The 61,587-nt window shown below is 37.7% G+C and overlaps 2 protein-coding genes and 1 long non-coding RNA gene across 4 annotated transcripts; 2 read left to right on the top strand and 1 right to left on the bottom strand.

The window, feature by feature from the left end:
* The first annotated feature begins 8,465 nt into the window (after positions 1-8,465).
* Positions 8,466-26,713, top strand: LOC147486546 (uncharacterized). Its single transcript, XM_086573767.1, has 3 exons — positions 8,466-9,006; positions 26,359-26,415; positions 26,502-26,713. Exons 1-3 carry the CDS (start codon positions 8,466-8,468, stop codon positions 26,711-26,713), a joined length of 810 nt encoding a protein of 269 aa, XP_086429893.1.
* A 9,275-nt stretch (positions 26,714-35,988) lies between these two features.
* LOC147486545 (subtilisin-like protease SBT4.9) lies at positions 35,989-49,246 on the top strand. Its single transcript, XM_086573431.1, is given in 12 exon segments — positions 35,989-36,098; positions 36,200-36,291; positions 36,418-36,509; positions 36,594-36,672; positions 36,674-36,841; positions 41,387-41,891; positions 46,181-46,290; positions 46,377-46,598; positions 46,793-46,904; positions 47,061-47,274; positions 47,423-47,901; positions 48,490-49,246. Coding segments are annotated over 12 exon segments (2,256 nt in total). The 5' UTR covers positions 35,989-36,008; the 3' UTR covers positions 48,583-49,246.
* Positions 49,247-57,133: 7,887 nt separating this feature from the next.
* LOC147486544 (uncharacterized) lies at positions 57,134-59,008 on the bottom strand. 2 transcript variants are annotated; one of them, XR_015203123.1, is made up of 4 exons: positions 58,625-59,008; positions 58,412-58,501; positions 57,986-58,070; positions 57,134-57,859 (listed from the first exon to the last, which is right to left on the bottom strand). It is a non-coding gene; the product is annotated as an uncharacterized LOC147486544 (long non-coding RNA). The 2 variants fall into 2 exon arrangements; XR_015203124.1 differs by having other exon boundaries at positions 57,135-57,859; positions 57,986-58,028.
* Positions 59,009-61,587: the final 2,579 nt, after the last annotated feature.

Here is a 61,587-nt window from a genome sequence, read left to right as displayed (position 1 = left end):
GACCTGGCAAAGTATGATTGAAAGCAATCGCCGTGTGGCAAATGAATGCACTCACCTGGGTCGCCTTGGGGGCCGCAAGCTACAGAACTTGCTACTATTCTTTTGATTCCGCTAACAATTTTTTTTTTAATAAGTTTGAGGTTATGACCGACCTCTACCTGCGTTAAAATCTTAAATATTCCTTCTGTTGTGAATAGTACAATCCGAAAACAACGTTACCCACAACAAATAGATCAATCCTACACACTAGACAAGACTTCAACACCTTCCAAGTACTATCCCAACGCTTCTCATTAACAATTTAGCATGCATATAAAGTAAAGATAATAATGCAAAAGAGAACCAACCACAAGACAAGGATATATCGTGGTTCGGCAATTTGCCTACATCCACACTGGCGAGATCCAAGCTTTACTAGATGTCCAGAGTAACATATTACAAGAGCTCTCAATTCACTCACAAAGAATGAACACTCAACTCACTAAGAATTTCTCTCTTACAATCTCTTTCTTTCTTTCTTTTGGTTAGTTTAGGTTTCTACAGAAAAAACCTATATATATACTATTTCAGAAAACTTCAGAAATAAGTCAAATTCGTGCTGAAATACGGTAGAGCACGACCCGCGCCCATGTGAAGGCAAAAGGGAGCGCAGGGTGCGCTGAAGAGCTTGGAAATCAACCAAGGCATGAGTGCGACCCGTGCCCATGTCAAGGCAAAAGGGAGCGCAGGGTGCGCCCTATATGAAAAAAGCAAAAATCACCATTTTTCTCTACATTCTCCACCTCGGTGAGGTTTTAAGACATAAAACCGAGCCAAACACATCCAAGAACACAAGAACACATCCAAAGAGGAACACATCCAAAGGTTTTAAACATAAAACCGGCCGAACACATCAAAGATAAAGGGCCTGGAAGGGCCATGCTCACAAATGCCCACAAAGGGCCACCCACAAAGAGTGTCTTGCTCACAAAGAGCCACCCACAAAGAGTGTCATGCTCACGAAGAGCCACCCACGAAGAGTGTCTTGCTCACGAAGAGCCACTCACAAAGAGTCATGCCCATGAAGAGCACGTCATGCCCACAAAGATCTATCTTCAAAGATAGTCATGCTCACAAAGAGCAATCACGCCCACAAAGGGTCATGCCTACGAAAGGCATCAATCAACAATGCATGAGGCTCTACCATTTGTGGAGTACCTCTAACCAATGTTGGAACTCAACTCCATAGAGAACTTTCTACAACCCAAAGCCCTTTTGCCCTTAGGCAATGAAACAAATTCCCAAATACAAAATTTTTCATGAGCCTCCACCATTTTCTGCATATCCACCGACCAATCTCTGTAATGAGCATCTCTAACAGCTTCCTTGAAGCTATCTGGCTCATCATCTTCAATATTCAGTACATAGGCAACCGAGTCCGGTTGACTATAATGCTTCACTAGCTTATCATGCCTATACTTCATAACTTGTTTCACACTTCTCTTTGACTTTGATCTAGCCAAAGCTTGCTGCTCAGGTTGTTGTAACTCTACTTCTTGTTGAATAGTTCTTTCACTAAGAACCTCACTCTCTTTAGCATCCTCAGACGCTTTTATCTCAATCACTTGAGATTCTATAGAATCACCACTATTTCTAGTCTTCTCCGGCTTGCTAAAATGTAGCACCGAAGTCTCATCAAAGATAACCTCATTGCTGACCAGGAACTTGTGGTTCTCTAGACACCACAATCTGTATCCCTTTGCATAGCCTAAGAATATTGCTTTCTTAGCTTTAGAATCAAGCTTACTATCCTTCATGTGGTAGTAAGCACTAGATCCAAACACGCGCAAAGTACCATAATCAGCTGGTTTCTCTGTCCACACCTCATAAGGTGTCTTGCAGTCTATCGCCAGAACTGGTGATCTATTATACAAGTAGCACGCCATGGCCACTGTATCTGCCCAGAACTCTTTGCCAAGATTGGCATTGGAAAGCAAACACCTAGATTTCTCAAGCAACGTGTGATTCATTCTCTCTGCTAACCCATTCTGTTGCGGGTGCCCCTCATTGTCCAGTGTCTGGCAATTTCCTGTTGCGACAAAACTCTTGGAAAGGCCTATAGTGCGATTCTCAACCATTGCTTTCCACTTCTTAAATGTCTCGAAAACTTCATCCTTGGACTTCAAGATATATATCCACATATAGCGTGTATAATCATCGATGAAAGAGACATAATACCGGTTACCTCCCTTAGAAGCCACTTAGAAGGTCCCCAAACATCTGTATGCACATAATCCAGGATGCCTCTCGTCTTGTGCTTGCGTGTACCGAACTTGACTCTGCATTGCTTGCCATAAACACAATGCTCACAGAATTCCATACTTGATTTCTCCAAGTCTTTATGTAGCCCTCGCTTGCACAACTCAGACAATCCTATTTGGCTCATATGCCCAAGGCGTATATGCCATAATTTTGTGCACTCGGAATCATCACTACATGTACCCACTGCTACATCACCTATCACTGTACTACCCAACAAAGTATACAAGTTTCCAAGTCTTTGACCCTTCATAATGACTAAAAAGCCACTAAAGATCTTTAGGACTCCACCATTTCCCACAAAATTGTGGCTTTTGGAATCCAAGGTACCAAGAGAAATAAGATTCTTCTTTAACTCAGGAACATGCCTCACATCGGTTAAAGTCCTCACTACGCCATCATGCATCTTGACCCGTATAGTTCCAATTCCTACCGTCTTACAAGCAACATCATTACCTATCAAAACGGAACCTCCACTCAAGTTCTCATAGGTAGCAAACCAATTCCTATTTGGACACATGTGGTAAGAACACCCGGAATCAAGAATCCATGTATCGGTCATATGGTCGTCTTGTGTAGACACCGAAAGACTTACATCATCCCCATCGAAGTCGGAAGCAAGACTTGCTTCACTAACATCCTCATTCTCAAACTTACCACTCATCTTGTTACTCTTTTTCGGGCTAGGGCAATCACATAGATAATGCCCATTTTCTTTGCAATTGTAGCACCGTACATGTTTTAAAGGCTTTTTCAAACTACTTTTCCACTTGTTTGTGGAAGTCATCTCTTTCGACATCACCCTCGCCATCTTTTCTTTTGCTTCTTTATCAAACTTCTCTACTTTAAATCTAGCATTTGACATCTTGGGAGCCTTTTTTCAAGTCACACACAATAACCCAAAAAAAAATATCTCACTTAGAAATTTTATCAAACACCTTGTCTACACAAATTTCGAGCACTATGGTTCTTCACCAAAACTCAAAATCCTAAGTCGTAAACCTTGCTCAGATACCAATTGCTGAGAATAGTACAATGCGGAAGCAACGTTACCCACAACAAATAGATCAATCCTACACACTATACAAGACTTCAACACCCTCTAAGTACTATCCCAATGCTTCTCATTAACAATTTAACAAGCATATAAAGTAAAGATAATAATGCAAAAGAGAACCAACCACAAGACAAAGATATATCGTGGTTCGGCAATTTGCCAACATCAGCACTTACGAGATCCAAGCTTTACTAGATGTCCAGAGTAACAGATTACAAGAGCTCTCAATTCACTCACAAAGAATGAACACTCAACTCACTAAGAATTTCTCTCTCTTTCTTTCTTTTGGTTAGTTTAGGTTTCTACAGAAAAAACCTATATATATACTATTTCAGAAAACTTCCGAAATAAGTCAAATTCGTTCTAAAATATGGTGGAGCGCGACCCGCGCCCATGTGAAGGCAAAAGGGAGCACAGGGTGCGCTGAAGAGCCTGGAAGTCAACCAAGGCATGAGCGCGACCCGCGCCCATGTCAAGGCAAAGGGAGCGCAGGGTGCGCTCTATATGAAAAAGCAAAAATCACCCTTTTTCTCTACACTTTCCCTTGCCTATCCTCTTCTACAATATTCATCAGTGAATGACTGAGAGGAGGTACAAAATAAAAATTACATGATCAATTTCTAGGGAAGCTAGGTGATCAACCTCTCTATTAACTTCCCTATATACATGAACAAAAGAGATAACAGTAAACTGATTTTGTAGGCTATTGATTTAAGCTACCAATCTTTATGGTCTGTTTTGGTAAAAAGAACCCACTGATCTCTAATCCAACCAAAAACACAAGTCTGCAAAAGAAAAACAGTCAAACCGCAGGTGCCGACTAGCAAAGTCGGTAAAACCTTTGGGTGATGATACCAAAGGTTTGGGGCTAGAACCCCGCCAGCATCAAAGAGTTAATGATCTCATTTAAAAACAGGCTTACCAATAAAAAAAGTCAAACCCGTCCAACCCAAGTATCTGAATCGAGTTGACAACTTTACCAATATTAAGAAAAAGAGTAGTGTAAGGTAAGCAACACCAATCGCAACTCCGAGCAACACTGTCCCACATAGTTCTTGCACATCCCTATTTTCATTGGCAAACCAGCTACCTTTTTTGGTCGAGTAATACCATGCATTCATGACAAATGTACTAAGACCATCTATAACTGTCCTGGCAACACAGATCGTCCGGCAAATTGGAAGTGAAGAACGATGCATTTGTTAGAGTGTGTGGACAGAAAAGAGAAATAGTCCCACATTGAATAAGAAAGGAGTTTATCATGTGTTGATAAAGTGGGAAGGTCATTAGCTAGTACCGAGCTCTTTTAGGATAAAACCCCACACCCATCAAGCTCAAACCTAGAAGATAAAGAATTTCTAGCTTTATTAAACTTAAGATTCCAGTTCCCTTTGAAATTCTTAGTTTGAACCTCAGTCTCAACACATTGTTATAGCAGGGGTGTAAATAGATCTAGCTACGCATGGGCTTGGCCCGGGGTCAACATGATTTTGGGTTTTTGGCTAGCTCTACTCGTGTTACAAACTTACGGGAGTGTAAAAAAAACCCATTGACCCATCATCCGGTAGGGTACTCGATCTTCATCCACCACCCAAACCCGCACCGACCCGAAAACAGACCCGCCCCGCCCCGCCACCATTTTTATGCGGTCGGACTATGGGTGTAGGTTCTATGCTCAAACCCGACCCGTCAAGCCGCCCGACCCGTACCGTGTCAAAAGTCGTTGACCCAACCTCATTGACCCGCACAATTTCAAGACTCTAACTCTAATATTTTTGTATTTTGTTTATATTTTCTTTTAACTTTTGTAGGAATTTGAGAGATTGAATACGAACTTATGATTTCAACATCAATTTCACGTATTCAAATTTGAACATTGGGCAAATATCAAAAGTTCAAATTCACCTTTCGAATTTTGGAAAAGATGAATCATTCATCCTTATATTAATTTCGAATTCTTTTAGTTTATATTTTATTGTTTTGTACCATAGATCCTCGCTCCCATCTTCATTTTATCATGCTATGGAAAATAATCAATTTACAAATGGTAAATCACGAGAAAAAAGTTTCAAATTTACAGATATGGTTTTGGGTTCAAATTCAAGTTTTTTTTTATTTTTTTTTTATTTTTTATTGATTAATTCCATTTTTTTTCTATGTTGTGAATTGGAAATATATTACTTGCAGAATTAGAAAGTTTTTTTTGGGTGAAATTGGGTTAAAATGATAATTTCCACCCGACCCGGATGACCCGCCCAAAACCCGTCCGTAAGCTGACCCAACAGGCCGGGTGATGGTACTAAGACATGACACTTCAACCCGCCCCGCCCCACCCCGTCGGAGACCACTGGATTTGTATCCCCTAGACCCGCCCCGACCCGCCCCATCACTATTTGACCCGCGGTTGACCCGCCCCGCCCCGTATTACACCCATAATTGAGTCTGAACTCTGAACTTATTTTTTAAAGGGTAAAAGTGGGACTCGGACATCAAATTTTATATGGTTTGTAAACAAAAGCGTTTTTTTTTAACTATATATATATATATATATATATATACAAGTATGCAAACCGTGCTACACATCGGTTTTCTTAAGTCTCACCCGCCCCTCTAGATCGATAGTTAGTATGGTTTTTTTGGATTATAATTGTAAATCATAATTGTAATTATATAGGAAAGACTCATCTATTTATTTTTTTAAAACAAAATGGGAGATAATTATGTTATTTAAGTGATATTAGGGAGGTTATTTTAAATTATCAATAATAAAATAGGACTTGTTTTAATTTCAATGTGGGAAATGGGGGTAATTATTTAATTTAAGTGACATTAGATAGGTGTTTCTAAATTATTAATATAAAAAGGACCTTATTCAAATTATATTAATAAAAGTGGGGCTTATTCTAAATTTAGTGAGGGATAAATTTAATGAGGGAGGTGTTTCTAAATTAAGTAAATAAGGAGATCTAAATTAGCCTACTCGATAGTGGGGAGGGGTTCCTTACAACCCGGCTATCATATAGTGTAGAGATGCAAATAAAAGACATCCAATGATCTACTACTTCCAATTAGGAAATCAAAATTGTGACTGTTTGTGGAAATCAAAATTGTGATTGTTTGTGGAAGAAAACCTCAGAGTTTGATGTATTGCTTGGGAATTTTTCTGCTCGCGATCGCCAGTCATAACAATCAATCTTAAAAGAAGAATTTCAAAGGCTTTAAGACTACTATATGTAAGCAGATTATAAACAAACAAATAAAGAACTTCATGTATGGCTTGCTAGCACACTTGTAGGGCTGTCAATGGGCCGGGACAAGCCCGAAGCCCGATTGAATCCGAACCGATAAGATAAGGACTTAGACTTTAAATTTAGCCCGATAAGATTATTGGGCTAGGTCTGGACATATCTATGTCCGATCTGATAATGGCCCGGCCCGAAATCTATAATAGTTTATGTGTTTTATATTTACTATTATTAATATATCTATTATATTTACTGAAAGTTGACATAGAAAATTGAAAGCCATATTAGTTAGTATTGTGTTTGCCACACAAGAGTTGTGGGTTCGATTCTTACCACTTACAAATTTAATTAAATTTTAGACAAAAATAACAGTTCTCATGTATTGCTAACGGACCTAGGCCTGGCCCGAATCCAAACTTGCCCAATAGGACCTATGCCGGGCTTGGACTCAAAATATCAAATATGATTTTGGCCAGGCCTGGACCTAGGTGTGTCCTATTCAAGTCCGGCCCGTTGACAGCCTTACATACTTGCATAACTTTGCTGGTAACTTTGAAAGTAATATTAAGATCATGTCACAAAAAAGAAATATGTGTTCTATATAGAATATAAGATCTGAATAATCCGTTGTTCAAGGAAAACAATAAAAATACATCTGACTTAATAGATCTTCATATGATCATTATTGCCTACGTCAGTTTGGATCTCTTGTCCTACGGCCTTCGTTGCAGCATCACGGAGTACATTTGCTCCGTTCTTCAGTCGTGACAAGAACAGTGGAATGGTGGCACTAAATAAGAGAATGTAAAACGGAACAAAGACAAACATAACCCACAAGATCTTCTCTCTGTTATATACACTAGACAAACGCCAATCTTTTTGGTCTGTCTTGATGAACATAACCCACTGATCTCTTATCCAACTAAAAACAAAGGTCTGCAAAAGAAAAAGAGTACAAACCGTAGTCCAACTCGAGTGTAAGTACCCTCCGTTCTCAAGCATTCACTACATCACATGTGTTTAATCCACCAGGTCGTATCTGCACAGCTTGTATACCACAAGATCGGACTACACCACAATGACGTAAGCACAACCCAAACCCAGGTCATCCAAATATCAAATATAGCCATACATAGAAACAAATGATCTATCGTGATCCTGAAGTTCAGTCAACACACCAATGAAGGAGACATTTACTTTTTAACAGCAGAAATAATGGCGAATCATCAAGGGAGCACAAAATATGAATCTACACTTAACAACGGCCTGAAGCAAATAAGAAAAGTCAGATCAAACACCTATAAATAGATAGAGATGAACTACATAAGACTTAATTCAAATAAACCCAAGAAACTTGATACGTAGGCAACTCTTACCCAAAAAAAGAGTTCAGCCATTCCTAATCATTCTCAACATTAGGTTATAGGTAGAAACCTATACATCTACATTGGCGCCGTCTGCTGGTTCGTTTCCTTGAGAAAAACACCCATACCATTTTTCTCAAACCCACAAAACTTGGTAAAACCACCATGGAAGAACAACTCAAAGCTCTCGTAGATCAAGTGAAGCACCTCCAAGACTCATTCACCACGCTCCAACTAGAGAACCAAACTCTGCGCGAACAAACCACTTCTAACACCAACAACATGGATCCCGACACCATTGATAACAACGGCGTCGCAACACTCACAACCACCACCAATCAATGCCTTAACGACTTCACCCAGCGCTTGGAGAAATCAAGCGAAAAGGCCAACGCAGCCCAGATCGTCCAAAAGATGCTCCAATCTTACAGAGCGTCACCATTCACCGCTGAAATCCGGGACAAGCAACCTCCCAATGATTTTATCTAGCCAAAGTTCCCAATGTACGATGGCAGCTCGTGTCCAGGTCAGCACGTAGCTCATTTCAGCCAAATCCTGGCACTCTACAGCGCTCCAGACTTCGCCTACCTGAGATGCAAACTTTTCCCAGCCAGCCTAAAGGACGGAGCATTAGACTGGTTCTATACGCTAGCGCCTGATTCAATCCACAACTTTGACAAGCTAGTCGAAACATTCACAGCAGAGTTCGTCCACAACAGAAAGAAGCAAGCCGACTTGGACTCATTGTTCCAGCTAAAGCAAGCACACGGTGAAACCATTCAGGCTTTCTTAGGTCGCTTCAAGAAGGAATTGCTATCAATGGAGCTAGGCCTCAAGGATAGCTTTGCAACCTCGGCATTCACCAACGCCTTCCTGAACGATTCTGAACTAGCAGGGTCTCTCATGCGGAATAAGCCAAATCGCCTAGACGACAGAGTCGACAAGTACATGAAGTACGAAGAATGGATGGCCCAACACAAGGGCAAAGAGGTCCTCGCAGTAAGCGACAAAAGGGGACCTAAAGAAAGCAATCAGTACTCAGGTAACAACAAAGGCACCAACTCCCAAAAGCCATCTTACACCAAGAGAGAATTCTCCAACTTCTCCAGAGCGCCTGGCCATATCCTGAAGAAAATAAAGACAACCCCTTACTTCAAGCCACACATCAACAAGGTCATAGAAATTCCATGACGCCCGTACTGCCACTTCCACAAACTCCACCACCATGACACAGATGAATGTTGGAGCCTTAAGCACTACTTCCAAGACTTAGTCGAAGAGGGAAAGCTGAAAAAATTCTTACAAGAAAACGACCTCAGGCATAAACTGAATGCCAACCGCAATAGAAGCAGGAGTCGTAGTCATGAACGACCTGCACACAGAAGGAGCAGAAGCAGAACTGCCCGATGATCTAAATCTGCAGGTCGGTCGAGGCACAACAGACGACAGCACTCCTCCGACCATGAAGAGGAAAGGGTAATCCACATGATTACATACAACTCCAACAACGAGACCTTCGATCGTGAAAAGTGTTGGCGTATAGGAGCACTGCAAGAGATCTACCACCTATCCCACAAAGCAGAGATGATCACTCTTACCAGCTTTCGATCTACGATCGAGATATCATTCACCGAAGAAGATCTCGACAAGGTGTGTCTACCCCATAATGAAGCTCTGGTAGTGCACGTCAAGATCAATGGATGGACAGTCAAGCAAGTCCTAATTGATCCAGGTAGTTCTTGCAACATCCTCTTCTACCAAACATACAAAGATATGTACCTACCAGACTCGGTGATGATAGATTCAAATGCACCACTCTACGGGTTCAATGGAGACCGCATAGATGCAATTGGAGACGTCATCCTACCAATCTCCATTGGAGAAAAAGAGGACATGGTTAAGACCTCAACACGCTTCAGTGTGATAGATGTCAAGTCATCATACACGGCTATCTTAGGACGTAGGTGGATTCACAAGATCCAAGCAGTTTCATCAACCTTACACCAAGTCCTGCGGTTCCCCTAACCCCAAGGCATCATGGAGCTCAGAAGCAACCAACTAGAAGCTCACCGATGCAATCAAGTAAGCATAACAACCAAGGCCAAAACTTAGGTCACCAAGTCAAACGACATCCTGAAGCCACAAGATCCTGAAGCTTCCAGCCCTCCAACATCAGCAATAGACAAGCTCAAAGAAAAATAAGCACAAGTCGAACCAGGAGAGAAAGTCAATTTGGGCACAAATGATGACCCAAAATTTGTTTATGTAGGGGCTGATTTAGACCCCCAAGCTCATAGAGCAACTTGTCAATTTTTTATCTCTCAATAAAAATGTATTTGTTTGGTCGTATATCGATATGCTAGGAATCGACCCTCAGGTCGCTTACCACAAATTAAACGTAGATCTATCTATAAAGCCTATCAAACAACGACCTCAGAAACTAGCACTCAAATTTCAAAAAGCCATCAATGAAGAGATAGAAAAGCTCAAAAAGGTTGGATTAGTCAGAAAGGTCGAGTGCCCGACCTGGTTAGCCAACATTGTAGCCGTTCCAAAGAAAAATGGCTAGGTACGACTTTGCATCGATTTCACCAATGTCAACAAGCACTGCCCAAAAGAAAGCTTCCCCCTACCCAGGATTGACATACTAGTAGATCAAACTTGCGGACATTAACTTCTATTATTTATGGACGCATATAGAGGTAACAATCATATACCACTTGTAGAAGAGGACTAGGAAAAGACATCATTTATAACTGAATAAGGGACATTCTGCTACAACGTCCTACTATTCGGCTTGAAGAACGCCGGCGCAACCTACCAGAGACTTGTCACAAAAATGTTCAAAGACATGTTGGGCGACACTATGGAAGTCTATATAGACGACATATTAGTCGAAAGCGCCAAGGCTGGCGACCATATTTCTCACCTACAAGAGGCCTTTGGAAGATTGCAACTGATAGAAAATGAATAGCCTTGGCAAGCGAACCGAGTTATAACTACACAAAACCTAAAAGAAAATGTTTGAGTACCTAAAAAAACCAAAATCATTACATATACTTACCCCGCCCACAAAAACGGCATGACTTGGGCCCACGAATCAGTATCCATAATCTTTTTTCCCGCATAATCTCCAAAATTTTCAATTTTCAAAATCCCACTAGCTGTGTGGCACGTGTTCACTATTTCAACTTTATTCTTTTTCAACCGTTTCGTCCTTACGAGATAGACAACCTGTAAAAAATAAAGGGGGTTGTGTAAGTACCTTCTGTTCTCAAGCATTCACTACATCACACATGTCCAATCTACCAGGTAGTATCTGCATAGCTTGTATACCACAAGATCAGACTACGCCACAAGGACGTAAGCACGATCCAAACCCAGGTCGTCCAAATATCAAATATAGCCATACATGGAAACAAATGATCTATCGCGATCCTGAAGTTCAGTCAACGCACCAATGAAGGAAGCATTTACTTTGTAACAACAGAAGTAATGGTGAATCATCAAGGGAGCACAAAATATGGATCTACATTTGACAACGGCCTGAAGCAAATAAGAAAAGTCAGATCAAACACCTATAAGTATAGAGAGATGAACTACATAAAGCTTGATTCACGTAGACCCAAGAAACTTGATACGTAGGCAACTCATACCCAAAGAAAAAGTGTAGCAATTCCCAATCATTCTCAACATCAGGTTATAGGTAGAAATCTATACATCTACATCGAGTATCTTAATTGATTTGTAGACTTTACCAATATTAAGACCAAGAGAAGTATAAGGTAAGTAGCACACATTGCCACACCGAGCAACACAGTCCCACGTAATTCTTGCACATCCCTAACTTCATGTTCAAACCACCAACTTCCTTTGGTCAAATAACCCCAAATATTCATCACAAAAATGTAAAGACAAAATAGAAGTACGCAGGCAAGACATAACATATTCAGGGGTGGCGTCAGATGAACTTGAATTCTACGTGGCATTGTGTTTCTTGTGTTTGGACTTGTGAGGGTAGCCATAGACATGTTGGTGCAACTGAACAAAAAATAAGTTTAATTGAAGGATTAATGTATTAGTCTTATTTATAGGCGCCAGATAGACTTCAACATGAAACAGAAACTCAAACCTAGAAGAAATGGAACTTAGAGTTTGATTGATATTGAGTTTGTTGTTTGATAGGAATTCTTAAATGGCTACCAAATTGTAATGCCAGATTGCCTAGCATCAAGATTCAAGACCATTGTTATAGCAGGACTAGTAAACACATTGAGCTACTTGGGCTTTGCTTGGACCCGAACTTATTCAAAACTCGTTTAAAACGAGACAGATGAAGCTGAATTAGTGCTATGATTAGTATGATAGTATTTATTATTTAACAGAGCTACCCGGCTCGGTTATAGCTTGCTTGCCAGAATTTGCAGCACAAAATATGTAGAGCTTGAACAAACATTCTTTAGCTCGACTCCCGAACATGTTCTAAAGTTGCACAAGTTACCTTGAAATTACTAAGGGGTCAAAAGCAACAAAGCCAAAACAAGTCAACTGTATAAGGGCATCTCCAATGGGGGGGGGGGTGTAAAATTACACCTCCACCCAGGCTCTATGTAGGTGCAGTTAGGATTTTACAACTCTAATTGCATACTATTGTATAGCCTATAAATATCCACACTCTATACTCCCCAATGGAGAAGTATAAAAAAAATTAGATTTTAAACTCGGACGTCACTTAAAGTGATGTCTCTCTTTAATTTAAACTAGGACGTGTCTTTAAGTGTAGGACGTCACTTTAAGTGACGTCCGAGTTAAAAAATTACTTTAGAATTAGAAAGGGACGTTACTTAAAGTGACATCCGAAATTTTTTTTGTTCGGACGTTAGTTAAAGTGTCACCCGAGCTATTTATCAACTGATAGTGAGATGGGGAATTCCCCACCTCCTCTATCAACTAATACTCTATTATCTACGGTATACCACCCCTATTGAAAAGAATTTTTGACATTTGGAGTGTAAACTTTACACTCTACATGGTTTACAACCTCCATTGGAGATGCCTTAAGGGGGTCCAACCAAATTCACCAAAGATTATTTTATTATTATACATACAAAACAGAACACCCGCGCTCTGTTCTCATTCTTCTTCATTACCAAGTTTCCTTCCTCTTCACTCAATTCTCTCTTTCTCTCCCTCCTTCTCCATCAACTCTAAAACATTCTCTCTTTCACTCTTTGTTTCTCTTCTTCTCCCAATTTTAGCCTCACAAATTTTTGGCTCTCATATTGCACTTTCAAGTGGTTGCAAGAAACAGTATTGGTTCTTGCTCAATCTTGGAAAAATAGTGTTACAGCTGTGTTTCTGATCAATTCATTTAATTAGGTAACTTTATCTTGAAGTTCTTAATTATTTTTCTCTCGCTTTCAACATGTTCGTTGATTCTTTTCTTGATACATTCTCTTCCTGGATTTCAAAAACACTGGCATTGTTCGTTTGAGGTTTGTTTCTCTGCTTTTATAAAAAAATCTCCTCTTAACTTTGGTTTACTGATTCTTGCCTCGCATTTTTTAGTTCTTGTTCAGATTCTTGCAAGATTACAATGTGATTGCTAATTCTTGGAAGAAAGACTCTTCTTTTTACATTCTTGCTGGATTTTCATATACACCATTGCTTGTCTGAGGTCATTGTTTGTGTGAGGTAATTTTATGTTCCTTAATGGAAAATGTTTCTTTGTAATTGGTTATAATTGATTAAAACAGCTAAGCATTTTTCTTGGAAAGTAGGTCTCTGTATAAGTTTGGGATGTTAGTTGGTGAAATTTTGCCTGTTTGAATCTTTTTTGCAGGGTTTTCTCGGTATTTCAGTGAATCATGACTTTTTTTTATCGTCCGTTTTGGATACTGGGAAGATGAGGTCTTTTACAGGTAAATTGATGTTTTGGGAATTAAAGTACCTAGTTTTTTTTTTTTTTTTTGCACACAAGGAAATTTTATTAAAAAGAATGTCAGAGACAAAACATGATACACTTTCGCTCATTTAAACTCATAGAAAGTCCTAAAAGGGTTTTCTATCATAGTTACATAATCTAGTCTACTAGGTATCATTAAAGTACCTAGTTACTTAAATTAGTCGTAGCAAAGTAGTGATTAGTTTTGAGCGGTCTAAAATTGCACGAGTCCAATTAATTATTCACTATGGTACCGAATTACGATATTATATATACTAAGCACCCAAAAATGTAGTTTAAACCCCTTAATAGTATTCTACTTAGGCCAATTATATTTATAATAAATTAGAGTTAGCACTGTTTACGTGTTTTTATGTATTTCAGGACTTGAAGTTGATTAGGTGACTAAAAGCACCACTTTTTCATGGAAAACGAGTCAAGATAATTGCTGAGGAAGTTCTGCCTTTAAAGCCCAAGAATCATGGAGAAAAACCTTTTTCAAGCCCAGTCAAAGCTGGGAAGTCAAAATCAATCCGAGTAGAAAAAGATCGAAAAGTCAATAGAACTTCAACAAACCGTATCTTTGGACTCGTGCCTCGGAATTGGCCTACTTTATGTCAAAACGACCGGCTCGGAATCAACTTTCCAATGGACCTAGCCTTGCCATAAGTAGAGTTATAAAATAGACAAAAAGGTCACGGAAGTAATTTTCCATAGCTGTGGCCTCTTTAGATTTAACCTAATGGACTTTGGGCTCACATTAGAGGCCCAAAGTCCCCTTTTTGGCCCATGCACGAAAATGTAACCCTAACCCTCTCCTATATAAAGAGGGTTAAGGCTAAACAATCCATCTCCCTATATATACTTTTTCCTTAGTTAATAATTAGTTTAGTTTTAGTTTTTAATTAGTTTTACTTTCTTTAGGGTGAGAATAATGTTAGGTTGTAGCCTCCATTAAATCCCAATCAATAAAAGTTTTAGTTCTTTAATTCTTATTTCAATTATGTCTTTCTTTTATTGCTTTAGTATAATGATTCCAATGATACAAGGCTAAACCTCCATTAGAAGAGGTTTATGAAGCCATGTGAGGATGATTAATTAGTAGTTTAGTTATTATTTTGCAAATAAAAATTTCAAGTTCTTCGTTATGAGTAACTAGAGATAGAGCTCATAATGGAGAACTAGAGTTTAGAGCCACCACCAAAGAGATTTGTGGTGGAGCTAAACTCTCATGCTAGTGAAACCTTGATCTGAGAGGACTTGATGTTCACTAGGGACTAAAACAAGTGATTTGATACTAACTAATAGTCGATCAATTGAATCGCGTGGCGGATTAAACCTTTATAATATCTTCTCTTGTCACTTTAAATTCACTGTTTTTACCTCATATCTATTGTTTAAACTCTCACTAGTAAAGCATATTTCTAAGCTAGACTCGCATCCAAGTAGTGTACGACTAGAGTGGGCGAACACGACTACTCTCCTCTTTATTTCTATGATTTAGAGAGTTTCATATCTTGATAATCTATTGTTCTCCATAACTGTTCATATCTACTATTCCAGCAATAGATAATTATTTATTATCAATGGCGTCGCTTGCCATCTAGTTCGTTTTCATCACGTATATTTAGTTTACAAAACACTGTTTTTACTTTTCACAAACCACGCACTGAAAACACTGTTCGTAGTTTCTTCAAATTTTTCTGCTACTGTTCGAGAGCATACGAGTTGTTCAACCAACTCCCTACCCTCCCATGACCTGACCCTGAAAATTTCAACCCTAGTTATTTAGTTGTGAGCACACGCGCCTCACATTTGCCTACATTGAGCGTGACCCGGACCTCTCTTTCAATCGCGACTTGCACCCAAATTAGCATGTTGCTAAGTGCGCACGTGCCCTAGGTTAAATACAGTCCATTCGATTTTTAATATTATTTGCATAATTATCTCAAGAGTACAGTACATTACTCGTATGCTAAAAAAATACAAAATTTTTAAAAATATTTTTCTTCATTCTAAACGGTGTCGAGCAAACTGAAAGAATTTGGGGTTCTCTAATTAAGGAACGTGCACGCACGGACAATCTCCCTAAAATTCCTAAGTGACCTGGTCATTGGTTTGATAGAAAAATACAAAAAATTATTAATTAATTAATCGTAGTTAAATTAGTAAGCCTACCCACTACCAAAGCCCGTTTCACATGCCTGATATCCAGGCCCAACACAAAGCCCATAGTAAAAAGTATTTTCCTAATTCTTAAAAACTTTATAACTAATAAGGTTAATCTTTTTATAGGACTTCACAATCCACACAGTGTACCCAGACCAGTACTCGTATAATTGTTCAAGTAACGTAAACGTGCTTCAAGGCTGTTGAAGACGCTATTTATACGCGTAGCAAGGACGCTCCAGGTAACACCTCTATACATCCTTGAATCTATTGTAAGAGGATTATAATTCTAGTAATAATCAAGCTATTGTTGCATGCTCGTTAGGAATTTCCTATTAGACTTAAAACTTGCATGAGATTAAGATCTGGTACGAATAAACCTGCCCTATTAGTTTATCGTAGACGCAGAAATAATTGCCTATCTAGAAATTCACCAATCAACACACACACACCACCTACACCCACCAACACTACATCTGTAGCAATGGGTGAAGAAATAGTAGAGAGACCTCTCTCTGATTTTTATAAAGCTTTAAATGATGGACCTCAGTCCTGCATAATTCTTGCAGATACTATGGGAGATTTTAGAATCCCCCCTAATATATTTAATCTGCTACCTGTTTTCCATGGGTTAGACCATGAGAAGCCTTATCAACACTTACGTAGGATACAACAAGTTCTTATCCTAACGTAAGACCTAAACAAATAAAGCTCAAGGTGTTTCCTTTCACCCTAGCTGACAAAGCGGCTGCTTGGCTAACAGCACAAAAGCCGAACTTTGTCGACCCATGGGAAAAACTAGTAGAATTATTTATGGAACAATTTTACCCACCACAGAAGACTGATGAGATGCTACAAAATATTCACTTCTTTCGCCAAAAGCCTTAAGAATCCTTTTCTGAGGCTTGGAATCATTTCACTGATCTTCTAGTAGAATGTCCATATCATAATCTGGGTAAAAACACACTAGTTCGTGCCTTCTTCAAACGCCTATCCCAACATCATAAAGAGACTTTAGATATCATGAATGAAGGAAATTTCCTAGGTAAAGGAGCCACAGATGCTTATAACTTTCTAGATAATCAATCCAAGAAAAGTAACAACTGGGGAGGTAACGATTACTCCCACTCCACCCCTTCTTCTTCTATAGTTAAGGCAGCCAGTATATTTGAGATTAAACAAGATCCTGAACTTAAAACTTTAATTGAATCCTTCACTCGTAAGGTATAGTAGATGCCCTTTCTATTAATAAATAAATAAATTATATATGATAACTATTAGCATACGAAGAAAGAACTAGTAGACACTATCGACGACGCTATCAACAAGCTTAAGTTAGAACATTGATTCAAAGCTTGAAGCTTTGGAGATGAGACTCTTGAATATGTTCAAAAAAGCATTCCCTCACACTATAACTTTTACAAACCCTAACACCACCACCTTTACAAACCCTAGCACCTCTGCACCTCTGCAATAATCCATAAGACCCTTTGTCCTATATCTCCACAGAAAAATTTCCTCACCACTCTAATTATACCTCAACCAACACCAGTCTATACTCTTCAAGAAGTTGAAACTATGAATGAAGAAGATGTTGTTTCTTATGTTTGTTCTCCACAAGTTACAAAGAATACTCTACATATTGCTTATGAAGATTCCAACTTTCAAAGTTTACAAATTGGACAAAATGTGAGATTTTTCAATAGATAAAGTTTTTTCAAGAAGGGGAGTGCACACCAACTTTTATCTTTCCATTTTATGAAGATCTGTTTGCATTGTTCTCTTCTCCAATGGTTACATGTTATTTGAAAAAGCGCAAGAAATATTGTAACAAGTGTCGTTGAAAGTTCGTTTGAAGCTTCTTTTGGATCGGACATGTATTTACTTCAAACAAAAGACTACAAAAATTTCACCCAAGAAGTCGAAAGAAGCATTAGAAAGATTGTGAAAATATTATTTTTGACAAAATAATGTTATTTATTTATTTTTCTTTCTTATCATCAACTCGAGGTAGAGTTTTTCAAAAGAAGGGAAGAATGATGTAGGATTACTATCCCCTCTTTCTAACCATAATTCCTTCTTTTGTGCTAAGATTATTATTTGAAAAGTAAAATTATTATTTATTAGGAATTTGGAATATTTAATATTTTCTATTTATAGTTTAATTAGCTTTAGAAGTGCAGGTTAGATATAAAAGTTTAGGTTTCTTCGTTATCAAGTATGGTTTATCTATATAAGGAGGCCATTGTAGTTTAGTTCAGGAATTCAATTATCAATTATCAAATTATCAAATTATCAAATCTCCAAAACCTATTATACTTTTCTCCCTCAACTTCTACAATTTTTTTATTCAATCTTCTTCCTCCTTAAATCTACTCCCCCTTTTGAAGATCTCTGCATCTTTTCTTCTAAATCTCTTTTTATTCCGCATCACTATCAGTATTTAATTTATACTGTTTCTGACATTGTAGTTAACAGAAACCTTGTGGCAAACATTTTGAAGAGTGAGGCCTTGGAAGACTCAAGCGCTCTCATTTTCCTCCAATGGACCTAATCCTATTACGATTAACATTCTTAAGGCAAGTGTTAATTTTCTTTGTTGTTGACCTTTTTCCTGTTTTCCTTGGTAATTCTTTGTACTGCACTTCAATTTATATAATTGTTTTACTTCGATAATTGTATTACTTTCCGTATTGTAGCCAGATGTAACTGTCCCTAGAGCAGATATCTTTGCAACATGGTCACTGGCCTGGAGGCTTCACCTTCAGGCCAGTGTCACTTGCGATTTGAGGTCCTTTAAGTATAACATCATTTCTGGGACTTCTATACATGTCATGTCCCCATCTTACTAGCACAATTGTTTATTTGAAGATTTTCCACCCAGATTGGTCACCTTCCGCAATCAAGTCTGCCCTTATGACTACTGGTAATCTTATTTGTAGTTTAATTAGTTGTTTGTGTTAGAAAAATTGATTTTCTTTGCACAAATCCATTGAGATATGAATGAGTAATTTGTCTCCCAAGTTATCCCACTTGAGATAAAATGGTTTTATCTTGAAACATTACGTAAAGTGAGAAAAACCTTTTCCAAAGGGTGCACTGGTTCGAAACAGTGCATTATGCCGAAAAGGTGCGACCTTTTGAAATGTGCATTGGTTCGAAATAGTACATCATGCCGAAAAGGTGTGACTTTTCGAAATAGGCACTGACTGGTTCGAAATAGTGTTTTATGCCAAAATGGTGTGTCTTTTCGAAACATGTGACTTTTCAAAGAGTTGCTTATTTTTTCCCAAAAGTCACTGTATTGTTTCGAAGAGGCACCACTCACCTATAAATAATAGATGAATTTGAAGAGAAAGACACACCAGATCACACAGAGTTCTGATCTTTCTCTTCTCCCCTTGTTCTTAGTCAAATACTATATATGTTGTATTTGCCGAGTCTATAGAATTGAAGTGCTAGATTTCTATAGAAGGAAATTTGTGTTCTATCTTGGGAGACAGTTTCCCATCAACCTTCAAGCACCGTGAGGGGGAAAATCTGTCTTAAGGACATAGTGATCAGCACTAGGCTCGGATTTAATCATTGATAAATTAGGTTCATTCTTTGAACTAAAAGGTTTGTTTGTTTGTTGATATTAAAGGTTTGTTCATATCAATTTGATTTATTGTTTACTTAACAATAAGTATATTTTTGGAATAAGTTTCCTACAAACTTCCTCTTCAAAAAGGTTTAAGAAGAGAGCAAGTGGAAAGATTATTAAAGGGAATGGGCTTAAAGCCTTTGAGATAATCAACCAAGAGTCCTCATAATGGAAAAACCAACATAGTTGACTGGAGTCCCAAGATCTAGGTTCAAAGGGCCAACTGAATTATGTCTATGACTCAGTTAGCACTGGAGAGTAATAATGTCACACCCCGAATTTCGACAGAATTCGGAAAAACAATATTTGTTCCCGACTCTTCAATTTTCAAGGTGTGATGCACTCTCAACTTCCAAAAACCTATAAACAGTTTAAATATACGGATAATTAAAAACCAATAAAAATTTAAAATTAAACAAAAGTCCTCTTCATTACAAAATTTCACAAATAAGATTAGGTTACAAATCTCTTTTCAATAACTCTTTATTTAAAATTACAAATGAAAATACAAATAACATTGTCTCAACTGAAAATCTATTTCACCTCAAGGGAAAACAAAATCCTATCTTGAAATGCGACGCTAACGCAAACCATAAGCAGCAACCAACCTTCTTCAACACTAAACCTGTCAAGAGTTATCAACTATGTTCATTTAATGAACACACCCGATAAGCAAACATGCAAATCGGGTCAGCATTATAAAAATGCTGGTGTGAGTAGCTCTAAAATACAACATATACTTATACATATACATACACAATCCATAAGGCAGTTAGTTCCTCCACCAAGGCGCCTTAACTTCTAATAACTAATACGACATTCTTAACTACAATAAGTAAGGCAGGTAGTTCCTCCACTGAGGCGCCTTAACTTCCCACTAACCACACAACAAACTATACGCATAATAAAAAGGCATTTAGTTCCTCCACGAGGCGCCTTAGGTTCTAACTAAACTAATAACCAGCCAAACATATTCTATACTTACCGCATTTTATGCTCAATTACAGAGTGGGTCGTCTCTGCACAAGTAACTAGTTTGACCCACCCTTCTGACCATATACAATCATCTATCTAAATATATATCATTAACCAACATATTACCATAATTATATTAATTAAGGCTTTCTTTGCGTGTCCCTAAAATCATGTCATATCTATGTCTTACCTAGTTTCCCTGGCTACCACAATTGCTTCCCAACGCCGAACATGTACATCCACATGCCTCCCCTCACATAATGAACCACTCGTGCGTAACTACCCTAAGCGGGATGCCGCACACCAGGTAACCCTCACACGAAAGCCATTATGTAAGTACTGCCACTTTTCGGCATAAAATATTGCGCGTCTCGTTCTAATTTTGTGAACGGAATAATCAAGCCACTATTCGGCTACGCTAGAAGGGCCATTCAGATTCACTGAAACGCCACAAGGGCCAATCAAATTACTTACGCCCGAAGGGCCATTCAGATTCACTGAAACGCCAGAAGGGCCAATCGTATCACATACGCCCTTCACTAGGGCCAAATCACATGAGTTGTGGTAGCTAGGTTCTAGGATTTTCGTTATATAATTTATTCAAGTGTCATACCTTTATATATCAGAATAATCATTTCACTATATCCCGTGCATGTCAAATACATTATTGCACTAAACCAAATATATTTAGAATTATCTCAATACATTTCATAACAACTTTCATTCTTTCACGTGCCAATATATTATTGCACTAAGCCACAATCCCGTGGGAAAATATTCACACATACTATACTACCTCATAGTAGCATCTCACATATATAATAATGACGCGTTTATATCCATTTCTCAAAGATATTGCATTTAATAGAGATCCTAACATATGATATCACTTAACATAACAACAATTTCCACACACCACTTAATGTCATAATTTCTCCAAACGTACCGCCTAACATTTTTATAACGTTTTAGGAATATTATGTCTCCTAAGATTTCAATCTCGTCACGTGTTAAAAATACACAACCTCAACGTCAAATCTTTCTTAGATAATGACTAACCAATTATGCAGGCTTCCGCACCATTTTAACATTTGATTTGTCCATACAATTTACAACATAAAACGTAGCACAATTATATAGTCAAAAGTCCATAATCAAAGCCCGAAACCAAATCCCAAAAGTCTAAACATTTAAAGACCCCATTGGATCTATTTTAATTTATATGGACTGGCCCAACATAACAATAGAACTGGCCCAAAGAAACACAACTTAGTTCCGGCCCACAGGTCCACAAAAATTACTTAAGCCCACAACAAAACTTAGAAACCGACCCAAGAAAACTAATTAGTTTTTTACCCAAACAACTTAACCTAAATCGGGCCCAACCTAAACCAAAGAAACTGGCCCAAAACAAAACAAATAGAAATGAAACTAGCCCAACAACCAAAATTAGATTTCGGCCCAGCAACCATCTAAGGCCTAAGCCCCAGGCCCAAGAGAAACCATCAGGTCATCTTCTTCAGCTGCAGGTCCACCACCGCACCTGCTTGCGCGCCGGCCACCACCACCTCTCCTCTCCATCCCATTTCAACCCAGCGGTTGGACTCTCTACAAAAACCCCAGCCACTTTAATACACACAAAACTCTAACCTATACACTTCGAAAATCACTCCCCAACCAAGATCCGACCGCCATTGTCGCATCCTTGAAGCTTTCAATCAACACTTAAACCTCCTCACTACCCCCATTCATCAATCAACCAACCCACAATACAAAATAACAATTCAAACTACAAAATCAACACCACCACAGTATCGCAGTATCAACCTTAGATCCGACCGCCATTAACGCTTGTCGAAGCTTCGACAGCACCCAACCAAACTTCAATACCAGACATCAAACACTTGACCCCGACATCAGCCAACCAATACAAAACCACAACAACAATAAAAAGAGATTAAACAACGAAAAAGGCAGAACGATTCCATTGTTTTTGGGCTCGCGATGCCATTGATGATTTCGGAGTTCGAGCAGTCCAACAGAGTTTCAAAAGACAGTTTAACCAATTTTAACAATGAGAAGATGATAGGAAATTAGTCAGTCTAATTAAATGGAGTAATCTAACCCTAGTTAAATCGCAAGCGCACAGCTATCGTTGAAAATAGTTGCGGCAAACGGGTCGATCCCATAGGGATTGCTACTTTGGACTAACAAGTATTAGGGTTTAGGGTTTGTGATTTATCCTAATTCGAACAATATTGGTGGATGGAGTTTGGAATTCACTATTATCTAAAACTATTTAATTTAACTAATTTCTATGAAAGCAATTAACTAAAGAATTTGGTTCAGATGATTGGAGAGGAACTAGGACTTCAGAATCCACTCTAGACTTTTCAATAAATATTTTAGGACTGGGGTTCAATGTTTCAGTTTAATACGAGAAACACTCGAATGAGAATTCGATATTTACCCGAAGATGTTATCGTGACAAAACAATTACATAAAAGCATCTTCCGAAATTTAGCACTAGAGATCGAACTTAAAAGATTAATTGTCTTTTAACGGCACAACTAATATCTAAATTTGATATTGACAATAGATATCAGGCTATGATTAATAGTTAATCAGTTCACACTACCTAGGATGCTTGACATACAAGGTGCAAGAATATAACAACTATTGATCGAGAATGTAACGAAAGAAGACTGACAGTTAAATATTATTATAACCATAAAAACCCAATCTCAAAATAATTACATCAAAGGTTAGGGCTTCATCTTAGCCCTAGCTAAATAATTTAGCAAGTCATATTAATGGAACTGAAAGTAAAGAAAAGGTTAGGAGAACTCATGTTGACAGTGAAGTCTCCTTGGCCTCCCTTCGTCTCGTTCCCGGTTTTCGTGCGTCTCCAATCCTCCTCCACGTTTCTGTCTGTTCTTAATTCTGCTGTGTTGTGTAGAGAGCCTTTTCTTTGGTTTTTATTGGTATATATAGAGGTTTAAAAATGAGAGTTTGATCTGAATTAGGAGTATCTAATTCGGTCGATTTGCCTGAAATTCGGGATTGGGCGATTTGATCGCTGGAATAGCAAAGTCGGTCTTTGCTTCTGTTCGTGAAAGAGAAGGTGGAAGCTGATCAGGTAGTCTGGTAGCTAGGTACTATGGTGGGAATGGCATATGGGCTTTGTTATTTGGACTTTGGTGTTGATATGTTCGATTTGTATCACCGGGATTCGAGGAGCTTTTGGTTTCTATTTCACGAATTGGAAACTGGAGAAGGAGCTAAGGGCTGCTATGGTACATCAAGCCGGATGGAGAATGGTGTGACCCTTAGTTAGTGGGTATGGGATTTTGAGTATATGGGCTTTGTTATTTGGTTATAGGCTGGTCTCTTTAGTTGCACATGGTCCGGTCTTCAGCACCTCCTTTAGTCATGTGATTTCAGGCTTTAGATGTCGGCCCATAACCCGCAAGCTTGTACTGTTCACGTGCATCCTTGAGCCAATATATTTAAGGCCCCATATCCGCCAGTTCCCATAGATTAAGCCCTCGACTGATCTGGCACCATATACGTTCCATGCCAGTCCAACTAGAACCATTGTACTAACTCAATCAACGCCTACTCCCTAGAATGTACTGCTAACAAAACAGTAGTTATGCATTAATATTTCCACGTTAACTCCAATCCCTGCAAAGTCACTAGAAACACAAAAACTAAATCAAACAAATGAAATAAATGAACTAACTAATATAACCCTGGGTGTAAATATATGTAACATTTACGTGTTTATCAGAAGACGAATCCATTATCTCGGACTCGCGATGCCATTAACGGCCTCCGGAGTTCGAGCAATCCAACAGAGTTTCAAAATACAGTTTAACCAATTTTAACAACGACAGGACGAATAATAATAACAGAATAATGAACCGAAAACATGAGAAGAAACCTTTAACGGTAAAGTTAGACGTGAAATAGAAAACTAATCTACTCACCTATCTTAAAACTCCACGAATCCCTCATCATCCGAATCGTCGCGCTCCAATGCTCTAGCCAACGAGCTAATTATCTCCGCCTCCATTTTTTTATTTTATTTTTATCTCCAAACCCTATTCTCTAGAAAAATATGAATATATACTTGGGTTCGAAACCTAAGCCCAATACAGACTCGGGCCTAGAAATCAGGCCCACATATCCCAAATCCAATCCAGGGAATTTTAAATAAATAATTTAATTAATTAATTAATAAATAAATACGTATTTCAAATACGGGCGTTACAAATAATATACTCTAACCCATTCCTATATAAGACAGTGCATATCTACCGCGGGACCCAAGATAAGTCAAGCTTTTAATGATTTACTATATCTTGGAAAGTTATGTTATCCAAGTGGAGTATTGCATGATACTCTTTATAGAAATCACTTATGTGAGTGTGAAGTAGGGCCGTTTCTATAAGATTTTTAAGGCAAATGTCTCAAAAGCACTCTCTAAAACCAAGAAGTGTTCAAGGCCAAAATGAACTCGAATGTGAGAACCAACAGTATTCGAGAAGGTACTGCGTGAAGATGATTGTCTAGGTTTATACAAACAGCTGACAGTTCAAGGACATTAATTGAAGTCTACTGATCGTCCAATTAAGTCTGATTGTCTTTCACTAAGGCAAGTTGAAGGCCTCCCATGCTACTGGACCTGATGCAGTATCTTTTCATTTGTAAAAGAACAAAAATCTGATGTTTATGATAGAAGAAGGCAAATTTTTATTCATGTGGGGGATTGTTAGAAAAATTGATTTGCTTTGCACAAATCCATTGATATATGAATGAGTAATTTGTCTCCCAAGTTATCCCACTTGAGATGAAATGGTTTTATCTTGAAATAGTACGTAAAGTGAGAAAAACCTTTTCCAAAGGGTGCACTAGTTCGAAATAGTGCATTATGCCGAAAAGGTGCAACCTTTCGAAATGTGCACTGGTTCGAAATAGTGCACCATGCCGAAAAGGTGTGATCTTTCGAAATAGGCACTGGTTCGAAATAGTGCTTTTGTCGAAATGGTGTGTCTTTTCAAAACATGTGACTTTTCAAAGAGTTGCTTACTTTTTCCTAAAAGTCACTGTGTTGTTTTGAAGAGGCACCACTCATCTATAAATAGTGGATGAATTTGGAGAGAAAGACACACCATATCACACAGAGTTCTGATCTTTCTCTTCTCCCCCTGTTCTTAGTCAAATACTATGTTGTGTTCGCTGAGTCTATAGAATTGAAGTGCTAGCTTTCTATAGAAGGAAATCTGTTCTATCTTGGGAGACAGTTTCCCATCAACCTTCAAGCACCGTGAGGGGAAAAATATGTCTTAAGGACATAGTGATCATCACTAGGCTCGGATTTAATTATTGGTAAATTAGGTTCATTCGTTGAACTAAAAGGTTTGTTTGTTTGTTGATATTAAGGTTTGTTCATATCAATTTGATTTCTTGTTTACTTAATAATAAGTATATTTTTGGAATAAGTTTCCTACAATTTGTTCTTCATTTAATACATTTGTGCACTAATGCAGGCTTTCCTACATATGTACACAAATCGGAGTTACACACTTCAACTAACTACTATATTAAATAAGGTGTTCATTGTAATTATCTATCCTTAAATTCAATGACTAACGCAGATGCTGAGTTCGGTTATGGTGTTAGCCATATTGATCCTGTGAAGGCTATAAATCTAGGTTAGTATATGACGCTATGGAAGACGACTACATAAAAATTTTATGCAACGAAGGGTATTCTCCTGAGATGCTAAAACTTATGTCAGGTAATGTAAGTGGCTATCCTAAGAACTTTAGTGGATCTGTGATGGACCTCAACCACCCTTCCATAATGTTTGTTGATGCCAACACTACTTTTTCAAGGACTGTTACTGATGTTGGTGCTGCAAATTCTACTTACAAAGCAACCATCACATCTCCTTCCAACTTGAAAATTGATATTAGACCCAATGTTCTTGGCCCTCAAGTCCATAAATGAGAAGCTATATTTTGTTGTCATGATTTCGGCTACATCGTGGGATGATTTAAAATTTTACTTGGCATCACTGGTTTGGTCTGATGGTGAGCACAATGTAAGAAGTCCTATAGTCGCATTTAATAAATATTGATGGGTCGGAGAACTTGAGAAGCATGTACAAGCACCCTCTTCCGATTTAAAATGTCTTTTTAATAATAGGGTTAGTTAGACTTACCCCCTGTTTTCAAAAATATTAGTGATACCCCCCCATTTGAGTGATCCAACGGTTAGATTTCTTCATCTAAAAAAAAAAAAATCATCTCGTAACCGTTGGATCTTGCAATGGGGGTAACACTAATTGCAACTAGTAATGGGGGGGTAAGTCCAACTAACCCTTAATAATAATGTCTAAGGTGTTTTTTTTCCTGTATTAGTTTTTTTATGAATATAGGTACAATATCACTGTAAAGGTTAAGTTTGGTCTAACCTTACAGATGTATAGATTTAAGGGAAATTGGAGGAAGATTGTGGATATGACTAAGTTCGTTCCGGGTGAACGGCCTACGTATCAGGTTCTCCATGAGGAACCTAAATCAAGTCAGACATAGTTCATGATTTGGTGTGATTAGATCTGGTGTGGTAGATAGAGAGGTCTCTTCTAGAGAGCCTAAGGGGAAGACGGAGTAGATCTGGTGATCTCTCGGAGGGAGTCGATCCAGCCCCAGTGGATGGAGTCGATTTGCAGTGAGCGGATGGAATGGATCTATCTTCAATGTATGGAGTTCCTCCAGCCCCTTTGGAAGGAGAATGGAGTATGCTTTTATAGTCTTCTTGGTTATCCTTTGTCTTCTCTTCCGTCAGGTCAGGTCATATTGATGTGATACTTTATGGAGCATTGATTGTGAAGCATTGATGAGCGTGGCTGAAGTTCTGGACTTGATGGAGACAGCTGGCTCATCCATTATTGACTATTACGATGGCGCATCATGATGACAGTTCGTTATGGCAGTTCGTGAATGAGTATTCGAGCGACCTGCTCGGCGATATCTTGGAGAGACTGTCAGTTCGCTATGAATTCGTATTGAGGTCATCGGGAGAAGTGTTCTTTGATAAGTTGTGCTAGATACGTGTATAATATACATTGGTTGTGTATATTAGTCCCTCACACAACCCCTTCTCATTAGGTTGTCTTGTTCAGAGGGGCGACCTGATGAGAGAGTAGTTCCACACGTGGGAAGCACACGGGGGGAGCCAGAATCAAGTCAGATGTAGTTCATGTTTCGGCGCTTCAGTAGACTGAGTGGTACCAGTTGTTCGACTGTTGAATCGCTCCTAGACGAGGTCGTCTACTCGACTTGAGTCACGTTGGAGTGAGCTCGTAGGGCGGGTACATGTTGAGTTGCTCCTAGCTTTAGATCATCCTGCATATGAGTGACCGATCTGTAGGTTGGGTGGCACTTCAGTAGACTAAGTGCCCATTCCAAAGTTGAGTTTCTCCTAGATGAGGTCATCTACTCGGCTTGAGTCACTTTAGAGTGAGCTCATGAGACGAGTTCATGTGGAGTTGATCCTGGACGAGGTCGTCCACCCGGCTTGAGTCACTTTGGAGTGAGCTCGTGAGGCGAGTACATATTTAGTTGCTCCTGGACAAGGTCGTCCATTGGTATGATACTATGATAGCTCAATCCTGAACTTATAAGTATAAGTCCCCAGTTGGCGAGACTATTTACCCGGCTGGAGTCACTTTGGAGTGAGCTCGTGAGGTGAGTACCTGTTTAGCTACTCCTAGACAAGGTCATCCATTGGTATGATACCATGATAGCTCAATCCTAAACTGTTCCTAGAAGTATAGGTCCCCAGTTGGTGAGACTATTTACCCGACTGAAGTCACTTTGGAGTGAGCTCGTGAGGCGAGTACATGATAAGTAGGTCCTGGACGAGGTCGTCCACTCGGCTTTAGTCACTTTGGAGTGAGCTCGTAAGATGAGTACATGATGAGTTGCTCCTGGACGAGGTCGTCCATTGGTATGAAACCATAATAGCTCGATCCTAAACTGGTCCTAAAAGCATAGGTCTTTCGTTGGCGAGACTCTTGTGAACGATCTGTGAGTTGGGTGGCATTTTAGTAGACTGAGTGGTCATTCCATAGTTGATGTTACGACTGTTGAATTTGATTAGATCTTTTGTATGTCGTCAGCATGGCGTTTTAGTTGACCTGCAAAAATGTGAACTAGCATGTAGTTGTTAATACAGGCTAATGGTGGTAGATACCTCTGGATTAGTGAGGTGCTCATGTCGGAGCGACTGTTCTTTGGCAAAGCCCCTAGTGTATGATTCGCATTGAGCGTTCTTGATTTTGAGTTGATCTTGTACGCATTCTTTGAAGCTAGCCCCTAGTTCGTGTTGTAGACTGTCTGACAAGGAGCGAGCTCAGTTGTGAAAAGGAAAGCCCAATACGTCTTCAACATCTTTTGTACGATCTGTGTAGCATTGCGCTTGACAGTGCTCTGGTCGATTTGCTTGGACAGCTCGTTGATTCGTTGATTCACCTCGTTAATGTTGTCCTCAGTGGTGATACCATTCGAACTCTGGGCTGTGACCTGGTTTTTCAGCGTCAGGTTCTCCTGCCGGAGGAAATTAATGCTCTCGTTCATTGTCCCAAGTTGGCTGACTAGGTTCTTGACTTGCTCCTATAGGCTTTCCACACTTCGTGGGCTTGAGGGAAACTGATTTGAAGAATGTGGTTTTTCTCAAGAGATCAGACCACAAACGGCGCCAATGTAAATGTTAAGTTTGGTCTAACCTTATAGATGTATAGATTTGGGGGAAATTAGGGGAAGATTGTGGATATGATTGAGTTCGTTCCGGACGAACTTCCTACATATCAGGTTCTCCCTGAGGAACCTAAATCAAGTCAGACGTAGTTCATGATTTGGTGTGATTAGATTTGGTGTGGTAGATAGAGAGGTCTCTTCTGGAGAGCCTAGGGGGAAGATGGAGTAGATCTGGTGATCTCTCGGAGGGAGTCAATCCAACCCAGGCGGATGGAGTCGATTTGGGGTGAGCGGATGGAATGGATCCATCCTCCATGGATAAAGTTCCTCCAGCCCTTTTGGAAGGATTAGGTCGTATTGATGTGATCCTTTATAGTCTTCTTGGTGATCCTTTTATAGTCTTCTTGGTGATCCTTTGTCTTCTCTTCCGTCAGATTAGGTCGTATTGATGTGAGACTTTATGAAGCATTGATGGCGAAGCATTGATGAGCGTGACTGAAGTTCTGGACTTGATGGAGATAGCTGGCTCGTCCGTTACTGACTGTTTTGATGGCGCATCGTGATGGCAATTTGTGAATGAGTATTCGGGCGACCTGCTCGGCGATCTCATCGAGAGACTGTCAGTTTGTAATGAGGTTGTTTATATTAGTCCCTCACAATCACTATTCGATGCACCGGTTCGAAACTCCATATAGAGTCCTATTACGAATAGAATAATATCTGCATTTTATTTTGGATTCTTAGACGGTGTCAAAGTTATTTTAATTACATAGGCCGGATAGGCAATCCTTCTTTCGATGTTGGTATTATATCTAGCTTTCTGCTGTTTCCTTTCTAACTACGTAATTTTAATATATGTTTAAAGCATATATTAAAATTTCAAATTAGCACTTTCAGTAATAATATAGCATTTGCATTTCCTCAAGTTCCTAGCTTCTTGAACACAAACCTTGATACTAAAGATTCTTATGGTGTTTTCATATTGATCAAGTAACCGCTGTAAATCTTTGATTTGGTAGTTTTGGTGCGGGATTGTGGAGACTCTTAGAAAACCAGCTTCTGGCTACTCCGCCAACCTAGTACCATGCCCATTCCCTTTTTTCATTTGACCTCTTGTTTGTTAGCATCATTTTATGATAATGAAACAAAATTTTCATCTATGGGATCCTCTTTTACTTTTGTATTGTTATCAACAACTGAAGCTGCAACTTCAGTAATTTTTTTTTTTTTTTTTTTTTCTAAATGAGCTGAGAATTGTATTAAGTATAGAAAAAAGGGGAAGGAAATTACAGGAAGTGAAAGTGTAAAAGAAAAAAAGAAAACAATGTGATACTGTCTTAGGTAATAGTACTTGAGGGAGTGAATAGCAACCTTACTAGGTAGGCCTCCAATACAACACTTCTTCAAGCACCTCACCCATTCAGTCGAATCTAAAGTAAGTACTTGTACAAGCTTTGACTTTGTCATTTAATTTGTTTGAACATTTTCTAGTATCTTGTGTGAATCATGCCTCCATAATAGATAGGTAGATAGATAGAGTGGAACTTAGAAAATAAAGTACCCAATTGAAACTGAAATCAAGCAATAACAATTGTGTTAACTACTTGAATTTTCAATAACAAATTACTTGTGCTTGCCAAGACATAGTACGTTTGATCTTCTAAGTTTGGACACAAACCTATTTGCCTCGTTCTGCATGATCGTTAGTTGCAGACTTGCAGTAAGGCAACATGTGGTTCCTTATTTCAGTTATTTAAATTACATCCATGTTCTTGCAACAATAAACTGATTCAATAAGGTTCCATAACCTCGGCCAAATAATTTCCCAAGCCAAATATTTAGTTTGTGTAAATTTGTATAAACTGTTGGGAGATTTCACTAGAAAGTCACACCTCAATCTAGCTACTTTCTATCCCAAATTATTTCAACTTGGAGATCACACCAAGGAAATCACCCACCCAAGACTTTGGTAGTTATCACAACAAACTCAACAAAACAAAACCACTAGTTTATCATCACAATTCATAGCAACAATAAATATGGAAGTAAATAATGCAAAGAGATACAAAGATTGAAAGTGGTTCGGTAAATGTTACCTACATCCACACAAGAGCCGAGTTTCCTTTATAGTAAAGATTGGAGAGTTTACAAGAGGTAGCAAGAATCAAGAACAAAAGGCCTCACTCAAACCCTAGCTCAATAGAGCTCCCAAAATACCCAAGAAATGAATCTCTTAAAAGTTATCTCAAAACCCTATTCTATTTCCTTTATATAGGTACATATAGAAAATGGTGAGAAAATGGGCTTTGGGACGAAATTTCTTAAAGCTGGCAAAATTTCGAAGAGCATGACCGCTTCCCAATGATGTTTGCCAAGGTTAGTTATAAACCTCCAAGTAACTCCCACTACATGGGATGTATCCGGGTGCATGCAAACCATGTTCCATCGCCTAGGGGCTTGTTGGAAACCATGCAAGCTCTTTCTCAGCTTGCGTACTACATTCTCTCTATCCTTCCGTAGGAAATCCAACAGTTGTCACGTGTAAATCTCCTCAACATGGTCACAATGGAGGTGAGCAATTTTCACATCTAACTGCTTAAGATTTAAACCTTCCACTACAACAATACTAAACACTGATTGAAAAGTATTTGGAGAGAATATCATTGCCAAATATTTCTCGAAACCATCATGTTCCTCCTTGACTCGATACACCCATTTGCTCTGTAGAGTCATGTCCTTGGGTACTTTGGCCAACTCCCAAGTGACACTAAAGACGAGGGACTTCGTCTCATCATGCATAACAAGCTCCCACTTGCTAGCATCACCAACCTCCAATGCCGCATCATAGCAATGAGATTCACTATCATCAGTAAATAAATAGGTGGAAGGAGGATACTTCATGCTCGGTACAGTTTGCCTGGATAACCTCCTTAGTGCACGTGGTGGAGATGGACTTGGTGGCGTAGTCTCTTCACCCGAGTCACTACTATCATCATCTGATTGTGGAACTTTCACAACACCACGACTCATATAAGAGCCTTCCAACTCAACATACTCAGTGTCACTGTCTGTAACCGGCTCCACGGGTTGTGCTTCTTTTCTTTCCTTGTACAAAACCATCTCACTGAACAAGGCATCTCTGCTTCGAATAATTTTCTGATTTTGGTCATCCCAAAAACGATAACCAAGATCATCATCGCCATATCCAATGAAAGTACACTTGACATCAAGCTTACTCCTAGCTTGGTCACTAGTGTGCACATAGGACTCACACCCAAACACTCTCAAATGGGAAAGGTTCACATCCTTCCCACTCCACACTTCCTCTGGAATCCTAAAATCCAAAGGTACTAACGGTCCTCGGTTGATCAGGTAATCTGTTGTGCTAACACTCTCTGCCCAAAATTGCTCAGGCAAGCCTGCTAGTGTACGCATACACCTAGCCCTATCTGTCAGTGTTCTAATCATCCGCTTTGCGACCCCATTCTCCTGAAGTGTCCCTCGCAAAGTATTTTCCATCTTGATGCCACTGTTAGCACAATACTTCTCAAAACCTGAATCAACATACTGTCCACTATTATCGGATCTCAACTTCTTCACCTTGAAGCATGTCTCATTCTCAACCATGACCTTCCACGTCTTGAACACTTCCAATACCTCGGACTTGTGTCTCAAGAAATAGACCCACACCTTCCTGGTATGGTCATCAATGAAAGTCACAAAATATAACTTTCTGCCAAGTGAAGAGACATTAGCTGGCCCCTAGACATCTGTATGAATCAACTCAAGCTTCCTAGCTTTCAGAGTTCGACCCATCTCCTGAAAACTCACCCTTCTCTGCTTTTCAAACATGCAATTCTTGCAGAAGTCAAAGTCCGTCAACTCTAACGGTTACCAGTGGAGTGAAGGACTTGTATTCCTTTCTCACTCATGTGACTAAGTCTGCGGTGCCAAACATTTGGATCCTCTTTGCCATTTGCCACAACATTAGACCCACACCTGTGTGCGGTCATGTAGAGAGTACCATCCTTGTCGCCTTTAACGACTATTAGAGAACCCTTAGAGACTTTCCAAGTATCCTTCATGAAGATTGTAACAAATCCTTCACTAGCCAATTGACCCACCGAAATCAAATTCTTCCTCAAATCCGGAACGTGTCAAACATCCCTTAATAACCATGTCCTATCTTTCAACATGACACGGACATCACCTTTGCCAACAATGGCACAAGATTGGTCATCACCAAGAAAAACATTTCCAAGGTCACCTTTGGTGTAGTTCACAAAGAACTCTCGATTTGAGGTTACATGGAATGATGTGCCAGAATCTAAAACCCAAGACTCCTTATTGTTCTCCATCGAACATATCAAAGCATCATCTTCCACTTCAACTACATTAGCTTCTTGATTCTTCTTGTAGTTATCATTCCTTGGTGCTTGGCATCGATTACTATAGTGGCCAGGCAAACCACAATTGTAACATATAATGATACTATCATCTCTAGGCTCATCACTAGGGGTATGCAAGTTCATTCTCCCCCTTTTATTTCTCGGTCTACCACAACCCTTGTGCATATGCATCCCTTCGCTCTCGATACTCAAAGCCGAACCCGATGTCGAGGTCCCATCCGAACTCCTTCGAATTTCCTCCGCTAGTATCATACTAACAACATCGTCGAATTTCAACTTATTCATTCCCGCCAAGCCACTAATAGCCGCAACCGTAGCCTTTCAACTTGGAGGCATTTGTCCTATTAACGCCAACCCTCTCACTTCATCACTAAATGTAATCTCAACCGACTCCAATTGGTCTTTCGTTTAGTTGAATTCATTTAAGTGGTCATTGTCGGAATCATTCTCGGACATTATCATGGAGAAGAGCTTAGTAATCAAATAGACCTTGTTCGCAGTCGAAGGTTGCTCATACATGCACATTAGTGCCTTTATGAGAGACGTCGCCATCTTCTCATTTTTAATATTGAAGGCCACAGACTTCGAGAGACTCAATCAGATTGTCGTCAATGCTTTTATATCTAGCAAATCCCATTCACTTTGCTCGCAACTCGCTGGCTTCTCTCCCATCAAAGGTTCATACAAATTCTTTTGATAGAGTATGTCCTCAATTTACATCCTCCAATAGCCGAAGTTTGTACCATCAAACTTCTCTATTTTGTAGCTTCCTTTATCGGTCGTCATGACTTCCACTGAACCAAAACAACGGTGGAGACTCTCTCAGAGGAATTTCTTCAAACACCTAGCCTTCTCTGCTAAAGGTGGAGTCTTTCCTCACACACCTTGTTCCAATGATTCAAACCGTGGCTCTGATACCACTTGTTGAGAGATTTCACTAGAAAGTCACACCTCAATCTAACTACTTTCTATCCCAAATGATTTCAACTTGGAGATCACACCAAGGAAATCACCCACCCAAGACTTTGGTAGTTATCACAACAAACTCAACAAAACAAAACCACTAGTTTATCATCACAATTCATAGCAACAATAAATATGGAAGTAAACAATGCAAAGAGACGCAAAGATTTAAAGTGGTTCGGTAAATGTTACCTACATCCACACAAGAGCCGAGTTTCCTTTATAGTAAAGATTGGAGAGTTTAAAAGAGGTAGCAAGAATCAAGAACAAGAGGCTTCACTCAAACCCTAGCTCAATAGAGCTCCCACAATACCCAAGAAATGAATCTCTCAAAAGTTATCTCAAAACCCTATTCTATTTCCTTTATATAGGTGCACATAGAAAATGGTGAGAAAATGGGCTTTGGGCCGAAATTTCGTAAAGCTGGCAAAATTTTGAAGAGCATGAGCGCGGGGTGCGCCCTGACCAAGGCATGGTCGAGCGCAAGGTGTGCTCCCTTCTTCGCTGACTTCTAGTAAGTTGAGCGCAGGGTGCGCCTCCTCCTCCAAACTGAAAGTCGAGATCGCGGCATCGAACACCGGAGCAAAGCTAGACGGTTCCACAAACCTAACATAAACTTCAATGCAATAGATTCCAATATTCAACAGGGTTATATTTCTATTATACAAATTCTATGTTTCGGGTTCTTGCCAAAAAAACAAGAAAATAAAATTTTGTTATTTGAGTAGCAATAAATGTTTTTAGGAAAAAAATGGAATTCTTATAAGACTATTGATTTTATTCTTGAAAAATTACGTACTGAATGTTACACCTATTTCTAAGGAAAAAACTCTCCGAATTCAGATTTATTTGGACAAGCGTTAAATGAATTACGAGCATATTCCACAAGGCATTAGATGTCATTAAGCAATTATTATTTTAGTTAATATGATTCTATGAGACTATGACCAAGAGAATTTCTAACGATTTATCCCTCAGATATTTCTAGTATGTAAATTTTCAAAAAAAAAATCAGCAATCTAAGAATGGTTATTCTGGAAAAAATGCTTAATTAAGTATGATTAAACTTATTACTCTGTTTCCTATATAAATTGAGGTTCATCAGGCCGGACGCTTGGTCCCCACAAACTGTCCACACACAAACACAAACACAAACACACACCTCATACAATGGTTGAGTTTATCAGTTGTAGTGGTTTTTCAATTATTGTTTGTGTTCTAAGTATTATCTATTCTTGTGTCTTTGCTGATGATAGACAGGTAGTTCATTTTTTTAATTCTTTTTCGTATAAGCACCTTACAATGTGTCTACATGTATGTCGTAGTGGTGGACAAATGATGATGATTGATTGTACTTACAGGTATATATTGCTTATATGGGATCACTTCCTAGGAGTGATTATTCACCTTCAGAACACCACCACAAAATTTTGCAAGAAGTTGTAAAAAACAGGTAGTCATAAAGTTTCATGTTTTTCTACTACACAAATCTATTCTCTTTTGTATGTAATTTATGAATAACTATGACTAGCTTCTGAGAATTTCTTTTGAGATTTCCGTAATCAGTTTCCTTGCACAGCTCACCATCAGAGTCAATAATTCGTAGCTACAAAAGGAGTTTTAATGGATTTGCGGCAAAACTTACTGAAAGCAAGAGACAAAAACTTGCGAGTTTGTAGCCAACTAGTACTTGTTTTAAGTACAATGGAAAAATATGTGTTGTTCACTTGTTTGTTGTACTTGGTACACATACAGGCATGGATGACATTGTATCAGTCTTCCCAAATAGAAAATATCAACTTCACACAACAAGATCTTGGGATTTCATGGGATTTCAAGGAGAATGTAGAGAGAGTTCCCATGGTAGAAAGTGATGTTATTGTGGGTGTTATTGACACTGGAATCTGGCCAGAAGCAGAGAGCTTTACTGATGAAGGTTTTGGTCCTCCCCCAAAGAAATGGAAAGGCGAATGTGCAGGAGGCAATAACTTCACGTGCAACAAGTAATTCTTTATTCAGTTAATTTTAATATCTTTTTTTTACTCGTAGTAATAAAACAAGGTAAGATATCAAAGAAATACAATGTGCTTTCTTTATTTTGTTACAAAAAGCGAAAAAAGAAATCTTTGTAGAGGATTTAGTCGGAAGGATTTAGCTAATTATATAATGTATTATCTAAATATTCCAATCAATAGCGGAATTAGGATTCAGTGAGGGGACCCTAACAAAAAGTCAATGTGAGAGTATACTTCAACTGTGATATACAGTTATACACACCTCACATGTGTTCCAATGCAAAATACTGATGAATGATATGCAGACTCACATGCTTTTTCGTCAGGATACCCTCCATTAATTAGCTCAGACTCCCTTTTATTTAGGGGTGGAATTTGAGCCGAGTAGCTCGGGTTCGGCTCGGGCTCAGCTCGGGCTTGGCTCGTTTAAGCTTGTTCGTTTAACTATGTGAGCCGAGTTCAAGCTCCATTTAAGACTCGGCTCGTTTACCTATTTGAGCCGAGGCGAGCCTGAGTAGCTCACGAGCCAGCTCAATAAATTAGTTGTGATACATTTTGCACAAGCCCACTCAAAGTAGTCCATTACCCAAGAGTCTAAGTCCGAGACCCAAGATATAAAATGGCAGTTTCTTTTTTCTAGGTTTCCAACTTCCACATTCAAGTCTCAGCCTCCATAACCTTTTCATCTTTTTCCCACTCACGTACTCAGTACTCTATCACTAAGACACTAACACTAGTATCAAGTCAGATACTTTTCTAGTTTCTTACTCAAATTACTAAGCCATCTTCCTTCGTTACTCATTTTACATTTTTTTTCCTTTTTAGATCCTTATTTAATTTTAAAAAGTATTGTTATGAATAATTTTTATTTCTTGTTCTTTAACTGATTTTTGCTACTATTACTTCACATAGCCTATTGATTTAAATGTTTGTTGCATACAATTTTTTTGGTAGGCATGTCTCATTTACAACCTCAGTTTGTACCCGACATAGATGGGTCGAATGTCACATTACCCCTCCAGTCTGAAAATATCCAAAGTGAAGTGACAGAAGTTCCAAATATAGGTAAACCAAAGAAGAGGCCCAGACCTAAGACGTCAAAAACTTGGACTGAATTTACTGTGGTGCTTTGAAAAAATGGGAAGTAAAAAGGATGCTCAATGTAATCACTGCAAGCAACCATTTTCTTATAAGAAAGGAGGGGCAACAAGTCATCTTACAAGGCATTTGGGTACATGCATTCCTCATGGTGCTGCTAAGAATGTCAAAGGCAAAGGTATGAAACAAGGTTTGTTGGCATTTGAATTTGGTGAAGGTAATTTACCTGCATATAGGTATGATAAGGATAAAGTAAAAGATATATTAGCAAAGGCTATTATTGCACATGAGTACCCTTTCATGATGGTTGAACATGAACTGTTTGTGTTGTTTTGTAAAGCTCTAAACCCTCGTTTTGATCCAGATTTCAAAACCCATTAGAGACTATTGCTTGAAAGTTTATGAAGTTGAAAAAGAAAAATTAAGATCGACATTTGCGTAGTATTGGAAAGATAGGTCTAACGTCAGATTTATGGACCTCAAACCAGACTGTAGGTTATATATGCCTTACAGGTTACTTTGTAGACTCCGAGTGGAAGCTCCAAAAGCGTGTGTTGAACTTTTGTTGCTTACCACCTCCCCACACTGGAGTTAACATAGCTGATGGCATTTTCAGTTGTCTTAGTGAATGGGGGATTGAAGATAAAGTATCCTCTATTACACTTGACAATGCCTCAGCAAATGATGCAGCGGTCACTTGCTTGAAAGAGAGTTTTGGGGATAGACTTTACTTTGGTGGTAAGGTATTTTATGTTAGGTGTTGCGCACACATTCTTAATCTTATGGTACGGGGATGGGTGAAGCAGATTAAAAAGTTGTAGAAAATATTCGTGAAACTGTGAAGTACGTCACAATGACCCCTTCACGTCTTCACAAATTTGATGAAATTGTGAAACAACTAAAGTTGCCAAGCAGCCAAGGGTTGACTCTTGATGTACCCACGAGATGGAACTCAACTTATTATATGTTGAGGAGTGCACTTATATTCAAGGATGTCTTTCCAAGGTACAAGGAAAGAGATCCTCATTACTGATACTTACCATCCGAGGAAGAATGGAAAAGAACTTGGATGTGTGTATGGAGTTTTGGAGATATTTGATGATGCGACACTTGCATTTTCGGGACAATGTTATCCAACATCAAATCTATTTTTTCCTGAAATTTGGAAAGTTAGGGAAATTTTGGATGTAATGTCTTTAGATTCTAGAGAATGGATGATATGTATGGTAGCTGCCATGAAAGAGAAATTTGACAAATATTGGAAAGAGTGTAGCTTATTGATGGCTATAGGTACTGCTTTGGATCCATGGAACAAACTTAAGTATATTGAATATGTTTTTAAGAAAATTTATCTTGAACAAGAAGCCAAGGATGAACTTGAAGTTGTTCGGAAAGCATTAGTAGCTCTTTATGAGGATTATGTCTCTAAAGAAGCAAGTACAACAAACAATGTTAGCAGTGAAAGTGGTGTTGGAGGTAGCAGGTCAAGTGGAAAAGCGAAGTCGAGAGATGAGTTTGAAATGTGGGCCACAGAAAATAATAGCACTCAATCTTTACTTAAATCTGAAATAGATGTGTATTTAGATGAAGGCATTTATGTTGGTGATGATGGGCAGCATATTGATATTTTGGATTGGTGGAAAGCAAACACTTTAAAGTTTCGTATCTTTTCGAAGATGGCTCGTGACATTCTTTCGATCCCGTGACTTCAGTTGCTTCTGAGAGTGCTTTTAGTGCAGCAAAAAGAGTCATTGATGATCATCAAAGCTCATTAAATGAGGACACAATAGAAGGTTTGATTTGTACTGGAGATTGGTTGTGCAATGAATTTGGGATTGGTAAATCAAATGTAAGTTCATTTTATTTGTTCAAGTTTACCATTATTAATATTTCTTTATGCATATATAAATGTGTTTATATAGTGTTGTGTTCTTTATAGGGTCAGATGTAATTTTCTTCCTGTTCATCATGTTCTTTTTCCTTGATATGGTAAGGTCTTACAGAATTTTCAATATTGTTTTTTTTAATTTCGATTTTGGTGCTAACTTATATCTTCACTGAAGTTGTTTTGGAGATTTTTGATTGTGTTAGCATGAAAAACTTTCTGAACTTTTGGCCTGTTAAGGTACATTTCATTTCTTTCTACTTCTTTCTTTCTTTTTTCTTCTTCTTCTTCTTCAGTTTTCCACTTCCTTTTCTTCTCCTCTTCTACTTCTCTACCTTTTTTTTAGGTGTAAGGCCGCACTGCCGCAGAGGACTAAAGCTTGAGATGTTCAAAATGTATTCAAGCAAAATGAAGTGGATCAAATGGCTTAAATGTGTCCAGTGTGGTTGTTGATAACAAATAACTTCTTATTTTGTAGTATGTACTGGACGATGCAGTTGTATGTAACCACCTTTTTTATATGTTTGGAATGAAATTTGAACCTTAATTTGTTCTATTTTAATTCGAACCTGGCATTCAATTGTAAAACAATTGCAGTTTTAAGATGAAGTATTGAAGTGATGAGATGACATGTCGGGTTCAAATTTAGTATACTAAACTGCAGTTTTACAATTTGCAGTTTTAAATGTGTCCAACAGCAGCTTTCTCATTTTTGGTTTATCCTGCACTAATCCTCACTTATGGAGGTCAAGGTGTTTTTCTGATAAAGAATCCAGATAAACTAAGTACCACGTTTTCTGATTCGTGCCTACTCATACTAAATGAGCTTGTAAAACTAAAACATGTCAGTTTCAAATTTAGTATACTAAATTTAGTTTTACAATTTGCAGTTTTAAATGTGTCCAGCCGCTCATATACTAAATGAGCTTTCCAAGCTCAAGCTCGGATTGGGCTCGTTTGGGTAACTGAACTTATTGAGCTTGAGCTGAGCTTTTCCTATACCAACTGAGCCGAGCTCAAGCTCAATTTGAAGCTCGAAACTTAACATGAGCCGAGCTTGAGCCTTCACTAAAATTTACCGAGCCGAACCCGAGCTCACCAATACTCGGCTCAATTAGCTCGAATTCCACCCCTACTTTTATTTGCCTACAGTGAAAGTGTGAAACACCTGCACTCTAAAGCCATTGTCATCTAAAACTTGTTCTTTTGTGCTTATTCATAATTTCATATAGAACGTGGACAGAGAAGCTAATTTATTGAACCGAATGATACCCCAATTACCCAATAGATAGAATTTGATTTGGAATGAATTTCATGTCATTGAATTGAGTCATCTGTAACCTTTATTTTCATCATTTGTAAAATCACCCTTTTAGCAAAAAACAGAAAAGAATTGAGTCATCTCTATTTATTAAATTGTGCTGAGAAGACTCTAGAACATAAATTTTGACTGCAAGTAATCACTGTTTCTCATGAACATCCTAAATTACAAATTTTTGTTTCAATAATAAAATTCAGTCAATAAGATTTAAATTTAATAATGTCTACAGCAAGATAGTTGGTGCTAGATTCTACCACGTGCCGTCTCCAATTGACAATTCAGGTGCAAGGGACTCCGATGGACATGGGACACATATAGCAGCAACTGCAGCAGGGAACCAAGTGGACAATGCTAGCTATTTTGGGCTAGCACAAGGCAACGCCAGAGGAGGGGTTCCATCGGCAAGGATTGCAGTGTATAAAGTCTGCTTTAAAGATGGATGTCAAGCAGTAGATATTATGGCGGCTTTTGACGATGCTATAAGTGATGGTGTCGATATTCTTTCTGTCTCACTTGGTGCAAAGGTAGCTTCTTCCTATCACGAGGATCCGATTGCCATTGGTGCATTCCACGCCATGCAAAAAGGTATCCTCACCTCAATTTCTGCTGGAAATGGTGGTCCAACACAACGAACAGTTGTTAGTGCTGCCCCATGGATGATTACTGTCACTGCTAGCACCATTGACCGAAAAATCATAAACAAGGTTGTCCTAGGGGACAGTACATTTCTTGTGGTGAGACCCCAAGCTCTTTTTTACTAATTAATGTTCGAAAATAATTTAAAAAGGTATCGAATTTTACAAGTTTTGATAATATGGGAACTAAATTTTTTTTTTCAGTCAAATTGGAGACCAAACTTTTTAATTTTTGCAATGTGGGAACGTGTAACATGACATTTAAAATTCTCACACGTTGTTTCACAATTCAAATTAATTTCTATGGTCATGAGATTGTAACATGGATATACTTTGATAAGAAAGTATATAATAATGTATGTAACTTATGAATTATGAAACACCATGTGAGAAATTTAGACTACATGTGTAATTAGTCCCCACATTGCAAAAATTAAAAAGTTTAGTCTCCAATTTGACCAAAAAAAAAAAGTTTGGTCTCCATACTATCAAAACTTGTAAAGTTCCATACCTTTTTTAATCCTTCCTAAAAAAATCTTTTATCTACAATTCTACGGTTCTATTTTTACTTGACTTTTTAAAAAACTGCCCTGCTTAAACGTTGCAGTCTGTTTAGTTAGCAAAAAAATATGGCCTGTTATGTTACATCTGTAGATAAATTACATCTAAGAGCATCTCTAGGTGGTGGTAGTATACTCTTCATATTTGAAGAATGCTACCACAAAAACTAGTCGCAAATTTCGACCAACTCTAGGTGGTCGCAAATTTTGACCGCAAAATTCATTATAGACCCCACCCTGCGCGACATTAGTACTGGCGTGCGTCAGTACCATTGTCCCGCGACAGTGATACTGGCATGCGCCAGTACTAATGTCGCGTGCTATGCCTAATAAAATGTCGCTCGACAGTCGGACTTTTGTCATTTCACAACTTTTTTTTCAACTTACTCTAGTTCTAATTCTAGTAAAAAAAATGAATTCCGACGACGAATACGTCTATAATAACCAAACACGATGGAGTGGTGACGGTGAGGAAGAAGAAAAAAGTGGTAATAGTGCATACATTTGGAAAAATCTCATTGGTGTTCTAGATGATGAACAAAACGAGAGGCCGGCGATCGATCTTTGTTCGATATCGACAAGTCGAGAGAAACGCGTGCATTGGACTTGGCTCTGAGGCCCGACCTAGTTACATTGCAAACTTATGAGCAGTACTATCATTATTGGTTTAGGGTATCTATTGGTCATTTGCTCCCAGCTGTGGGTCGTACAGGCAACATTCATACGGTTAGCAATTTGGGTGTCAGACATGAATTCCAGATTGGCCGGCCCGTCCCGACGCTTCAAAGATGGACTGTACACACATTTGTTCGGTACGCCCGGATCCCCCGGTCGAGTGGCCTTGGGTTTTCAGTTTGAGTGATCTAAGTGGCCAGACGATTTACCAGCCCATTCCTTCTATTGATGACACTCGCGTCGTACAGTTAGAGCCTGAACTTGGACATCTACCTCTGGTAATTATTTTTTTTGGTTTTGGTTTATTTTATTTTTGTTTATTATAAAAATGTCATAAATTATTAATGAATAATTATTTCAGGATGAGCTACGCATGAGATATAAGACATGCATACGTGTAAATGATGGCTTGCGCTTCTCGGTATTCGCCTACAGTGTTGAGAGAGAGAGACTTCTTTCCCAGGCTCATGTGGATTCTTAGTCACCAGAACCCTGAGCGGGAGCGAGAGCGAGAGCGGAAGCGGGAGCGTAAAGCGCCTAACTTGAGAAGCTCTGTGTTTCAAAATGCCTTGAGAGCGGCGTATATAACATATAAATAATATACATATTTGTAAAACAAAGTAGTAAAAAAAATTATTCAAACAAAGTAAAGCTTAGATAATCAAAATAAAAGGAAATATAGTTACAAAAAAAGAAAAAGAAAATAAACATATGAAAATAAACATATGAAATTTCTTAGTCCAGATTACTACCAACTCATTATCTTTAGTTCTTTATCATTTTTTTTAATATAGAATATCCAACTCCACTCTCTTCTCTCCTTCCTCTCTTTGTTTGCCAAGAACACAGTGCCAGAAGTCATGTAAACCAGTGAACACACACACGTTAAGTTTGATTTTTTTATCATCTCAACCCAAATACTACTCCTTTCAACTGAAACTTCTTGTAGATAGACCTAAAATAAATTATAATGTAGTTCTCAATCTTTTTTGTTGAAGGAAAGAGGCGATTTTCGTTGAGATTTCGGAGAGCGCGGTTGCAAAAATTGAGAGCGCAGTTTTGAAAATTTCAGAGCGCGGTTTTAAAAATCTCAGAGCGGGGTTTTATGGGGGATTGGCACTTAAACCGCGAGAGCGAGGATTTAGAGCGGGAGCGGTAGGCACTTCACACGGTTTGTGTGACTAAGTGTGGATTATGACGATTTGCAACGCTAGGTTGATGAGTTACAGGCTCAAATTGATCGCACAAGGGTGAGTTCATCACAGCATGGCCAGTCGGAGAGTTCAGCACAAGGACAGTCGAGGAGGAGTTCACGGCAGAGGAGGCGTATGTAGGAAGTGAGGACTTGATGATTTATAATATTATTTGGTGTATGACGATTATTATTATGTTGTGCGATTTAGAATTGTTCATTTGATCATTTTGATAAGTTCTAATTTACTTCCTTTGATTTAGCAAATGAATTACAATTTTTATTAATAGAATGACAACTAATACATGATTGCAAATACATAAAATAAAAATAAATAAATAAAAGACAACTATTACATACTACTAGAGTTACTCTAGTTATCAAGCCAGTCATCATTTTCTTCATCATTGGCTTCTTCGTCGTTGGAAGTTTCATTTGTACTACTTGATCCTGCCCTCTTTTCATATTTAGCTACAATTGCATCTTGTTTTAGCTCTAAAACCCTTCGCAAACGAGGATTGACTTTGTCGAGTGACATTGCCAACAACCTAGTCTCATTTTCCTCCTCTCTAACATGGAGTTTTTCTTGCTTCAAAATGAACTTTTTTTGTGTCTTCTCTTACTTCAATTTCATCATAATTTGAAATTGCTCATTTAGAATCTCTTCTTTATTTCTTCGACTTACTTTAAAAGCTTCAAGAAAGTCATCCATATTTTTAGCAGTGGATGCAACATTACCCTCGACAGTTGAAGCAACTTTCTTGTTCTTCTCAATATCTTTGCTCTGCTTCCTACCAACCGACCTCTCCAAAAAACCTTCTGTACTGTTAGGATCGTATTCTGAGTACAGTGAAGGTGAAGGGGTAAAGTAAGGCGTTGAAGGGGTTGGGGTTGAGGGTGAAGAATCAAAACCTTCAACATCTCCGGATTTTGCTTTCTTCTTTGGTCTTGGAACAAGCGTTTCGTTGCGTAACTGAGTTCTTTGCCACTTTGGCGTATTTTTTACTAGATTATAACAATCTTGCCATATCCATGGTTTCCCAATAGTAGCCACATAAGTTGTTGCCGCGTCTGAAAGCTACGTTTATTAAAAAAAAAATATCAATATCAAGTAGTATATAAAATGAAGTATAAATTAAACGAAGTATAAACGAATCTTACAATGTCTTCACGTCCCCACCCGCTTGGAGGTTATTCTTCAACCTTTCTTAGTATAGCATGATATTTGTTGAAGAACGGTAAAATAATCGACCAACGTTGTGAGACTCCTTTTCACTTACGGTTGTGGTCAAAACCTTGAATTTGATTCATCCTAGCCATAATTCGTTCCCAATAAATTTGTCCCGATTGATCATTACCTATTATAGGATCTTCTCCAATCTCAATCCATGCTTTAGTAAGAGCAATATTTTCTTCATTTGTCCAACTTGGACCTCTTCCTTGTTTTGGTTGTGACATTGAGAGTGTTGTGTGTGAAAATGAAGAAGGAGATGAGTGTAGATATATGGATGTAGAAATCCGGCCGTTTTTTGCCCGTTTTTTTTTCCGTTGGAGCACGCGACATTAGAATTAGAAGCGACGACAACAAGTCTGGCGCGGTGCCGGGTCAAAGTCAAAAAATTTGTGGGGCGACATTTGCAATGGCGTGTGACATTACCAATGTCGCGCCGCATCCGCATCCAAATTGCCAAATTTACGAACAAGAATGTGAACAAACAGGTGATGTGACCATAAATGCGACCACCTAGAGATGGTATTTCGAGAAATTCCGACGCATTTCTTCAAATTGGAAGGATGCGACCATGAATACGTCCACCTAGAGATGCTATAATTGTGTTTTTTTCAATCTATCTTCTTTTCGTTTTATTATTTTTTTTCGCTTGCTTTCCAAGTTTGTGAAATATCTAAACCACAATATATATGCCACAACATGTAAACGAGTTTGGATATATGATTTTCAGGGAAGGGCTATAAATGCCTTTGATATGATGAAGGAACTTCCTTTAGTAAACGTATCCTTGACCGGTCAAGCTGTTTCGAACTTTAGTTCTTGTGATAAACCCATTTCCAGGTAAAGCCTTCACTTGAGAAATTTTTCCAATCAGATACAACTCATTTTCAAGGAATTACGTTGCAGTCATTCCCACTTTGTCTCAGGCTATGTGGTGAAAACCATTTACAAGTAGCTATTTCGATAGAAGGGAAGATTGTACTTTACGATGGTGACACCGACGGAGAAGCAGCTTTACAGCATAAGGCAGCTGGGATGATTGTGCAAGTGGAGAAAGAAGAAGATTTTTGTAGGAACTACGTCTTGCCAGCATCAGTTTTGAAACGTAATGACGCGAAAAGAATCAATTCCTACATAACTGACACAGAGTAAGAATCTATAAATCCCGAAAGTAAGCAACATTTTGAAGTAAATTCTGTTCGAGCCTGCAAAAAGTCAAGTTTAGCTAACACGGTGAATTTTGATAGACATTGTTGAAATGATGATTTTCTTACTGTACCTTCAGCAAACATTTAGAGTGATTGCATCTATTTTTCACCGTTTCTGACGATTAAGTTAACAGAAACCCCGTGGCAATAATTATAAAGAGCGAGGACTTGAGAGATTCAAGCGCGCCCATGGTTGTTCCATTTTCCTCCCGTGGACCTAATCCTATTACGGATAACATTCTCAAGGCAAGTGTTTTTTTCTTATTTTTTGGTTATTTGCTTCATTCTTTTTATTTGTAACACTTTTGATTACTCATTACAATTACCTTTCGTTTTCTTTCTTTGGTTACCTCTTTCCATTTTTTTAACTTGGGCAATTCTTCGTTCTAAAATGTTTTACAGCCAGATATTACTTCCCCTGGAGTAGACATCTTTGCAGCATGGTCACCTGAAGCTCCACCAACAGTTGTTGATGGTGATCATAGGTCCGTTAAATATAACATCATCTCTGGGACTTCTATGTCATGTCCTCATGTTTCTGGTGCAGCTGCTTATGTTAAAACTTTTCACCCTGATTGGTCACCTTCCGCAATTAAGTCCGCCCTTATGACCACTGGTACTTCAATTTCCAACTTGCTTGTCGGTTTCATTTAAAACATATTTTAGCTTTACATACATTGGTACCTGATGTTACACATTTCAGTTAATTATTTTACTAAATAAGGAGTTTATAGTAACTAACTAGTTTTTTGTGGTCTTTGTAGCTTTCCCCCTAAATTCATCAACTAACCCAGATGCAGAGTTTGGTTACGGTGCTGGCCATATTGATCCTGTGAAGGCCATAAATCCTGGTTTAGTGTATGATGCAACTGAAGGTGACTACATTAACCTTCTATGCAGCATAGGGTATACTCCAGATCAGATAAAAGCCATATCTGGTGGTGAGAGTGTTTGTCCTATGAACTTCAGTGGATCCCCGAAGGATCTCAACTACCCTTCCATAATATCTGTTGAGGCCAGTGCTAACTTTTCGAGGAGTGTTACTAATGTTGGAGTGGCAATTTCAACTTATAAGGCAACCATCGTCTCTCCTTCCAACTTGAAGATTGATGTCAGCCACAACATTCTGGCCTTCAAGTCCACAAATGAGAAGCTATCTTTTGTCGTGACGGTTTCGGGGACATCATTGGAAGATTCTCACATTTACTCCACATCATTGGTTTGGTCAGATGGTGTTCACAATGTAAGAAGTCCAATTGTTGTGTACCATAAAAACCACTGATTGGTATAAGAAGCATGTACAAATAAGTTTGTTCTGATTGTAGTTCTCATGTATGTTTCTAAGGGTGGAATTTGAGCCGAGGGCTCGGAGCTTGGCTTGGGCTTGGCTCGAGCTCGCTCGTTTACTATATGAGCCGAGCTCGAGCTCAAATTAAAGCTCGTGTAACAAATGAGCTTGATGAAGCTCGGCTCGTTTAGCTCAAATAACATATTTATTGTGTAAAATAACCGAGGGCTCGGAGCTCGGCTTGGGCTTGGCTCGTTTAAGCTCGGCTCAAGCTCACTTGTTTAACTATATGAGCCGAGCTCGAGCTCAATTTAAAGCTCGTGTAATTAGCGAGCCGAGCTTGAGCATGGTAAAGCTCGGCTTTGTTTAGCTCGAATTCCACCCTTATATGTTTCGAATAGCTTGTGTTCACTCACTTTGTCTTTGGTGCTTTCAAAACGGACTGAATGTAACATGTTATGGGCGAAACCATTGAATTTAGAATATGAACTATGAATTAATTAATTAAACATAATGATCTCTTAATTGCTGAAATTGTTATAGGGTGTCAAAGCTTTCCTACTTACAAGCTCGTTGTGGACAAAGCCATCTTTTACTTCCAAAACGGTAAGAATACTCATTCCGATACGCAGATAGAGAATGTTTTTTGAAAGTAGATATATAGTTCCGGACCAGAGCAGAGTAGGATCTGAAACCTGTGGCACTGAAGGATCCTAAAGCGTGATTGCGACCAAACAAGACACAAATGGCTGTTTCCAGCATTGACAGGGAACATACTATCGGTGTCGCCATCTGCATCGACCAAAGTGTGAGGCAAATCACCGTCATACGACAGTGTGAGCAGCTCGGTCGTTTCAGCACTGTTGTAATCGTAAGAGTATATCGTCTGATTATAATGTGAGAAGTGAGAACAGCAATCGCAACCTTGGTGCTCTAGAATAACGATCCTACTGATTGTCTCATTGTGCCCGTGATCAAGAATGTGACACACCAAATCTGGACGAGCTTGAGTGGTGCGTCAGGAAATTATAAACGTTTCTAGAGGGATTGCTGGACTGAGAAAGGAATCCTCCACCCAGTATGTGTTTAACTGGCTGCTGGGATTATCCTTGATCCTGAGATTCTTATCGGTGCGTAAATGACACACCATCGGTACACCACGCACCCTCCTCCCATATGACTTTTACCACAATCTCTCCTTGTTTCTTGTTGCATTCTCATTCAATTAAAATTCTCTCCTAGTGTTAAATCAAGCAATAGTGTGACCCCTAAATTTCATAGGTTTATTAGAAGAGTCGCGACGGGATGAGAGAGAGATTATCCGTTGGAAGAAGCGGTTGGTAACCAAAATATTACACAATTACCCTTCAAGTAAAAAATTATGAGGTTGCGATTTCGTTTGGAATGAATCACACCGCGCTATCTGTTTTCTTTCTTACTAGATTTTGGACCCGGGCATACGCCCGGGATCTATTAAATATTTTGTGTGCTGAAAAGGCTTTACAAAATGTCTCACACAAATTTTTGAATCAGAATATATTTTTATTGAAAATAAACCGAAATACGTTAATGAAGCGGTGATTATAATGCATAAATCTTGGAAACTAAGGGATCAAATCGAGAGAGATAGCCTATTCACTTTGTAGTTTAGGATATTAATCCATAATTTTCAAATAGAATTATCTTAAACTCGATCTAGCTTATATAATAGTTTTCTTAGATTTATGGTGATTTAGCGGCAAATTTTCGAATCAGAATATATTTTTATTGAAAATAAACCGAAATATATTAATGAGCAGCGATTATGGTGCATAAGTACTTGGAAACTAAATGATCAAATTGAGATAGCTTCTTCACTTTGTGGTTTAGGATATTAATCCGTAATTTTCAAATATAATTATCTTAAACTCGATCTAGCTTGTATAATAGTTTTCTTAGATTTATGGTGCTTTAGCGGCAAATTTTCAAATCAGAATATATTTTTATTGAAAATAAACCGAAATATGTTAATGAGCAGCGATTATGGTGCATAAGTACTTAGAAACTAAGAGATCAAATTGAGATAGTCTCTTCACTTTGTGGTTTAGAATATTAATCCGTAATTTTCAAATAGAATTATCTTAAACTCGATCTAGCTTGTATAATAGTTTTATTAGATTTATAGTGATTTAGCGATAAATCATCACCGCTCGGCTTACGTACTAATGTAAACAAATCACTAAAACAAATTGATTGTTTTCATATCCTCAAAGAATACGCTACTCCCACTTGAAAAGATTTATCATATGAACGTGTCCTACGAACGGGTGTTGTTATATTAAATTATTCTAAAAATATTAGCAACTATGCATAGCTATGAGATATGAAAATTATATTAATTACTCATTTAAATATTTTGCACCACTCTCTATAAAAAGAAAACATCAAACCTTGATAAAACTCATCGACTTCTTTTTATTGTTAGGTTTAACAATAGAAGTTTGATTGAAGTTTTGTGAGAATGCCCAATGTGGCGAAGATAATATTGAAGTTACTTGAATAGCAATGCATTCCCAATCACAATAAAAGAATTATGATAAACACTACTTAAAATGTAAAACTATATTTGTCGAGACATTTATTCCTCCTACATATAATACAAATATGTTTAATTTAGGGTTATTAGTTCAATGCATTTGCATCAAGTTTCTAATTTTCCATTAATTATTCTTTGAGGTTAGTTTAATGTAGTACGTTGCATCCAGTTTCTAAATTCTCATTAATTATTCTTTGAGGTTAGTTTAATGCATTTGCATCAAATTTTCGATTTCCTGTTAATTATTATTTGAGGTTAGTTCGGTGCAATTGCATCCACTTTATGATTTTCCGTTAATTATTCATTAAGGTTAATTCAGTACAGTTGCATCCAGTTTTCGATGTTTAGTTAATTAGTATTTGAGATTAGCTCATTGCATTTTCATCTAGGTTTCAATCTCCCGTTAATTACTCTTTGAGGTTAGTTTAATACATCTGCATCCAGTTACTGATTTTCCGTTAATTGCTTTTCTAGGTTAGTTCGGTAGTTTACAATTTCTATACAGTTTGGATACATGCATGTAAGAGTCTGTTTTTATAAACTTAATTTCGTTTTGAGTTCCTACTTACTCGTAATTACTCATGTGACAAGGCTAAAAAAACGGGCATTTATGCTTTGAGGTTAGTGCAATGCAGTTACATCCAACTTCCGATTTCCAGTTAACTATTTTTTGAGGTTATTTCAATGCATTTGCATCCAATCTCTGATTTACCGTCAGTTAATCTAAGATTTTAGTTTAATGTAGTTGCATCCAGTTTTTGGTTTTCTGTTAATTATTCTTTGAGGTTAGTTCAATGCAGTTGCATCCAATTTCCGATTTTATATTAATTGTTCTTTGAGGTTAGTTCAATGCATTTGCATTAAGTTTCCGATTTCCCGTTAATTATTTTTTTGAGGTTAGTTCAATGCAGTTACATCAAATTTATAATTTCTCGTTAATTATTCATTTAGGTTAGTTCAGTGCAGTTTCAACTATTTTTCAATGTTTCATTAATTAGTCTTTGAGATTAGTTCATTGTATTTGGATCTAGTTTCCGATTTCCCGTTAATAACTCTTTAAGGTTAGTTAAATACATTTGCATCTAGTTTCTGATTATCTATGTTTTTCGATGCAATTACATCCGGTTTTTTATTTTCCGTTAATTATTCTTTGAGATTATTTCAATGGATTTGCATTTAGTTTCTGATTTCTCACTGATTATTCTATGAGGTTAGTTCAATGTAGTTGCATTCGGGTTTTGATTTTCTGTTAATTATTTTTTGAGTTTAGTTCAATGCATTTGCATCTATTTTCCGGTTTCCCATTAATTATTATATGAGGTTTGTTTGATGTATTTGCATACGGTTTCCGATTTCCCATTAAATATTTTTCAAGGATTTGCATCCAATTTTTAATTTCCCGTTAGTTATTATCTGATGTTAGTTTAATGCAATTGCACCTAGTTTCCGAATTTTAGTTAATTATTTTTTGAGTTTAGTTTATTGCATTTGCATAAAGTTTCCGATTTCCGATTAATTACTTTTTGAGCTCAGTTATGTATTTGAATCCAGTTTCCAATTTCCTTTTAATTATCTAATGTTTTGTGTAATACCAACTTCTACTGATCCATCTATAGTGTCCTTGCAAACATGACATAAAAAGTAAATTATGCTTGATTTACTATGTGGGATCATCAATGATTATCCAGTTCCCGATTTTCCATTAATTATTCTTTAAATTATGCATGACTCACTATGTAGAATCTTCAAAGATTATCTACGAACGGGTGTTGTTATATTAATTATTCTGAAAAATATTTACAAATATGCAGAACTATTATATATTAATATTATATTGATCACTCAACCAAATTTCTTATAACGTGAAAACTTCACTCTCCATTAAAAAAAAAAAAAAAAAACTCACCTTTGATAAAACCCTTCAACTTCATTTTGTTGTTTAATAATAGAAATTTGATTGAAATTTTGTGAAATTGACTAATAAGGTGAAATTCATATATATTGAAGCTAGTTGAATAGCAAAGAGTTCCCAATCATATGGAAAAAGATAAGATAAACACCATTTTAAATGCAAAACTATACTTATCGAGACATTCCTACAACATATAACCCAACTATGTTTTGAGGTTAGTTCAATGCATTTGCATCCAGCTTCTGATTTTCCATTATTTATATTTTGAGGTTAGTTCAATGCAGTTGGATCCAATTTCCAAATCCCATTATTTATTTTTTTAGATCAGTTCAATGCAATTGCATCCAGTTTCTGATTTCTCGTTAATTATTCTTTTCTATTCGTTCAATACATTTGCATCCAATTTCCAATTTCATGTTAATTGTTCTTTGAGGTCAGTTCAATGCATTTGCATCCAGTTTCTGATTTCCCGTTAATTATTCTGTGAGATTAGTTTAATGCATTTGCATCCAGTTTCCTATTTCTCGTTTATTATTTGATAAAGTTGCATTTGCATCTAGTTTCCGATTATTTGACGTTAATTTCATTTAGTATTATATATTTTTTAAAATATTTGTCATTATTGCTTTACCGTTATTTATTTATTTTTCATTTTCTATTATATATTTTGTGATGTTATTTTTTGTATAATTGTTTTTAACTATGTTTTGAGGTCGTGTTAAGGATATATGCGAAATAAGTCGGTGATTTATCATAGATACTAAAATTGTATGATTTGTAATAGGAAATTAGTTTATACAAATCACCTATTTTTTAGCAATTTTTTTTATTTGATCAAATATATAAAAATTGGAACACTAAAAGTGTTTGATTCGTAATAGAAAATTACCTTTTACAAATCACTTATTTTTTTAGTAATTTTTTTTTATTTGATCAAATATATAAGAATTGAAAATACACTCAAACTCTCTAAATATAAGAATTAGAAATACATTCAAACTCTCCACAGAGGTTCCATGTACGTGGGATTGTAGGCTATTAGAATATACTATCTTTCATATTAGAGTGCCATGTAGGAGAGAGAGAAAACTAATTCTCATATTAGAGTGCCACATAAGAGAGAGAAAATCATCCATTAGAGGTCTCTGCTTTAGTATATAGATAGTAGATTTGACTAACAACGTTTCTCCCATAACGTTGTTCTGATATGATCGCAACCTAAACTTCTACATTTTTTCTTCTTTTATGTTTTTCCTTTTTATAACAGATCGCAATCTCATATCTGTTTATTATTTTTGAGGTGATTATTTAATCGAGATGGCTACTGGTGATACGTCCACTATCTCGACTTGTTTCTTTAGTCTCTCCCCATGCCTTCCAGTTAGAGTCTTCGTCTAGTAGTGAAAATGTAAGTGTGTATTACGATCACGTACCGCTTAGGTCATATTTCTTTTGAGTATCTACGTTATTTGTTTCCATCAATCTTTCTTTTCCAAAGTGTCCATGTCATGTCTATCTTGTGAGACATGTGAACTGGCTAAACATCATTGTAGCCGTTATCCATTAAGCAATAATAAAACTTCATCTTTGTTTGATATTGTGCACTTTGATGTTTGGGGTCCTGCCCTAGTCACTTCTGCTTTAGGATTTCATTATTTTGTGTTATTCATTGACGATTTCTCTAGGTGTACTTGGATTTATTTGATGATATCCAAGGATGAGGTATCCTCCATTTTCCAAACTTCTACCGCTAGGGTTCGTACACATTTTGGTACAACAGTTAAAGTTTTCCGTTTCAATCAGGGTGGGGAATTTTTATCTCATGGTCTTCGATAGTTCTGCAAGGCCAATGGTATTATGCATCAAACCTCTAACACTCAGACTCCATAGCAAAATGACAAGTTAGAAAGAAAAAATTGTTACATTCTTGATCTTGCTCGTGCTATGTGTATTAGCATAAATGTTCATTTGCGTTTATGGTCTGATGTTGTCCTTACGACGATGTATCTCATTAACCGTTCTCCATCTTGAGCTCTTGGCTTTCGCACCGCATTCCATTATTATTCATCCTGATCGTTTTGTTTTTTAGATCCCACCTCGTGTCTATGGGTGTGTCTGTTTCGTCCAAGTCACTGGGTCTATCTCTAAACTCAATCCGCGTGCCTTGAAATGTGTGTTTCTGGGTTACTCTCATACTCATAAGGGTTATCAGTGTTATTACCCATCATCGCATCGTTCTTTCATCTTCATGGATATGATGTTATTACCTTCTTCGAAGATGCTCTGTTCTTTTCAGGCGATGTTCTATCTCAGGGGGAGTGGTTTCCAGTTCACCCTATATATTCCTCATGAGGATTCACATTCGGTTCCTATTTCTTTTTCACTTTCGATGAGTGTTCAGCCAGGGCCTATAGTCTCCCCTCCAGTTCCACATTTGGTTTCACCTCCTTTACGGGTCTATACTCGTCAATATCTAGGGTGCCAACCTTCTCCACCAGGCTGCCCTGCATCTTCTGCTTCTCCAGATTCACCACTTGCCACTGATTCACCTTTACCATGTATTGAGCCATCTCCTATCCCTCCTGTACTAGTTACTATTGATGCTGATTTACCGGTTGTTGATAGAACTGATATTCCACCTATTGTTGTTCGGAAAGAGAAGTGTACTAAAGAGATGCCAGCTAGATATGCTAATACTGTGGCTTATTCTATCAATGATTATACTTCAAATCATCATTTGTCTCATAGTTACAAATCTTTTTAGGCTTCTCTCTCATTAGTTGATATACCACGTACAGTGGCAGAGGCGTTGGCCCAGCCTCATTGGAAGGTTGCGATGTTGGAGGAATTACATGCATTGGAGGTCAATAATACTTGGTCCTTGGTTTCCCTTCCGCCTAGGTGTAGAGCAGTCGGGTGCTGTAAATGGGTTTTCACGGTTAAACAAAATCCAGATGGAACGTACAGTTAGTAGGTACAAGGCTCGGTTGGTTGCTAAAGGATATGCTTATCATGAGACCTTTGCTCTTGTGGCCAAGATGAATACGATTCGAGTTATCTTTTCTCTTGACGCATCCAAGTCATGGCCCCTTTTTCAAATGGATGCGAAAAATGTCTTTCTCAATGGAGCTTTACATGAAAAGGTTTATATGTCTCCACCACCTGGTTTCTGTTCTTCTACTTCAAGCTTGGTGTGACGGTTGAAGAAGTCAATCTATGGGCTTAAGCAATCTCCTCGCACTTGGGTTGATACATTTGCTGCAGCCCTGACCGCATATGGATATGCTCAGAGACAAGCTAACCACACCTTGTTTCTTCGACACTCTAGTACGAAGATTGTTGTGTTGCTTGTTTTTGTGGACGATGTTGTTATTACTGACGATGATGTTCAAGGTATTAGTGACCTTAAATCTTATCTCACTACCCGCTTTCAAGTGAAAGATCTCGGCCCCTGCTTTACTTCCTTGGGATTGAAGTTGCTCATTCTAGTTTTGGTATTTTTATCTCTTAGAGAAAGTATATTCTTGATCTTTTCTCTGCTTCAGGGCAACTTGCATGTAGTCATGCTGAGACACCTATTGAATAGAACCATCACCTAACCAACTATGATGGAGAGTTGTTGGAAGACATTGGTCAATATCAGCGGCTTCTTGGGAAGCTCCTCTATCTTTCTTGTGTGATGTTTTTTCCTAATCTAGAAACACAAGTATTTTGCTGATACTCAAAGAATAATGAGAAGTATTGAATCAAGAAGAATAAGAGATCTAGAAGATGATGAGTTGAACCACGTTCTTTAATGGTTGCCTATATATCCTGTGAAAAGGAATCAAACTCAAAACGTTGTTCAACTAACTATTCTATTTATAAGAATAGATTAGATTTCCATAATTACTTGTGAATTAAGTAATTAGTGTTTAACTAGGAAACAATCTCTTGTCAAGTTTTATCCATACTCTTCTAGAAGCTCATGTTTCCCAAATCAATAAGTCTTCTTTAGTGACTTGAACAACAAGTTAGGAAACATGTTCAGGTTCGGATTGGGAGTTGGAGTTCCGAACTTTGTAGTTCTGGATTTGGAGTTCCTAGTCAGGAGTTAGCAATCCGAACCTACTACTCCAACCAATTCCGAATCTCGCTCCTCTTCTTATTTCACTCCCGAACCTAGGAAGTGAGTTAGTCAGGACTTGGACTTAAAAAGTGTTATGGTACTTCGCCACTACAACAGAAAATGCGTATTACATCACTGGAAAACTGATGTTAAAACTATATCACATCACTTTCGAAAGTGATTTTACTAGTAGTGACGTTAAAAATTAGTGTTTTTAACATCATTTTTTAATTGATGTCTGGAAGTGATGTCATAACATTTTAGATCACTTTTGAAAAGATGTTATAATGGTAACGATACGACGTCACTTCGTAAAGTGATGACCTAAAATGATGTTATAATAATACAAAATCACTTTTTAGTGATGTAATATTTAGCAATTTGACATCACTTTTAAAAAATGACGTTAGAAAAATCCATTGACATCACTTATGCTTGATTCACAAATGCACAAATTTAAATTGAAAAACAAAAATATAATTGGATCCAAATAGATTTGAACCATCAACCTCTCAAATTTTGAGCGCTCACGCCATTTTGAGCTTATGGATCCATAGTATCGCAAACTAACATTGACTAGCTACCTGGGAAAACACAACAGTAGCCTAAGAAATTAACTATACAAATAAGCAAAAAAAAAAAAAAAAAATTTGGAACTAAAAAATTCTAAGTTACTAACTACGATAGTACCAACCATGCTATTGAACCATATATTCAAGACAATGTTTAACTACTAACCGCAAATCAATTTCAAACGTACTAACAAGTTGAGGACAACAAGATATAAAAACCGCGTATACTTGAGCCCTTGTGGATCATCAACACAAATTTCTACAAAATTATGTAGACACCAATCATTTTGTAGAGAAATTTTTTGGGTAAAAAAGCATTTAAGAAATAATAAATGGGAAAGTATCGGGAAGTTCACCACATTTATGAAACTATTGAACTGTCCATATGCTTGCAATTTAAGTTTACATAGACGCTGAGTAAACACACTAGTTTACATTCTAAAGCTCCATTGTATATTCTAAAATTCTAATACCAGACCACTCAGAGGTATGCTAACACCCCCAACCACTTTAATACTAAGACAATGTACTTTGAGGGTAAAAGGTCGGCCAACTATTTAACAAGGGCCAATTGACTACACGCTATTCTAAGAATGGGTACAACCAATGTAACTTTGGTAAAAGCGAAAACGAATAATTATTTAAGATGTACCAAAAGCATTTCGTCCTTGACATGAATCCTAACGAACCCAAGAACCGTGTACATAGCTTTACCAAAGCAAAACAAATTGAAGACTTGCCGACCGCTTCTTGACATGAAATTCCAAATGAACCCAAGTAAGTACAATAAGTTATGTACATAATACGTATAAACTTGAAGAAGAGAGTTGCTCACTAAGTCCTTAAAAAAGTAACTCGGACTTTTTACTTACCTCTGTCATGGTTGAGCTTCAAATGGCACATCCTTTACAATGCCTGTAGACACTATCATGGATATTAAAAGCCAAAATATCCCACCTATCATGTTATAAGAGTGTCATTTATCTTTTATGGAAATTGCAAGTAGGGAATTGTAACAATATGTGTTGTTACCACGACCCTAAATATTGTTGTAATTGTTATTAATAACTACCTAACATATCTAGAATTATTGATCACTGTATTTCTCATCCTTGGAGTTGCACTATCATAAGCAATTAAAAAAACAACAAAAAATAACTAAAAAAATTAAGTGGAATTCATTTAAGCTAAAACGTCATAATCCTTTTGAATTTATATAAGTACTTGTGTTGCAAAACACCACCACCCCTACAACAACTAAAATGCCTGAGATTGTAGTTGCAAAGAAGTGCACTCACCTTCTTAATAACTATTGTTCCTAGTTGTATTCCAATGATTTTCAAATGAAATCACAAGCTACAATGCACCGTTATAGCTTCTACATACATCTGGATGAAGATATAAATGATGAGGTGGTAATAAAAGGTTGAACAAAAACTACAGTAAAGGGATTGACAAACTATAAGTTAAAGGAAAACTTTAAAAGGAAAATACACAATGCAAAAAAGAACCTGAGCAATCACTTGTTTTTTTGCATGTTAACGGTGTCCTTGAGTTCCCTTTTCTCTCCTCCTTCAATTAGCTTCAACAAGTCCTCCAATCGATGTCAATTCGTCCTCCCCGATTGATCTCCCATGTGTATTAGTTATGGTGGTTCTCCAATCCAAATAGAAGAGTTCGATCTAGTTTACGAAAAAAATAGAAGAAACTGATTCGGTGGGATTGGAATTTTAATTCGACAGTGGTTGTTGAAGTGGGTATTTTTTTCGGCGTTGGATTGGGGTGCACTGCTGTTGGGCGAGAAAGATGGAGAGAATTAGTTAGGTTTTGTGCGTAACACAAGAGAAGGGATAAGTAGTAGTAGATGGCATAGTAGATTTATTCGTTAGGTTCAATGTTTTGTTCCTGACATGGCATAACAAAAGCTAGTCAAGTCTTTCATTTCATGGGTATGTTTGGCACTTTGGCCAAATAGTCCCTCTCAAACTACACATCAGTTACCCCAACACCAATGCTTATCATACTTTGGTCCATGGCTAGGATAATATGATCGACCATTTGAAAAATCTACCATGACCCCACTTAAAATTCCTTTATTAGCCATCACTATCTAAACTCCAAAAAAAATGAAAATACACCTGACCCGCGCCAATGTTATATGAGTATCACCTTGAGCTCGAACGATGACACTCACTCTGTATCACTCCACTTCCAAATTATGCCAAATTTCATTCTTTCGAGCACTTCTATTCATTATATTTATTTTCTGTAAAAATTATCATCAAAGCACTAATTAAATCAAACAAATCAAATAATATGACTAAATAATCTAATTCTAACTTTAGCTACTATAGCCGTTGCCTAAGGCATAGAGTCAGCAACGTGTCCATCTAATAGCAACCGTGGGACATCACTTTTAAAGTGATTTGTTTATCAAAACTAAACATCACTTTTAAAGTGATTTAATATTTGTACTTTTCACGTCACTTATAAAGTGATCCAACAAGTGATATAAAAGATTAAACCACATCACAAAATTTACATCACTTCCAAAAGTGATGATGTAGAAATTTTCTAAATCACTTTAGAGAAAAGTGTCGTCAAAACAAGATTACCACAAACTACTAATATCACTTATGGAAAAAGCGACGTCAAATTTTACATACAATGTAATATCATATTTGTAGAAGTGATGTCATATCATAAAATTGTTGCAGTGAAATTCCTACCCACACTAAGACCATACCCGAGCGTTAAGAAAATATTGCCACATGCCACATATTTATTTGCTAAACTATGTACACACAGATGCCCCTCTTTTTTCATCATGGGTTGTAACTCAAACCCTTAAGGCAAAAAGGTAAAAAGTCGTTGCGCACGTTGCGTAAAACCACTGCACATAAAAAAAAAAAACATTGAGCAATATACGACAATTTTCTCCTTGGAATTTATGCCCAAAATCTCACATTATTTCAACTTAAGGAATCGTGTTATGTGGAGTTGTGGACATGCCACAACCATAACCCGAACTTGTCTTATAATAACCCGGATGTGGACATATCAAGACTTTTCCAAATCACCGTGACCCAGACTTGGATAAATAGATCAGGAGTGTCAAGGTATAGGAACTAAACTTTTTTTCTGGTTCGGACATGTCTTATTATATAACCCGGACCTGAGCAGATAAGCACATGCCGCACAACACCCGGACTTGTGATTGAAAAGAGAATCCGAACCTTCACCGATAACTCGGGCCTGTACCAATGCCTCACGTGTGGGGATCTTAAAGGGTGCTAAGCCATAGTTCCTCCCAAAGAACATTTACATTTCCTAGCTGATTTATCATGAGTTGTACATCTTGAACTAATCTTGGGTAAAGCTTGCTTAGACACCCTAGTATGTGTTGAAGCTCCTCTGAAGGCTCCATTTATATCCATCATCAACAAGCCCTCCAATTGCTTCCGAACGACTTGCTCTGGATAGGTAGTTAACTGGGCAAACAGTTGGGGCATAATTTTCTGCCATGGCAACAAAGGAGTTGTTGAAAGACCAGTTTCAAGGGTATCTTGCAACTCCACTCCATAGTTGAGAAGAATAGTTAGGGCATATAACATAGCCCTGAGAGTGTGGCATTCAATCTGTTGCTTTAGAGAATAAATATTATAGCTAACTAGATTCCCTTCCCAAAGGGAAAATGAATATGAAAGGTGTGACGCCCCAAATCTCAAACAATTATATACCTAAGATACGTACGTGACTTTTCTGAAAAAATTTCGCAGATGTCTCCTCTGTATTTTCAACATTTCATAAATATGATAACATGTCATAACCTGAAAATCACAATAATATATTTCACATTGGTTAACCTAGCTACTTAACCGTCTCGACCAATGCCAGAGCAGTTAAGTAACCGGCCTATAAACATGAGATTACTTCAACATTGGGACTTAGTACGCTAAAGTACTTGAATGTCTAGACTAATGCCAGATCATCCAAACACCTTGTACAAAGTCATTATCGAAAACACAAGTTAAATGCATACATCCAAGTCCCATAACTATCAAAAGGTTTACGCCCTTAACAATAAGTACTTACTATAAAACTTTCTAAAAGAGATACAAAGAGAAAGATTTTAAGGCGTCTCAACAAGTGCTTGATCACTTGAGTACCAAACTAATATCGACTAAACAAACTAAACAAATAAAGATATCTCTAATATGGCAACCGGGCAGACACAAATACAACTAGAAATAATGACACTTATAGAAATAAATATTTAAGTTATAGTAAAGCATACTCTCAGTGTCATTCCCGCATCTGTTTATTTGTAACCAAATGACATATGTAAAACATTAAACTTGAATCACTTAATTTTAGTTCTTCTAAGCAAAAATACGCAAAGATTCTATATTAAACATATCACACTAAGCACGCTCTAAGATATATAGTTACAAAATAAAACAACGATCAAACA

This window comes from Coptis chinensis, chromosome 7 (genome assembly GCF_015680905.1).
Source record: "Coptis chinensis isolate HL-2020 chromosome 7, ASM1568090v1, whole genome shotgun sequence".
NCBI lineage: Eukaryota > Viridiplantae > Streptophyta > Magnoliopsida > Ranunculales > Ranunculaceae > Coptis > Coptis chinensis.
Note: the sequence above shows the minus strand (reverse complement) of the source record. Positions and strands in the feature narration are given on the sequence as shown.

Coding starts and splice junctions, on each gene's coding strand:
- LOC147486546 (XM_086573767.1), top strand. CDS start 8,466: ATGTACGATGGCAGCTCGTGTCCAGGTCAGCACGTAGCTCATTTCAGC. Junction 9,007..26,358: donor AGAAAGCAATCAGTACTCAG/GTAACAACAAAG, acceptor TGACTAACGCAG/ATGCTGAGTTCGGTTATGGT. Junction 26,416..26,501: donor TGTGAAGGCTATAAATCTAG/GTTAGTATATGA, acceptor AACTTATGTCAG/GTAATGTAAGTGGCTATCCT.